Consider the following 72,089-nt stretch of genomic DNA (forward strand, 5'->3'; position numbering starts at 1 on the left):
AAAATGAGGGAAAAGAATCCCAATAAATGAAACCTCTATTTTCTTTTGTTTTGGCCCAGCCCTGGTTTCTGTACCCACCTCTAACATGATCAAAGGTTCTCCAGCACCATATAAACACATCATAATCATGCCTGAAGCTGAGTCTGAGCAGAGTTTTGAAGCTGATGAGTAAAGCATAGACCATTCTAAGAAAAGTGAAATAAAATAAAAGAAGTATTATGTGGCAGAAATGGCTGGAGCTAGGACACTTATAAACAAGGGCATTGAGAATGTCAGGAGAAGGAGGACAGCAACTGAGATTAGATGGCTCCTCCCTTTGGCTCTCCTCACCATCAGCCAGAAACTTTTAAGTAGGCATGAGACTTATTCATGGCAGACCTTAGTCTCAATATTCATTGGTGATAGCACTAAGGGTTATTGAAGACACCTTCATAAACCTACATTACTTTCAAGGATCCCACAGAGGATTGCAGACATTTTAGAAAATGCTAAAATAACAATAGTATAAATGCAGAATTCTGAAGACAATATACAGCATCTTCACATTTCAAGAGGCCTTTGACAACAGAAGTTTTTAAGATCTTGGTAAAAGACAGATTTTTTCCCCCTAGGCCTGCTGTGCTGCAAATTTTTTCAGTCTATTGAAATTTACTGCTCTTTTCACCTAAAATCACTGTAAATGTTGTGACATGTCTAAAAATGTGTCTGCTTCTCTCCTGTTTCTTTTAGCCTCAAACTATTTTTTTTTTTATAATTTGACCATGCACTTACAAAGAGTGTATTACTATTTTTCTCACTAGGGTCTGTTATTTATTTTTCATATGAGAAATAGCTTTTTACTTGGCTTGAGTGAAATGCCATAGATGGAGATAATCTGATCTGTAGATGAAATGCTTTGGTACGTTACTGAGGTTTTAAAAAAATAAAAAAAACCTACCTAAATAAATAAACTTACTTGAATCAAACAAATTTGGGTAAATAAAAAAGTATGAGCCAAGTAGCCTTTTAATTATAATTGTAATGCGAAAGTAACCATATAATATTCATGAGGCTGATTCAATCTCAGTTGATCATTATTAATTCTCCATAAGTAATACTGTTTCCTTCAATATTACTCATGCAGGAATAATAAGTATAAACTGAGATTGCCCAGACAAACTGTGAGATACAGTCACCTTGTTCATAGTCTTTATCTTTCTCTGCCCTTAGCTGTGTGACCTGGTCAAGTTGCTTAACGGTGATGTGAGTTAACCAGTGATTTAGAATGTGAGCTCTGGTGCTGGACTTAAACCTTGGTTACACCATTTAATGGTGGTGTGAGCAAAGGCTTCCAGGTAGAGTTGGGTAGACAGTGAGTTTGCAAAGAATAAAGCAAAAGAAATTGATACTAATAAGAAGTGACTTATTCTGCCTGGGTTTCACCCCCATTAAACACTGCATATAATTATGGAAAATGTTCCTGGAGTTGAATTCCAGGAGACAATAGGCCACTGATTTTTCTCCTAAAAGCACTTCACCCTCAGAATTAAGAAAGGACTAAAGATGTTGATGAGGTGATAAAGTTTACATCAGTCCCCTCAACATCATACCTACTTTCCCAACCATTTTACCCCTACCTTCACTTCATCCAGGCTAAGCTCTTGGGGAAATAAAAACTATGATATACTTTTGAAACTCAAAGAAATGTCTATATAATTCCCTTTTAATATTGTAAGAATACACTATTTATTAATTTTTAAAAATTCATCATAGTGTTGAAAGCCATGCAAAGTTTCCTTCTATCATCCAGTCCTAAAAATTCTTTCATTTCTGTAGAGCAATAGTGACCATGTAAATTTGCTTTAATGGAAACACTTCATTATTTTAAATTGTGTGCAGGGAGAAAAAAAAGTTTGAAAGTTCTTCTCCTAAAAAGATGGACTTATACAACAGAGACATTAGAAAAAAGACAATATAAATCAATTTTTGTCTTCCAGTTAGGTCCAAGTTTTCCAATAAGGGGTTACATTTTCTGAGTTTTCTCTCTTTTCATTAATGTGACAAGAAGCCTTAGCCTTGCTTGTACATATCAGAAAAATAAGTTCGTGGATTACACGCGGGCCTGGCTTAAAGCAGTCATTCAATCAAAAGGAAATGTTGCCTTTAAGTTTTAGTGCTTTGTTATGTTCTGTAAGAAGCCATAACCCACTTCAATAGATAAAAAGGAAGCAAATGGAGACATTGCATGAGTGTGTGTATACGTGTGTGCGTCCATGTCTGTGTTACCCAAAGCAGCTTCCCTCTCCTACATTGTGAGAAGGGACCAAGGAGTTGATACAGGTTATTTATGCAAAAATCCCCCAGTCATACCAAACTATTGAGTTTAATGAGGCCAGTTCACAACCTAAAAAAGGGATTTAATTTTTCAAATAGCCCATGTGAGAAAGTTATATAGTAAAAGGAGGAAATAACAATCCAAAAGGTGATTAGATGAGGAAAAAAATCACTTTCAAATATTTTTCTCCCCCTAAACATCCACCTGTAGATGTAGTTTAAAAGGCTAATTGCTTGCAGACATTTAAAGTCCAGATTTCTGACACAAAACTCAGTGGCCAATGTGTGATATGTTAAACTTCAGAGGGAAATCCAAATTAGGCTTTGCAGAGGATTAAAGAAATGTCTCATGCTCCAATATGAGTGAGTTCATGCCTTGATAAATTATCTAATGAGTTTTCAACATGCAACAAAGTTAAATATAGTAATAGAAATAGTAAGCGAAAAATCTTTTTTTAATATTTGGTTATAGGACATTGAAGCAATAACTTCTTGATTAGATATACTCATAAAAGGCAATACAAAATATAAGACCAATAACTCAAAATAGTGTCTGTTAATTTAAATACATCATACATATTTATTCAAATGTTCTAGATGATCATATATTAAAATAAATAAATAGGGTACAGTACTGCTCAGCTTCTCAAGTCAGGTTCACAGAATGGGACTATCTTGTAAGATACAAGTATTCTAAGTTTTATAAGACTCTACAAAATACAGTCAATTATACTTTTATTCAAATACGAGAAGAAAAGGACAAACCTAAGTCATAAATGGGTTAAATGGGCTACCTATGTGACCAAACACTTAGTTTGAGTCCCAGTTCTGCTTTTTTCTAACTGTATAACCTTGGGAAAGTTGTCTAACTTTTTTGAACCTTAGCTTTTCCCTATGTAACTTGTCAACTTCTTATAAAATTAAATTACAATTATTAATAGAACTATTGACCTAGAAAATCATTTTTTACATCATCTAACCCAACAGTTAATTTATAGATGATAGGTCTAAGGTCCACAGATTTAACTAATTTTCCACAGGTCACACATAGCATTATCCGCAGTGCTGGTGTACAGCCTGTGTTTTCAACATCACCATACATTGTGCTTTCTACTCCAGCATTCTGTCTTATGATACTTTAATAATTACAACTCTACGTTCAGTTTCTGAGACATACATGTTAAAACTTACCTAATATTTGGTTTTTAAAATATGTTTTCTATCAACACATTTCCACAATTTGAGCTGCTAACCACACTAAACGGAAGATCCCAAATGTAACTAAAACTGTAGCTAACTTTAGTTGTATTCCTTAGTTATTGCAATCTGATAATGTATCACAGAAATAATATCAGTGGTTTCCATTTTGTCTAAACTAATGAGTAATTTTCTGAACTATAGAATTTAGTAAGCATAATTACATACTGTCTTCTCATAAACTTTAATATAAAAATGTCAATTTATTATATGATAAAATTCCATAAGTTGTATTTCTTTTTATTAAGATATTAGGCTTAGAAAGTCAATGATATAACAGATTCCATTGAAATAAAAGATGTTCACAACAGGGGAGCAAGTTGTTCAGTTTCCATGTAGTTGAGCGGTTTTAGCATTTGGAGATATACCTAATGTTAAATGACGAGTTGCTGGGTGCAGCACACCAACATGGCACATGTATACATATGTAACTAACTTGCACGTTGTGCACATGTACCCTAAAACTTAAAGTATAATAAAAAATAAATAAATAAAAATAAAAAATAAAAAAAGATGTTCGACTGTTTTGGATTATCCATTATTTCAAATGATTTTTCTTTCTTTTTTGTTTTTAGTTTTTCAAAATAGGTGTTATTTTAAAGAGCAGTGTCAGATTCACAGCAAAATTGAGCAGAAAGTTGAGATTTCCCATGTACCATGTGTCCCTAAACATTCATAGCACAGCCTCCCTCATTATCAACATCCATCACTGGAGTGGTACGTTATTACAATTGATGAGCCTATATTGACACAATGTTATCACCCAGAGTCCTTAGTTCACATTAGGGTTAACTCTTGGTGTTGTACATTCTATGTTTGGACAAAGGTATAATGACATGTATCCACTATTATAGCAGATATGTTATTTTATGTCTTATATTACAGAGTTCAGAGCAGTTTCAATGCTCTAAAAATCCTTTCTGCTCTACCTATTCACCCCTTCCTTCCCCCAACTCCTGTAAACCATTGATCTTTTTACTGTCTCCATCAATTTGCCTTTTCTAGAATGTCACATAGTTGGAATCATACAGTTTATAGCCTTTCAGACTGACTTCTTTCACTTGGTAGTAGGCATTTACATTTCCTCCATGTCTTTTGTTTTGTTTTGTTTTGTTTTGTTTTGTTTTGTTTTTGTTTTTGAGATAGGGTCTCTCTCTGTCACCCAGGCTGGAGTGCAGTGGTGTGATCATAGTTCATTGTAGCTTCAACTTTCTGGGCTAAATCAATCCACCCACCTCAGCTTCCCAAGTTGCTGGGACTACAGGCTTGTGTCACCATGCCTGTACTGTTTTTCATTTTTTCAGACTTTTTTTGTACTGTTTATAAAATCAGAGTTTTGCCATGTTGCCCAGGCTGATCTCAAACTCCTGGGCTCAAGTGATTTGCCCCCCTTGGCCTCCCAAAGCGCTGGGATCACAGGCATGAGCCACCATGCCCGGGCCTCCTCCATGTTTTTTCATGGCTTGATAGTTCATTTCTTTGCAGTGCTAAATATATTCCATTGTCTGGAAGTACCACAATTTATGCATTAACCTACTGATGGACATCTTGATTGTTTACAAGTTTCGGCAATTATGAATAAAGCTGCTATAAATTTGTGTGCTGGTTTTTGTATGGGCACAGGTATTCCACACCTCTGAGTAAATACCAAGGAGCATGATTACTGGACCATATGGTAAGAACATGTGTAGTTTTATAGGAAAGCACCAAACTGTCTTCCAAAGTGGCTAAACCACTTTACGTTCCCACCAGCAATGAATGAGAGTTTCCGTTGCTCCACATTCTAACTAGCAGCTGGTGTTGGTGTTCTAGATTTTGGCCATTCTAATCACTATGTAGTGACAGCTCATTATTCTTTTAAATAAACAGTTTTGATAAGTAATTTAGAAATAAAGACAAGTTTGGGAGTTTAAGATATCAACATCTTGAAAAATTCTTTATAAAACATTTATATGTATTTATATAATTGGAGCTTGAACTGGTACTGGCCAAAATGCAGAACAGGTATTTTTATAGAGCTACCCATAATATTCTATATGTGAAAAACAATACTTCTTCTTTTATTTTTTTTAGAATGAACAGATGTCTTTCAACAAGGAACATTAAGAAAATGAATATTTGATGTCATGAAATTTGATTTCATGGAGCATCAGAAAAGCACAGGTAAATCCTCACAATTTATCTGTCTTTAAGATGTTATTTGATTTTGTTTAAGTAAATAACCAAAAACCAAAATTAATCTTAATTACATAAATTCATACCATCTCCATCATCCAACTTTTCATTTCTGTAAGATTTATTTTATCTGTAAAACATTATCAAATTAACTACATTTCTCATTTCACTCTCCAAATTCCTATGATGTATAAGTATACAAGACATACCACTAAAACTATGCACAAGTTTACACTTTGTCCTTGTTTGTTTTCTAATTTACTCATTAAAAAAAAAAATATATATATATATATATATATATATATATATGTTTTCCCCATAGTGAACTTTGAAATAGTTCAATGGCCAGAATTATATCTTATACTTTCTTTGTATCTTCTTTAGAAAATAGCACAGTAGGAACCTTATAAATGCTTGCTGGATTTTGGAGTTAAATGTGATCATCAAATGATTTTTCAAATTAGTCATTCTGAAACCTGTTGTGAGGAAAAAATATATAAACAAATTTACATAAAGTTACAAATTACAGTTAGTAGCTTAATATATTAGCCTTTCCAAAGTTTACTAGGCAGAAGCAAGCCTTTAGGTAAAGGAAGAGCACTATAATGATTAGGCTGTAAAGAGGAAGTTGAAGCCAGTGAACACACCCTTTGACTCATGCTACAGTGTGACTGCCTCCACAACCCATAGCCTGGACCAGTGGTTCTCTTACTTTAGTGTGTATCAGCATCCCCAGAAGGTGTGTTAAAACACAGTTCACTGGATCTCACCCTCAGAGTTTTTGATTCAGGTCTCAGGTGATGCTAAGGCTGCTGGTCAGTCAGTGGGCCAGTTTAAGAATCATTGGCATACACTGGTCACTGGGTCAAATAATAGCATGATAGTTAATGTGACATTAGCATTACAAATATCGTAGTATATTAATAACATAGTATAAGCATTATAATAGTAATGGCATTAGCATATTAGCATATATGGATCACAGATGTGATACTAGAACCTAGGATCGGTATGTGTCAGGATCAGATCTGTAAGACTGTAAGAAGCTGGCTGGTGGCCACAGAACCTATAAAGTATCCCCAGTCAAATGGAACATAGGAGCAAAACATCAAGTCAGAGAACAGCATAAGATCAGAAGTGAAGGTGTACACAACAGTGGAAAATAGAACAGTTGTACCAACACTGGGCAATGCATACAAACTGATTCAATAGAAATACCACTGGGACATGATGCTATGACCTGAGTTATTAAAGCACAGAAGGTGAGGAGGCAACATGCCCATGTGGTGGGGATATAAAAACCCACTGTACAAAAGCCACTTGTTCTAGAACCCTATATCTCCAGTTGCAATCTCTTTTCTTGCTCTCTTGATCTAATAAGCCCTCACTCACCATGGAACTACAAGTTTGCACTTCCCGTATGAATTCTATTACTCTATCTTATCACCACCTTCAGACCTCAATTATTAACCCTCCCAAACTTTAGCAAGTTAAACTCTAAATCAAGCACCCAGAGAGTATAAGGATATGTCTTCTCCTCTCTGCTTGAAAGGGAAGGCAAGCAATGATTCTCTTTAAGGTCTCTAAGGTGGCAAGCCATAAGAAATAATGAAAGGGAATATCTACCCATGACACTGAATGATCTGTAAAAACTGACCAACCCCTACACACACACACACACACACACACACACACACACACACACATAAACACAGACACACACACACACATTCTACACCCAGGGCTCCAAAAAAATGCCATTATTAACTTTATGGGGAAGTGAGAATATAATCCAGAATAAAGTGCTAATAATGGATTTGGGAGAAAAAACACTTTTCCAGAGAGACCCAAGATTAGCTACATACTTGGAGAGTATTGAGTGCTCTGAGTTTCTTGGAATATTAGATGTTTTCCATACTTTACCTTTAATTTCACAATATTCTTCAAAGATAATTTTTTACCACCACTTCACAGATGAGACTTAGAGGAGACTTGCTCTAGGTCTTTAAGTAATGACAAAGCTGGAATTAAACATATAAATCTGGTTTCCTTAAAGAATTGTCCATGATTATTTGAAAGAGAGATCAAGTATGTAATTGAAATTCATAATTACTATTATCATTCAGATTTTTCTGGAGGTAGAAGAATCGTAATGCCCCAGAAATTCTATTTTCTAAAGCAACTTTCAATAGTAAGAAATACTGCACAAACATTGCTTTAGATATTGTTACATGCTTCACAAAACTAGCAAGGGTTTTGTGTTTGTGTGTGTGTGTTTGATTTTAAGGTTATGAAAACCAACACATCAAACACTTAGAAAAGACATTCAAGTAGCAGATGAAGTATTCAAATCCAGGTCTATATGACTCTAGGGAAAAATATTTTATCCACCCTACTCTTGGACATTTTATAGGTTTATCCATAGGTATCCCTAGAGCTCAGAGTCCAGCAGAAATAATTTACTCCATGAGGACCAATGAATGTATCTTGTGCCAGAATTCCACTCTAGTGAGTCATCTTAAATTGTAACTGTGGTATCTGACATGCTAAAGGGTTTATTGTCCCCCTTCTACCAATTAATATGAAGACTTTTCATTCTCTATAAGGTCCTTTACAGTTTTTCATGTGCCTGCGAGCCCACATCCCCATCTGAAGGAAACTGCCCACTCACAGGCCCTACCCTTTGCTCAGCTGATTGAAAGGGATGTGCATCTGACTCAAGAGTCACCAATCCATAAGCTTTGCAGTGACCTCCTACATTGGATTCTGACAAGCCAGGCCAATCACATTTCTTATTTAAAAATGTACTACAGAACCAAGAAAAGATGCAAGATATCAACAAGGACAGAGAGAGAGTACCATACGAAATGCTGACATGGCATAGGCCTAAGGTTGGAGCCCTGGACTCCATTTGTAGATAGTTTGTAGAGGGACAAACTATCTAGAATGAAACTCTAACCAGGGAATTACATGATTGAACACTCTAGGTATAAAAGATTGCACATTTTATGTTCTCCATTGCATACTTTCAAAGCACTCCATGAGATTCTTACCATATTTAAAAGGAAATGAGTTTCAAAAGCCACATGGAAGCTAAGTGTGGCTTCCGCATGTTTTCTCCACTGGCATCCTTTAAGAATTTCTGTTAAATTAATACAGAAATTAATGGTAACAAGCACATAGAGTTATTAATAATGTTTACTTTTAAGTGATGAAAACTTTCTAAAAGTAGGAAAAAACACTTTATTTATGTTTCCAATGTCTTATAATTTGTGAGTAATTTTTAAGTATTACATACATTTTAAATAATATATTAATGCACTTGCTTTGCCAGTCTCTGATTCTCTGCACGAATTCAAGGTTAAAACTCACAGTGCTGATTTACTCCCAATTGTGGTATAGAGGAAAGCCATAGACTCTGGAGTCAGTCCTGGGTTCAAATCATGATGCTAATACTTATTAAATATATGATGGCTGATGAAGAACATACACTCTGGGCAATATTTCACTCCTCTATATAAGATGAGCTATGTTAATGCATACTTTGCCTATTATCGTTGTCTGGGTTAAAGGAGATAAACCAGAAAGTGCTCTACAGAGTGCCTGGTCTGCCATAGTACTATGAATAGTATAATGCTGTTTTGGTAACCTCATGTTTTATGATGAAATATTACTCCAATATATATATAAAACCTAGGGCTTAAACATCATTTTTATTATATATAGGCTCTGATTTTAGCTGTTATGAAAAAAGCAGGTCTTACATATGCTTAAGACATCAGCTGTCATACTTCTTCCTATATTCAGTGATTTATAAATCTGATATATAGAGTGAACATCAGTTAATAAACTCTTAGTATTTTCCTAGAGTGATATAGCAATGACCTTCAGAAATCAGTTTTAGAAATGTAGCATATTGTTAGAAATCTGGTCAAAAGTTAACAAATTTAAAATTTCTACTATTGATTCAGGTTTCAGTCTCATAAAACCTATTATTTTTGTCTTCTTTAAGAACTCTGATCCGACTTCCAGAACTTTACATTTTCATAACTTTCTCAAGAGTTCCCTATTCTTATGAAAAGAATGTGAGGTAAAATATATTTACACCCCACTTGGAAACTGGAAGCATGAGCGTCCAGTCTCATGTTCCCCAAACACAGCCAGGGGAAGCTGCTCTCACAACACTGTTAATGTTTCATTACCAAGACAGATGTGGGTGACAGCAGCATTCTCTTTGACAGTTCAAATGGTACATTGTTTGAGAAAGTGCTTAATGCAGAACTACAAGTGGACAGAGCTATCCAGACCTCTTCAGCACCCTTATTATGGGTTTCATATTTTTTGCTGGTATTTCCCCCTTTTTTAATAGGTGAGGCCGCTGACAACTGAATTAGTACACTCTCCTTAGTATGCCAGTGGCTCATGACAATAGCCTGAGGGGGAAGATATAGATAACTGAGAAGTTTTCTCAGTGTTGTGATATATTTTTTCATATGGTTAATAAGGCAATTGAAATGACATTCTGTCACAGTGGTATAAAGGCAGTGAGCTTGTGATGATTTCCCATATGCTACCACTAGGAGGAGATGCATTTTGTTCAGAAAAAAAAAAGAAGAAGAAGAAAAAGAAAAAGAAGAAAGGGATAAGATTAAAGATGTGGCAGTCTGCAAACTTGAATGTCTTTTAGTGTAATTAGACATCAGCAGCACCTAATACTAAACAGAGGGCAAGTCTGGGGCTGCTCTGGTGATGAAAACATTAAGTAGTATTAATAAATAAAACAAAAATTTGAAAAAAAGCAGTTTATCAAACAGCAATTAGAAGGCACAAAGCTAAAAATATGTAACATATCCTTCTTAAACAATGTTATAATTTTTTTTTCTCTCCGTAAGTGGGATTTTATAGGCAGGACTATTTTCACATCTTCCTTTGCCCTCAATCTTCTTACTTTATAAGCCCCATCAGCTATTAAAATGTATCCACATTACACATTATACAGGGGTGTGTGTGTGTGTGTGTGTGTGTGTAAAATGTTATGAGCTAAGTTGTAGTTGACTAGTTGGGGTATTACATTTTTGAGACATTTAATTTAACATACATTTATAATAATTTTGATGTTTCCATTTCCATTTTGGAGCCAACATTTTTTCTTCTTTGTCCTTCATATTCTTATTAGCCATTAAAATCTTGCAAGATTTTTATATATTGTAGATAAAACCACATCTTTGAGAAGCATACTTTTCAGTATGGGTCTGTCCAAATTCCAGAAGATAAGAATTCTGAACTGTGGTTAGAAAAATGTTTCTACTAGGTCTCATGATAACGACTCAGGATATAATGTGAAGACTATATCATCAAGTATTAGTATCAGATAAATTTTTTAGTAATATGCTACAATATACTAACATAAATTAACATAGTATCAAATTTGCTACTTTGTTTAAAAATTTCTGTTGGAAAATGGTGAGCAGAAGTGAACTATTCATAGTTACTTATGTAAGCAGCTACCTAATGGAAGGAGAGTTAGGCAGACTTTGTTACCCACACGTGTTTAACTTTAGGCTTCTTGGTCTACTCACCTTTACCAAGTATTTTGCCTGATGAGTCTCTTCCAGACTTATGAAAATAGACATTTGTCATCTGCTGCTAATATGTCACATGTGCATCACTTTTGAAGTTTAATATTCTATGAGACAGACATCATTCTTTTTCAAAAGAATAGTATTTTTCCCCATGTTGGGGAGAACCTCAAAACTCAGGAACAGAGATATAGCTCATAATGTTTACGGAACTTTTTAAACAACTTCATGATTTTCAGCTTGACTCTAAAATTTAGTTTTGTATCATCTTCACTCCAAAGAGAGAAAACTAGACACTATGAGACAGGGTGAGTTGTCTAGCATAACACTATGAGATAGGATGAGTTATCCAGCATAACAGAGATAATGGTAATAATTTACACCTAAATTACATTGACATCCCAACTCTGCTTACTTTTCATTGGCTCACCATCTGTCCCTAAGCAGTCAGAGAAAAAAGGGATGCTTCCTATGTCTAACCAATTTGTCCTCTTATTCCTACTTCCCATTTTTCAATTTTATTGGTTTGTCCCCAAGATATAACACAGCAGAGATGTCCTTGACCATTAAACTAAGCAAGTTAGGAGTCTTTCTGATTTCTGTAAGCAGTATATTAATGTGATCTAGAGAAACTTGAGCCTGGGTGAAGCCATTAGACTCACCCCAGGCACAGGAAAAGGCAGAATCATCCACAGTTCGATTTTTGGAAGCTTTGAGGGCTGTTCAAATGATGAGGTCAAAATAGTTCTTCATGAATGTCAACATTTTGTGGGGACCTCAAACAATAATCACTTGAGGAAATGAGTAAAAAAAGGATAAAATTTTAAAGTAGTGAATAGTTCACTGATTAGTGAACTCAAATATTTATTACTGCCCAGTAGAAATAATTGGCATTTGTCCTAATTCCATGGAATTCCCATGAGTGACAAATAGACTTGCTACAACAAGAGAACTAGATTACAACAAGAGAACTAGATTCTTACCTTGGCTGTAAAAAGGGTGTCTACGTAAGGCAGTAATATTTTGGAAAAGTCCTAAATATGAGATCAAGTTGCTTAGCAAGAGCAGGTGCCAAATTGAAGGTCAGCAGTTCTGTTGTCATCATGAGTTTGGGAGGAATAGCTTGAACTGATATTTTAAGTCCCCAGATTTTTTTTTGACGGCTTACTCAATAGGGAGACAGTTTCCAAGGACTTTTAGCTGCATGACCCAAGATATGCATTTGCTCCGCTACATGGTTCAGGAGAGAGGAGATGGCAGGAGGCACAGTGATAATTACTAAGGGTCCCTCCCATGCCTCTCAAATGGAGTCAATTCTGCTTGCTCATAAACCTTCTGAAAGAGGAGTTTGTAGTACAGGAAACACATGCCTCAGATGACTCAGATATCTGGTAACATAATACATATCATCATAAAAGCAGGCTGGGAAAAATAATGCCAAAGTTAATAACTTTCAAAAGATAGAGAAAAATCATGTTCTTCCAATAAAATTGAATCATATGATCCAGGCAGAATATGTTTACTCTGTCGAATTGGGCTTATATATAGGTAACTTATGAAGAAATTGCCTATAAACTTCATCTTTGGTAAACTGAACTAGAATAAATTTCAATTGTCTATCATTTTGCCACTGTTAGGACCAGAATCCCCTACTCACACTTCAGGGCCAGTGAAACATAAATTGAAAGAGAGCTACCATTAGCTCTCTTAAAAAATATTTTAGCTTCAGGGGTACATATGCAGGTTTGTTATGTAGGTAAATTCAAGCCATGGGGTTTGTTTTACAGATTATTTTGTCACCTAGATACTAGGCCTAGTACCCAATAGCTTTCTAAGGCATGGAGTTTTCTAACACTGGAGTTTTCTACAAATCAAGGGCCAGAACTGCTTTCACATTAGGGAGGCCTGGAGTTCCACAAAGGAGAGGATGGCAGGTACAAAATATTGGAAATAAGATGAGCTGACGTAGATCATAGGAACTGAACAAAAAATGGAAAAAGTGACAGTCATGTTCCATCATTTTGAAAAGAATAGCTATGACCTCTGACAGAGTCTGATACGCTTTTCTGAGAGTTTGAACAATACCTAGGTGAGTTATCACTTCCCAGTTGCCAGTCTGAGGAGGTACTGACAATACCATTGTGGTGTTCTCAGTTAAAGGAATACAAACAGGCAAACAACACTCCTAGCATGATATTCTTAAAGATAATTTGCCATAACTTTTCTCCCTCCCAGGACAGCAATGGACATTAGTTTAAGAACCGCATGTAGTATTCCTTACTACAGTCAAATGTATTTATTTATAGATTCTTCTGGGTGAGTAAAGTAGAGATTAGGGCAGTTTTCTGTCTATTTCTCTTACACAGTTTAGTTTCTGTGAAGGTCATGCAGACCTTGCTCGTGTCTAGCAATTTGGTACCTGTCTGGATGAGCATATGTGTGGGGCTTGAGAAGAAGACAGGATATTAGATTTCATAACATCTATTAACTGTGACAACCCCTTCAAAAGGGAGGAGATTCGAGTCTACATGTAAGTGTAGTCCAAGCATTTTGTGTCACTGGAAAATTGCTTCAACTCATTCCTATGACACAGTAACACCCAGCAATAGTAGCTGCCTTGGTAGTTAATGAAATAATCTCCATTTTATATAAAGTGATTGAGTTACCACAGAAACTTAGCAACATTGCACACAAAACCAAGGATAAAATAAATGTCATCTGAGGAAACTGATGTGCAGAAAATAGTTGTATATTCTGTGCATATTCAAGTACCATTAGGTATTTGATCAATTAGGACATATTTTTAATAAAATACTTAATATATATTTTTAAATACACATTAATTTGTTTAACTAACAAATAGAATCTGAACAGCAGAAGAATACTCTGGTAATTTCATAAGATGAAGTTATAAAACTACTAATGAAATTTGAATGTATATTTAACTTGTATTTAATAAATATTACTAAATTGATTAGTTTTTTCATGGCCTCTGAATGAATCAGAATATCCCATTTAGTGCTTCCTCTCTTCTTGTTATATGTTAAGTGACTATAAAGGAAGCCTTTGTGACTACTTTTTAGTACACTGATAATGCTCACCTGTTGCTCTCAAATTCCACTCCTAACCTCCATCCTCACTGATACGGTTTGGCTGTGTCTCCACCTAAATCTCATCTTGAATTGTAGCTCCCATAATTTCCACATGTTGTGGGAGGGACCCGGTGGGAGGTAATTGAATCATGGGGGTGGGTCTTTCCCCTGCTGTTCTCATGATAGTGAATAAGTCCCACAAAATCTGATGGTTTTATAAAAGTCAGTTCCCCTATACAAGCTCTCTTTGCCTGCCGCCATGTAAGACATGACTTTGCTTCTCCTTCACCCTCCATCATGACTGTGAGGCTTCCCCAGCCCTGTGGAACTGTGAGTCCATTAAACCTCTTTTTCTTTATAAATTATGTCTCAGGTATGTCTTTATTAGCAGCATGAGAACAAACTAATGCACTCATTCACCCCACCATGCCACTTAGCTGCACTGTGCTATTACTTAGTTAATTAACAGAATATCTATTTTCAACAGACGTTTTATTATGGCCACCACCACTCATTCCAAATATTCTAATGTTAATTTTTTCATCAGCTTATGAGGGTCAAAGTTTTGCTTTTAATGAATTCTATACATAAGCAGGAACCAACCTTCAATTTGAAGGTGGAAGATCTAAACCTAAAGGAATGAGATGTGGAAGGAGAAGGGGAGCTCTCAGGAGATTGAGTGCTGAGGGAAATTGCTCTGGATGGAATTACTTAGCAAGGGCTTATCTACCCTCCATTCCAGAGGACATCTGTAAAGGCAGAAGTCTCAGAGACTTGTTCATTTTCTGTTTTCTCGGGAAACTCTGAACTGAATATCACAGAAGTTTGTAATGGTCTTAAGATCCTGCAGACCTGATTTCTGAAAATTGCCAATCCATTTTCTTCTTCTAACAAGGATGCCTGAGGAAGTTATTTTCACTCTTAAGTTTTTCTTGAAAAAAGTAGAATTAGTTAGCTGTTAAAAACAAAATCATTAAGTGTTCCATTGTTGTCTATAGAGTACATAACCTAAGGATAGAACAAATTCTTGCCCTCAAGGATCTTGCAATCTCTCTCAAAACACTGGCTGTGCATTAGCATTTTTATAGTGCAATCATTCTGTGATGTTGTTGGAAATGCTTTATTTAAATGGGCACAACAGTTATATTTTATTCTAATGAAGACTCATTGGCACTATGGATTAGCATTTGCCAGTGGGAAAGTGGCTATTAACCTTGATATATGTGAATGCACCCACATATAGGAGCCATGTCTCTAAATAGAGTACATTTTCTAAGGTAAAACATGGGGCTAGGGGAGTAGTGAGTGAGGAGAGATCATATACATGCTCTATTTAATATAGTTGGTATATTTGGAACTAGAGGAGAATGGAGAGGTGGTTCCAGACTCCAAATGTAGGTGAACCTAACAACTCTTGTTAAAATTCTGCTATCAGTATCAGAAAAAACAAGGTAGTTTTTTGTTTTGTTTTAACTTTTATTTTAGGTTCAGTGGTACATATGCAGTTTGTTATATAGCTAAATTGTGTGGTGCAGGGGTTTGGTGTACAAATTATTTTGTCAACCAGGTAATAAAACAGGGTATCCAATAGGTAACCTACAAACACCTAGTCTTGTTTTTTAATTTTCAACTTATTATTAAATCCCAGATAAGAAAATACTGAGAGTCAATTGAGGTTAAGTAAATCTTACCTTGAAACATCCAGTTGTAAGTCATAAAGGTACTAACTCCTATGATGGTTTTTGATACTACTATTACTAGGTACAAGTTATAGGATTATTAAAATGCATTAGGCATTTCTATGAGAGAGCCCATCTAATTCTCACAACTCTATAATAAGTATTAATATTCCCTAAGATTCCAAAACTTACACCTGTGGGTCCAGGATTCTTTGTTAGTTTTGTCAAACTCAATATTTCTACTCTTTTTACTTTGTTATAAGGTTAATATCAGTCTTAATATCACTAGACTATACCAACTCTCATACATACAAACAAAGTCACATATATGTGTACATATTAAAACCTCACAAATGTCAATGATACATATGCTACAGCCTCCACAAAAACATTTATTACCTACACACATTTGAAAATCAAGATTATGTATACTGTACAGAAATATCAAATCAGAAAGTAATAGAAGATTCCTTTCTCAAATATGCCGACTCTAAGACTTCATGTCTCCACAATTTATCCCAGATTTAGAAACAACAACAGCACTAGCACAAATCCACTTTGGAATACTATATTTCTATGCAAACCCTCCAATTCCCTTGGCACTACCTTCGGTTTCAGTGATGGAGTTCTTTTTGTTTGTTGTTTCTCTGCTTGTCTTTCTTATTTTTACTTGCTTTGATGTCTCTAATCCCACTGATCCACGCAGGTGACCAAACTTTCATCCGTAATCTGTAGCATTCAAATTAAAGGAACAGTTTATAGATTCTAGGATTTTCTGAGCACCTCAAGTAAATCCTTCCTAGGCCCCTCATGAATGGATAAAACCATGAGCAGAGGATGAAGCTAAATTGATCCCAATCAATGTACCACAAAGCATCAAATTGTATTCACTGCCAACCAACAAACAAATATAAATCTATTTCCCCCATTTTTAAAATAAATATATTTATTATGTTTTACTTTTATCCCAGTGCCACTTCATCAAAACTTAGATTTTCCTAGCAGATATAAGATTAATAGAAGTAATGTGTCTTTCATTAGGTAATAAACAGCATTTACAATTGGACACACTTCAGCTTTTTGTTGCTCTCTTCAACTGCAGACTTCTGAAATGCTACGCTGGTCTGTGTTACATTAAGACCAAATATACCTTTTTCATAGAAAAATTCTATACCTCTTTAAAGAAAACATATAGAATGGAGATAACTGAATTTATTTCCTAGTCACATTAAACAGAAAAGGTTAAGCTCCTACTGACAGGAAAGATGTATTTGCAAGTGATTAGTTATATTTCTATAATAGTACTTGTCTGTGTTCTTCCTTTGATGTTTAAGCAAAGCTCTTGAACACGCTGGGTTGTATGCTCTGATGTTGATTTATAGGTAGAACTGAATTCCAAACACTAAGCCAGTAGGTAGGCTTTAATAAAAGGCACAGACTTTCTCCCTGCTGGTTAGTGTGTGACTAAGCTATGTTGTTCTAGGGCCTCAATCTGTCAAGACAGGTGTGCAATGAGGGAGTCCTTTGGCCTCAAAGACCTGAGCTATTCGCAGGGGCCACATTCTGCTGTATAGGATTGGAGGTTTTAAACCCTTAGAAAAAAAAAATAAGCTATGTTAAAAACAAACAAACAAAACAAAACTGTTTTCTGTTCAACAATGATATTGAAACCCTTTTTGTTAGAAGTTAAGGTATACCTACGAGGGAGAAGATAAAGGTAATCAGGCAGTCAGTCATATGGCACATCAAATTCAGGCCAAGCAGTGTCAGTCCTAAAGCAAGAACATCAGAAGGAATGGTAGACCATCTTCCACAGGCTGTTTTATGCCTTGTCGACTGACAACTCTCAGTGAGTTGGAGGGTGGGGATCCAGGAATCATCGTGAGCAGCTCAATAAAGCTATCTGGTTGGGCTACAAAAGGAGAAAAAATTAATGCAATAGAGATATTAGATTAAACAAAGAGAGGCATCCCCATCTGGCCAACCCCAGGGATGTGTGAATTACTGAAGTCATAAAACGAGGGCATGTTTAACTCCTCAGTCTGCTGGTTTCGTGGTCTCAACACATGAAAGGTACAGAATCAAACAACCACACTATCACCTGAAGAGAGAAATGCAATTCACTATTCATTTTTGCCAGAAATGCTTTATTTCCACCCAGATATTTTGCAAATTGAAATTTCTACTTTACATTCAGTTTATTTGGGGATTCTCTATCGGCAAACCCGGAAATACAAGAATGTAAGCTTTTCAAAGCCAGGGAATAGATTTTAAAAGCAAACAACAAACAATCTAGTAACACTAGCATGCATTTCTTTTGAAAAAGACATAAGATCTATGTTGTATAAAATATCTTAAAAATAGAAAATCTACAAAAAGCAATACCACTGGCCAAAGTTAACTACTTTTACATTTCTTTCCAAATTTGTTTCTATCATTTTCAAAGAAATATATCAACATGTACATGTGTAGATATTTGTGCATATGTGTATAAACTTGTGTTCACAAACACAGTATGTGTTCTGTTTTGTAATTTCATTTTTTCTACTTATATTTTAATTGTGAGTAATTAAAAATGCTTTTTAATTTTTTATTTCATAAAAAAGCATGTATAATTTCATTGTAGCAATGAAAGATGATCAACACCTGAAAGTTTATATTTTCTCCAAATATTTGTTATTGTAAACACGATATCTTGAATATAGTAGATTTAAATAAACATTTGCTTTCTCAATTAGTGAATACATGAAAATAGGCATTCTTAGTACATACTTTTCTCATTGCCCAATATATTTATATATATTTAATATTATATATATTTATTAATATTATTTAATATTATACATTAAATATATATTTAATCTTTCTCTTCAGGTGATGTAACACTAACAATAGAGAATTATGAATCTAGACCCAAAATTCAAATTTTTCTTTGTTCTTAATTAGCTCTAAGCAGTTTATTCCAACTTGCATACTAACTCATAATTTTCTTATAGGTGAATCTTAAGAGCAAGAAGAACTTGTATATAACCTTATCTTCACTCAAATAGGTTCAGAAATACTGTAAAAATCTAATGACCACCGAGTGCTCTAATAAAGACTTCGTAAAATTGATATTTGATACTTATCCATCTTGAATCAACACATCTTTGTATAATTTATTTTTAATTTTTTTAACTTTTATTTTAGGTCTGGGGGTACATGTGTGGATTTGTTATATAGATAACTTGCATGTCACAGGTGTTGGGAACACAGATCATCACCCAGATGGTAAGCATAGTAACAAATAGGCAGTTTTTAGGTCTTCACCCTCCTCCCTCCATCCACCCTCCAATAGGCTCTGGTGCCTGTTGTTCTCTTCTGTATGTCCCTATGTAGTCAAGGTTTAGCTTCCACTTACAAGTGAGAACATGTGGTGTTTGGTTTTCTGTTCACTTAGGACAATGGCCTCAAGCTCCATCCATGTCCCTGCCAATAACATGATCTCATTCTTTTTTATGGCTGCATAGTATTCCAGGGTGTATACATACCACATTTTCTTTACCCAGTCTACTTTTAATGGGAATTTAGATTGATTCCATGTCTTTTTCTTTTTACTTTTTTTTTTAAAGATGGAGTCTTGCTCTGTCACCCAGGCTGGAGTGCAATGGCACAGTCTTGGCTCACTGCAACCTCTGCCTCCTGGGTTCAAGCAATTTACTGGCCTCAGCCTCCTGAGTAGCTGGGACTACAGGTGCCCACCACCACACTCAGCTAATTTTTATATTTTTTTTTATTAGAGACAGGGTTTCACTCTGTTGGCCAGGCTGGTCTCAAACTCCTGACCTCATGATCCACCCACCTTGGCCTCCCAAAATGCTGGGATTATAGGCATGAGCCACCACGCCTGTCCTCTATGTCTTTGCTATTGTGAATAGTGCTGCAATGAACATACACATGCCTGTGGCTTTATGGTAGAACAATTTATATTCTTATGAGTATGTACCCAACAGTGGGATTGCTGGGTCAAATAGTGATTCTGCCTTGAGAAATCACCAAACTGTTCTCCACAGTGGCTGAACTAATTTACCTTCCCACAAGTAGTGTAGAAGTGTTCGCTTTTCTCCACAATCTCACCAGCATCTGTTGTTTTTGACTTTTTAATATAGCACTTTTGACTAGTGTGAGATGGAATCTTACTGTGGTTTTGATTTGCATTTCTCTAATGATTAGTAATGTTTAAGCATTTTTTTCTTATGCTTATTGACCACATATATGTCTTCTTTTGAGAAATGTCTGTTCATGTCCTTTGCCCAGTTTTTTTATGGGATTGTGTTTTGCTTGCTGACTTAAGCTCCTTGTAGATTCTGGATATTAGGTCTTTGTTAGATACATAGTTTTCAAATATTTGTCCCCATCCTGTGCATTGTCTGTTTACTCAGTTGATAGTTTTTTTTGCTGTGTAGATGCTCTTTAGTTTAATTAGGTCCCATTTATCAATTTTTGTTTTTGTTACAATTGCTTTTGGTGTCTTCTTCATGAAATCTTTGCCAGAACCTGTGTCCGGAATGGTATTACCTAGGTTATCATCAAGGATTTCTATAGTTTTAGGTTTCACATTTAATTCTTTAATCCATCTTGAGTTGATTTTTGTTCATGGTATAAGGATTTCTAGTGAAATGCATATCTAAATCTATTTTCTAATTGCATAATTATGAAATAAAAGCATTTATTGTTTATTCCTACTGTTTTATATATCAACATTTATGACCATTTAGCCAAAATTCCACTTGGTTATCTACACATGTGTTTTATTCTTTATTAATTGATAATTTTTTTCTCTTCTTAGTCATTATTTTTTATTTGTATCCTCTAATCCAGGGGTCAATAAATTATGGCTCACAGGCCAAATAAGACCTGTATCCTACTGACTGTCAAGCAAAAAACGTTTTCTACATTTTTGAAGTGTTGTAACTTTAAAAGGGAATATGAAACACGTACCATATGTGGCCTATAGATTATAAAATCTTCACTATTTGGCCCTTTATGGAAAAATAGTATTGACTCTTCCTCTAATTCCACCAACAATCTAGGCTAACACTAGAATTTCCAAAGTGATTTGTGGAAACATCAGTTGACTGATATTAATGGTGTTGGCAGGAGAGGTACAGGTGTGGCATTCTGTAGTCAAATAAGTGTGGGAAACTCTATGTTAAACAAAGTTAACCAATTTTGTTATTGTAGTATGTTTTAATATTTTAGTATGATAACATGCATACTTACTTCTAAAAGTAAGAAGAATATACACCAAAATGCTTTGTTTTTCAAGCTTACTTATATGAAAGCTTTGTTTAATATGACTAGTGTTCTATGAAAATTTGCTTACATACATTCCTTGACAATAAGGAGGAAATGATATTAAAGGTGAAAGCATGGTGTCATAAGTTTCATTTTAGTACGATGACAAATTCTCATTATATTCATCCTATTTTTTGGGATTCGTTAGGTTAACATATTTTCATGGTAATAGTTATATCTACACATGAAAATAAAACATATAATTCAGAATTTATTCATGTTTTCTAGGGTTTCTTTTTAACTTAAATTTTCTAATATTCATGCTCAAAATTTGAGATGAGGGTGGAATGAGAGAAGAGAAATATGTTGACTAATGAAAATAATTGCTTATTTTTAAATTATAAGTCAACTTTTACACACTGTTAGAGGTAATATTTTAATCTTTCTAGTTCCAGCCTCTATTGGTACCTCTGTGAGAGGGAAGGACTACATTACGCAGCATAGAAAATTATACTGTGACTAAAAGAAGGTAGCTGTTGAAGTGTTAGCTTTTTCAGTTCTCAGCTGTCCGCTGTGTCTTGAATGAATGTGTTCTATTTATCAGCTTCATTTATAAATTATTGACTTTCAAACCCTGCCTACTACTGAACTCTATAAGTAGGGATCTGTTCCATTTACAACATATTACATTTATCTATCTATATATACATATTAGTGTGTGCAAATTCATATTTTATTCCATTCTTGATATAAATATCAGAACGCTTTAGGTAAACTATAAAAACTTATAGCTAAAATGCATACAAAACCAACGTGAAAAAGTTCTTTAATAATTTCTCCTACATATTTTTAAAAGTAGACTTTGTGATCATTAACTCCTGAATTGTTAGTATTTAACATTGCTTACCTCAAGGGAGTGGACTAGGAGATGTCTAGAATCTGTGCTAGAACTATGATTCCAGAATGTTCTTGACACCTGTGATATATAATCAAATACTGTACATGTAACCTAGCCTTCCATATATCTTTCTACTTTCATCAAACTTAGCACAGATTTTTTAAGTTCTCCAAATTTCAGTCTTCAAAAAAAAAAATCCTACTTTTAGGGTAAGAAGATGGTATTTAACATCTTTTTTATTACCCAACTATTTTAACTAGCATTTTCAACCTCCTGTTTTTATGTGACCTCAGAAATCTTTAATCATAGGGCCCAAAAAATACTTTGTACAATGTCCAAATGCAGCTTGAAAGAGAAAAATAAAAGGTGGAAAGGAAAATTAGATAATCAAAAATATCTTTGATTTGACAATTGTATCACTGAAAAAGAAAACCTACTTGTTTTAACATCCTCATGAACATCCCACTCAGTGCTACAAAAGACCACCTAGTCAAGGCCCTCTAAAATATTAATATAAGAAATTATATAAAATTGATTTAATATTCTACTTGATTGAATAACTGAATACTTTAGTCAGATTCACACATAAAACTGATGGTCACAATAGGAAGGAAATTTGTTTTTCAGAACTACACAAGCCAGAATTTCATTCCAAGACTTTTTAACGAAAAGAAAAATGTAAGTCTAATAACTCATGAAACATCACTAATGCTTATACTTTAAATTCATATCGTAACCCTATTCATTTATGTCCACTTGATAATTCCAGAGTTAACTGAATTTGTATTTTTATCAGATGCTCTGTGTAAGTTAGTGCACGAGTTCCTTCCTCTTCTGGCTTAATGTGGTGTGAAGCAAGCTTCTTTCATCATTCACACCATAAAAGTAATAACATTCATAGAGAGGAAGAATAATGATAAGCAGCAAATTTTGAATTTCTTAATTAAGTACACTCTCTGATTAAATGGTGACTGCTTGTATGTTCTCCTAAAAATTAGAACAATACATACATATATGGAATGAGAAAAAGGCTGCCTGACCAAAACCATAAAATATATTTGAAGAAAAAGAAGATGCCACTTTTTCCTTCTGTTGGTTTTTAGATTCAATCCTTATTTTTACACCAAATATTCATTCTAATACTATTAACACATGTGCCACAAATATTTTTTAATATAGAGAAAAAATTTCTTTAGGAGACTATGATAATCTAGTTTATGTTTCTGCTTTTCATAAGCATGGCCAAGGAGATGACTACCGAAAATTCTTTAGCTGATGGAAATGACATTGACTTTTTTTTTTTTTTTAGAGCTGGGGTCTCATTCTGTCACCCAGGCAAGTGTGCAGTGGCACCTTCTTAGCTCACTGCAGCATCAAACTCCTGGGTTCAAGCAATACTCTCACTTACACCTCCTGAGTAGCCTTCAGGCACATGCTACCTATTCCAGATAGTATTTGTAGAGATGGGGTTCTCACTGTGTTGCCCAGGCTGGTCTCAAACTCCCAGCCTCAAGCAACACTCTTGGCTCAGTTTACCAAAGTGTGGGGATTACAAGCGTGAACCACTGCACCCAGCCTTTTTAATTTTTATAAATTAATTGTGCTATTTTCACAAACTTAAATTTCTAAAAAGAACACATACCAGCCAGTCTTGTTATTATATCAAAACTTCCCATTTTTTGATAAATCCAAAAATCAATCCTATTTCAAAGTTAATTTTAAAATCATAAATTCGGGACTAGTATTTTCTCACTTCACTCTGACTTTACCAGGGCATTATTATCCTCTGTCGATTGTGAAATATGAAATGAGAAATCTGCTTTTATTAATCTAGTTAGAGGAATGAACTTCAGACTTCTAAAATGCAGCAAAGAAATTGAGTCAGGCAGGAAAAATATAATGAGAAAGTTAGGATGCCTTAGTGAGCAGGCAGAGTCATTTTATGTAGAGGTTTCCCTCAAGCAACTAAATCGAGCCCAAACAAGCCTATTTCTCTGAAACTTGCTTTACCCGCCATTCCGTCGCAAAATACATTGTAATAATATCATAAAACAGCTTGAGACGAAGAAAGATTCTGATTGACTGTTCAACATTCCAAAAGGGTAAATTAATATCTGTGAATCTCACAGCTGAAGCATTTTAATGCAAACTTGCACTTTGTGGGAATTGAATCTGTCCGCCAAAATCATTTATTTATATATAGAAAATGGGGGGAAATAGACATTTCATAATAGCAATGAGTCCAGGGGATGCTGTTATCATGAGCTAATCACATCCCATGGGCATGATCGCACTCAGCTGTGTCCCCTGTCTCGTATTGCTCCAGAGGAATGATTATCTCATGATAATAACCCTTATCGTGGCTTAGTGGGTAATAAAAAATATATACTTCTTTCCCAAGTTCTTGGACATTTATTCATCAGCTAACTTTTTCCCTCTTGAGTTCTGGTCATATGTTACTTTCTGCTTAGAAAACAAAAAGAAATCTTGTATTCAGATAACATTTTCTGTTAGCAAAGTGGAAAGAAAAACAATAATAATGTGACTGTATTGATTTGACTGTTTAAGAGTGGCATTGCAGACAAGCCCTGATCACTTGAGACCTGTGCACAGAAGATCCATGCTTGCATTGACATTTGGTAGGATGTCTAGACTGGCTAATCCACTTGGAACAACACATGCATTTGGTAGCATAGAAACAATGAAGGGAAACAGATGCTTATACAATACCATACATATCTTTGTACTATGATGCACAACTATCCAACATGTACATTTTACTGGAGATTATAGACTATGCAGCTTAAAATGTGGTTGTCCCATTTAGACAAAACAGCCTATCAATGACTCTCACACTGTCAAACTGCCAGGCACAGGTATGCCAACAGAAATTCAAGGTAATGCCAGTCACAACAGCAGGAATCCGAGTCCTTTCAGTGAGTATTTGCAGCTTAAGATGCAAAAGCAACAGGAATTCTGAGGCAAAGTCATGAAGAAACAGAAAATCAAAAAGGAATTAGAGCAAAAGACAATTGAGAAGAAGGGAAGTGGAACACAATTCTCCTTGTTTATTTGTTGCCTGTATCATAACTCCAAGATTCTCTAATATGCTCTGTTTATTAATAAGTATTTACCTATGCTTTTTTAAATTTCAAGAAATGTTATGCTTTCTATAAAAAGCATACTATTATAAGGTATACCTCTTTTTATACACTAAGGCCAATGTTTAGCAATATGCAATATTTAATGTTTAAAAAATTAAGGGCAGATCCAATGAAACAGTAAGTGCTCTGTTAAACACAGCATAAGCAATCCAAATGATTCAACTCAAAAAGTAATTGTAGTATATATATTTAGTTACATAACATTGAGTATATGGGAACAGCATTAATAAATCTTGATGCACAGAACTGTCATTCTGCAGAAGGTATAAAACTTTACAGACCATATTACACACATTCACATAGCTCCTTTCTAAGGTATATCAAAATAATATTTTAGGAAAGTTTGGAAGTGGATGTGGGATAGCACAAAAAGGAATAGAATTTATTTAAACTAAAAAATAAAGGGATCCTGGAGAGATGGTAGTGTGACAGCATAAACTTTCTTTTTTTCTTTTTTTTTATTTTTTTGAGACAGAGTTTCATTCTGTCGCCCTGGCTAGAGTGCAGTGGCAGGATCTTGGTTCACTGCAACCTCCGCCTCCCTGGTTCAAGCAATTCTCTGCCTCAGCCTCCTGAGTAGCTGGGATTACAGGCATGCACCCCCATGCCTGGCTAATTTTTATATTTTTAGTAGAGATGAAGTTTCACTATCTTGGCCAGGCAAATCTTGAACTCCTGACCTCACGATTCACCCACCTGGGCCTCCCAAAATGTTGGGATTACAGACGTGAGCCACTGCTCCTGGCCAGCATAGCCTTTCAATCTCTTCAAATCTTCACGTAAAACTGACAAAGCAAGTAGATAGCAAAAGCTAAAACACAAGACAATATTTAAAACAAAATTAGAAAGGAGGGTGAGGAAAAAAAAAAAAACCTCAGTCATACAGTATGGTATTTCTTCTTTAAAAAATATTTTTTATTATACTTTACTCTCTGGGATGCATGTGCTGAACATGCAGGTTTGTTACATAGGTATACACGTGCCATGGTGGTTTGCCACACCCATCAACCCGTCATCTACATTAGGTATTTCTCCTAATGCTATCCCTCCCCTAGGCCCCCATCCCCCAACAGGCCCTGGTGTGTGATGTTCCCCTCCCTGTGTTCATGTATTCTCATTGTTCAACTCCCACTTATGAGTGAGAACATGTGGTGTCTGGTTTTCTGTTCTTGTGTTAGTGTGCTGAGAATGGTGGTTTCCAGCTTCATCCATGTCCCTGCAAAGGACATGAACTCATCCTTTTTATGGTTGCATAGTATTCCATGGTGTATATGTGTCATATTTTCTTTATCCATCTATCATTGATGGGCATTTGGGTTGGTTCCAAGGCCTTGCTATTGTAAAGAGTGCTGCAATAAACATATGTGTGCATTTGTCTTTATAGTAGAATGATTTATAATCCTTTGGGTATATACCCAGTAATGGAATTGCTGGGTCAAATGGTATTTCTGGTTCCAGATCCTTGAGGAATTGCCACACTATTTTCCACAATGGTTGAACTAATTTACACTCCAAGCAACAGTGTAAAAGTGTTCCTATTTGTCTACATCCTCTTCAGCATCCGTTGTTTCCTGACTTTTTTTTTTTTTTTTTTTTTTTTTTTTTGAGACAGAGTCTCTCTCTGTCACCCAGGCTGGAGTGCTGTGGTGCAATCTCGGCTCACTGCAAGCTCTGCCTCCCAGGTTCACACCATTCTCCTGGCTCAGCCTTCCGAGTAGCTAGGACTACAGGTGCCTGCCACCACACTGGGCTAATTTTTTTGTATTTTTAGTAGAGACGGGGTTTCACCATGTTAGCCAGGATGGTCTTGATCTCCTGACCTCGTGATCTGCCTGTCTCGGCCTCCCAAAGTGCTGGGATTACAGGCGTGAGTCACTGCACCCAGCCTGTTTCCTGACTTTTTAATGATCACTATTCTAACTGGCGTGAGATGGTATCTTATTGTGGTTTTTATTTGCATTTCTCTAATGACCAGTGATGATGACATTTTTTTCATGTTTGTTGCCTGCATAAATGTCTTCTGTTGAGAAGTGTCTGCTCAGATCCTTCGCCCACTTTAATGAAGTTGTTTGTTTTTTTCTTCTAAATTTATGTTCTTTGTAGATTCTAGATATTACCCCTTTATCAGATGGATAGATTGCAAAAATTTTCTCCCATTCTGTAGGCTGCCTGTTCACTCTGATGTTAGTTTCTTTTGCTGTGCATTAGCTCTTTAGTTTATTATATCCCATTTGTCAATTTTGGCTTTTGTTGCCATTGCTTTTGGTGTTTTAGTCATGAAGGCTTTGCCCATGCCTACGTCCTACATGGTATTGCCTAGGTTTTCTTCTAGGGCTTTTATGGTTTTAGGTCTTACTTATAAGTCTTTAATCCATCTTGAGTTAATTTTTGTATAAGGTGTAATGAAGGGGTCCAGTTTCAGTTTTCTGCATATGGCTAGCCAGTTTTCCCAACAATATTTTTTAAATAGGGAATCCTTTCCCCATTGCTTGTTTGTTTCAGGTTTGTCAAAGATCAGATGGTTGTAGATGTGTGGTATTATTTCTGAGGTCTCCGTTCTGTTCCATTTGTCTATATATCAGTTTTGGTACCAGTACCATGCTGTTTTGATTACTGTAGGCTTGTAGTATAGTTTGAAGTCAGGTAGCATGATGCCTCCAGCTCTATTCTTTTTGCTTAGGATTGTCTTGGCTATACGGGCTCTTTTTTGGTTCCATATGAAATTTAAAGTAGTTTTTTTTCTAATTCAGTGTAGAAAGTCAAAGATTGCTTGATGGGGATAGCATTGAATCTATAAATTACTTTGGGCAGTGTGGCCATTTTCACAATATTGATTCTTCCTATCCATGAGGATGGAATGTTTTTTCATTTGTTTGTGTCCTCTCTTATTTCCTTGAGCAGTGGTTTGTAGTTGTCCTTGAAGAGGTCCTTCACATCCCTTGTAAGTTGAATTCCTAGGTATTTTATTATCTTTGTAGTAACTGTGAATGGGAGTTCACTCATGATTTGGCTCTCTGTTTGTCTATTATTAGTGTATAGGAATGCTTGCGATTTTTGCACATTGATTTTGTATCCTGAGACTTTACTGAAGTTGCTTATCAGCTTAGGGGTATTTTGGGCTGAGATGATGGAGTTTTCTAAATATACAATCATGTCATCTGCAGAGACAATTTGACTTCCTCTCTTCCTATTTGAATACCTTTATTTCTTTCTCTTTCATGACTGCCCTGGCCAGACCTTCCAATACTATGTAGAATAGCAGTGGTAAGAGACAGCATCCTTGTCTTGTCCTGGTTTTCAAAGGGAATGCTTCCAGGTTTTGTCCATTCAGTATGCTATTTTTGTAGGGAAGACAGAAGTAATGGAGGCAAAGGCTCATGACCTCAAGAATAAGATAACCACCAATTTGAAAACAGCAACTAGAACTGAGTAGAGATTTGCTCCCTCCTACAAAAGGTGAGTGTAAAATGTCCATCATAAGGACAAAAAGGATTGGAGCAGTCTAGCCCCTGTGAACTCAAGATAAAAGGAGAGAGAGGGTCAAGGCCAAAACGGAGAGGAACACAGTGAGGAAATAAAAACAGAAAATGGAGTTTTACATGTTCAAAAGGTTTTCCTAATCTCTCCCTCATTTTAGGAATATGAAAAGTCCAATTTCATATAAAAATTAGCAACAGAAATTGATCAAGTTCATATTCCATGTAAATTTATATTATGAAAAAAAAGAAGAGGAAGAAGCAAACCAAAATTGTTAGAGAAAATAGAGGTATACCAGTGAGATTTGCTGACAAACAGAACAAATTATATTTCAAAGAAAACTAAAAGAGCTTAAGATTTCGATAACAAACATAAAAGAATAATATAAATCAGAATTAGGAAAATTTAGAAAAGAGAATACAAAACAAAGTTACTAATAACAAATAAGAGAAAATCATTTTAGAAAGGAAGACCAAACTATACAGAACACATGAGTTAATAACTACAACAGCTTACATTTTACAGAAAATACAAGATGAAAATAAATAAAATCCAAAATCAAATGAAAAATAGTATTATTTGGAACTAAATTGCAAACCTGATCATTTTAACCTAGACGAACAACACCTTAAAAAATTAACAAACATTAAGAAAAAAGTTTCTTTGTGCATTTAGATAAAAAAAGTACCTAATTTATTTATTTATTTTAAAATCTTGACAACAAAATTTTATTAAGTTTGGTAACATCAAAAAAAACTTTTTTAAAATTGTTAGGTAGTTAAGTCTGACTTATTAATTTAAACTATGTTAATATTAATGAAAACAATTTGCAAGCAAATACATATTCCTAAACAATCAAAATTTTAAGGCACTTAATTAAGAAGACATGGTTGCCACACAGATCTTATGCTTCTCTTTAAAGAGTACATACTAATATACAAACAAAATTTCTGACAAGAAATTATATGTTAAATAACAACCATATTTAATTATAGGATTTAACATTAATAATAATCAGATATACAAATATTTTATGAAGCTTTAAGTGTGTACTTACATTCTTTTTGACATTCATATTTTAAATTTTAACTTTTATTTTAGATACCGGGATTACATGTACAGTTTTGTTACATGGAAATAGTCTGTGATGCTGAGGTTTGGGGTATTGATCCCATCACCCAGGTAGTAAGTGTAGTATGCAATAGGTAGTTTTCAACACACACCTCCGTCTCTCCCTAATCACTCTACTGGTCCACAGTGTCTATTGTTCCCATATTTATCTCCATGTGTGCTCAATGTTAAGCTACCACTTATAAGTGAAAATTTGTGGCATTTGCTTTCCTGTTTCTACATTAATTCACTTAAGATAATGGCCTACAGTTGTATCCATCTTGCCACAAAGGACGTAATTTCACTCCTTTTATGGCTACGTAATATTCCATGGTGTGTATGTATCATATTTACTTTATCCAACATAACAACCTACCATTTATGGGCATCTGGATTGATTCCATATCTTTGCTATTGTGAATAACACAGTGATGAACCTAGGAGACTGCATGTGTCTTTTTGGTAGAATGGTTTATTTTCTTTTGGGTTTACACCCAGCAATGGGATTGCTGGTTTGAATGGTAGTTCTATGTTGTTTGAGAAATCTCCATATTTCCTTCCACAGTGGCTGGATTAATCTACAGTCCCATCAACAGTGTATAAGCATTCCCTTTTCTCTGTAGCCTCACCAGCATCTGGTTTTTGTTTTGTTTTGTTTTGTTTTGGGGGGGGGGGGGCTTTTTTTTTAATATTAGCCATTCTTACTGATGTGAGTTGGTATGTCATTGTGGTTTTGATTTGCATTTCTCTGCTGATTAGTGATGCTAAGCATTTTTTGATGTTTGCTGGCCACTTGTGTGTCTTCTTTTGAGAAGTGTCTTTTCATATCTTTGCCTATTTTTAATGGGGTTGTTTTTTTGCTTGATGATTTATTTAAGTTTCTTATAGATTCTGGTTATTATGGCTTTTTTGGATGTGTATTTTGCAAAGATCTTCTCTGTAAGTTGTCTGTATACTCTGATAGTTTATTTTGCTGTGCAGAAGCTTTTTAGTATAATTAGATCCCAATTGTCAATTTTTGGTTTTGTTGAAATTGCTTTTTAGGAGTTAGTCATAAATTCTTTCCTAAGGCCAATGTCAAGATTATTGCCTAGGTTGTCTTCTAGGATTTTTACAGTTTGAGGTCTTACATTTAAATCTTTAATCCATTCTGAGATCATTTTTGTATATGGTGAAAGGTAGGAGTTTGGCTTCAATCATTTGCATATGGCTAGATGATTATCCTGGCATTGTTTCTTGAATAGGGAGTTCTTTCCTCATTGTTTGTTTTAGTCAGCCTTGTTGAAGACCAGATGGTTGTAAGGGTACAGCTTTATTTATGAGTTTTCTATTCTGTTCCATTGTCCTATATGTCTGTTTTTATACCTGTACCATGCTGTTTTCATTACTGTAGCTTTATAGCATAGTTTGAAGTCAGGTAGTGTGATGTCTCCAGCTTTTTTCTTTTTGCTTAGGATTGCTTAGGCTATCTGAGCTCTGTTTTGTTTCCATATAAATTTTGGAATACTTTTTACTAATTCTGTGAAGAATGACATTGGTAATTTGATAGGAATAGTACTGCATCTGTAAATTGCTTTCGGTAGTATGGTCATTTTAACAATATTGATTCTTACTATTCATGAGCACGTAATGTTTTTCCATTTATTTGTGTTTTCTCTTATTTCTTTCAGCAACGTTTTGTAGTTCTCCTTGTAGATACATATCACCTCCTTGGTTACCTGTATTCCTAGGTATTTTATTTTCTTTGTAAAATAATACCTAATATATAAGGAAAAGAAAATTATATTATCACAAGAATTTTTAACATTTTATCTCAGAAAAAATAGATAAACATTTAAATATTCAAGAAAATGATGTATGGAAAAAGGATTTTATAATCAGTAAAATAAATTTTTAAGTGTAAAGGTGGCTCAGACAAACTGCTATTGGGATGTAAGAACTCAGGGAACTCACATCATCCCTGATACCAGAGAAAATTCTTCAGGAAACCAAACAATTAGAGAGATGTAAACATAGAACTAGCCATGAACATTAAATATATAGTCACCTGTAAACATAGAGCTACAGCTACATAAGAGCTAAGAGGTAAGAGTATAGTATGGAATGACTATAGCTATGACAGTCAGATGTAGTAAAACTGAAAAATACAGGGAAGAATGGGAATAACACTACTGCCATATTGGCAGTAGTATTATATTTATTATTCTGAGATACTTGCGTATGCAATATGAGGTAGAACAATGAGTAATTATGGAATATTCTGATCCTATCATTTCTCTATACTTGAAAACTAAGATCATTACTGTGGAAGAAAGAGGATGCAGATGTAGTACTATGAGATAAAAATCCATACTCCTGAATTTGGATTGGAAGTATTGACATTAAATTTAAAAAAAATTATTAGAGAAGAGGTCGATTTCCAGTTTGAAAATAAAATGTACAATTTGAGCCTGGAACATTTTATCCTATCAGAGAGTAGGAACACTACTGATGACTCCTGGAGAACTTAGGGGCCAAATTAAAAAAGGCTCCTACTGACCAAATACAGGAAATTTTGAACTTCAGTAATGATAAAAACTGCAGTGGATTGGAATCAATCGAAATGTTTAAATCCATACTTACAACAATATTTTTTAAAAATGGCCATCTTTGGAGAATGACAGGGAGCCCATTTATTTCCTTGAAGTCTGGAAAATAATTAATTGTAAATTTTGCCTCCCCAGTTTAAACCATCACACAGGGTAACCAAAGAGTAGCTTAGGACAAGTATGCTTTTGTAAAAGGATTCTCACTGATGAAAGACAAATAAATGACAGAATTAGAATATCACCATTTTTAATCCCCAATGAATAGATATAAACATTAATGGTTGCTAACATCATAAAAAAAGAAAACCAGACCCCTTTTCACTATCGTATTTTTGCCAACTGTCACTTATAGTTGGGCCCAAAAGATTAAACCTGAGTCTGAAACACTTTCAAGATCTCACTACCAAATTGGGAAAAATACAGAGACAGGAACATGTTAAACTGCATGATGAGTATATGATCAATCCGGATTGTGGGAATCTCTACAGGAAATTCAGCATGGGTTTGTCAACAATTTAGTAAAACAAAAGTTTAGCAAGGAAACTAAAGATCAAGAGATTTCAAAGATACTATTTTTTTTAATAGGCATGACTATAACACCTGGGGAGGTGCATTTTGATAATAAAATTCTTTTAAAAATGCAAACACATAAATACTATATAAGTCAGAATACTGGTTGCCTACAGAAGGTAGCGGCTTGTGACGAAGATAGGGCACAGGGATTGGTATTCTAGGGTAGATTACAAAGTTCTATTACTTGACCTGATGATGACCAGGTGCATTTATGTTATAATAACTTATTAGGTTATATAATTACTTAGTGTTTTTTTCCTGAATTTGTATTATTTATTTGTTTATTTATTTTGAGACAAGGTCTCGCTCTGTCACCCAGGCCGGAATGCAGTAGCAAGATCTCGGCTCACTGAAACCTCTGCCTTCCAGGCTTAACCTATCCTCCCACCTCAGCCTCTCCAGTAGCTGGAAACACAGGTGCATGCCACCACACCAGGCTAATTTTTGTATATTTTGTAGAGACAGGGTTTTGCCATATTGCTCAGGATTGTCTCAAACTTCTGAACTCAAGCAATCTGCCTGCTTCAGCCTCCCAGCATGCTGGGATTACAGGTATGAACCAGCATGCCTAACCTATATCTTAATTTGCAATAGAAATGTAGTAAGTATGAATAATGAAGAAGTATAAAATATGAACAGACAAAAAAGAAGTAAAGATATTGAATCAGTAATCAAAGACCTCTTAAAAAAAGAGCCCAGGATCAGTTGGCTTCACTGGTGAATTCTAATGAACATTTAAATAAAAACTAATGTCAGTAATTCTTAAACTTTTATAAAGATTTAAAGAGGAGAAAGTACTTCCAAACTCATTCTATGAAGAGAGCATTACCCTGATACCAAAGCGAGACAAAGACTCTACAAGTTAAAAAACAAAATTGGAAAGAAAAAATGAATTATTTATGTTTACAGATGACCTGATTGTATACATAGAAAAACTTAAAGACTCCACCAAAAAACTACTAAATTAAAACTAATACATGAATTTGATAAAATTGCGGAATAAAAAATCAATATATAAAATCCAGTTGCATTACAATGCACTATCAATGAACTATCCCAAAAACAAATTAAGGAAACAACCTCATTTACAAAAGCATAAATGAAAACAAAATATATAGGAGTAAACTTAGCCAAGGAAGTGAAGATTTGTACACTTGAAACTATGAAACATTGATGAAATAAATGGAAGACAAAAATACATGGAAAGATATTTTATGTTTATAAATTGGAAAAAAATAAATTGTTAAAATGTCCATAGTTCCCAAAATAATCTACAGATTTGATGTAAGCCTTACCAAAATTTCAATACCTTTTTTCAAAGAAGTAGAAAACACAATCCTAAAATTTATATGGAATCACAAAAGCCCCAGAAAAGCCAAAGAAATCTTAGAAAAACAAACGTGGAGACATCACACTTCCTAATTTAAAATGATATTCCAAAGCTATTATGATCAAAAGAGTATGGTACTAATATAAAAACAGACACATAGACCAATGGAACATAATAGGGCCCAGAAATAAACTCACACATACAGTCTATTGATCTTTAACAAAGATACCAAGAATATTTAATGGGGAAAGAATGATCTCTTTAATAAATAGTGTTGGGAAACTCGATATCCTTGTGCAAAAGAATAAAATTGGAGCTTTATCTTACACTAAACACAAAAGAGACAACTCAAAATAATTTAAAGATTAAATATAAGATATGAAATTCTAAAACATGCAGAAGGAAACATAAGAAAAGACCTCCTTGATATTGACTGTTCTTGTCAACAATGTTTTTGATATGATCTCAAAAGCACAGGCAACAAAAGCAAAAATAAATAAGTAGAACTATATCAAACTCAAAGCTTCTATACTGCCAGAGAAATGATCAATAAAATGAAAAGACAACCTACAGAATCAGAAAAAAATATTTTCAAACTGTGTATCTAATAAGGGGTTAATATTCAAAACATATAAAGAACTCATAGAACTCAGTAGCACGAAAAGAAATAACCAAATTAAAAAATGGGCAAATGACCTGAATATACATTTTTACAAAGAAGAGATACTAATAAATAATGGGTATATAAAAAGTGCTCAACATAACTAATCATGAGGGAAATGCAAATCAAAATCACAGGGAGATATCATCTCTGTTAAGATGGCTATTACAAGACAAACAAACATTCATCCAAAAGTATTGGCAAAGATGTAGAGAAAAGGGAATCCTTGTACGCTGTTTGTTACAATGTAAATTGGCATAACCAGTATAAAAAACAGAATGAAGTTTCCCTCAAAAAATTGAAAATAGAACTATCATATGACTCAGCAATCCTACTTCTGCGTGTTTATTCAAAGAAATTGAAATCAGTATTTCCAAAAGATATCTGTATTCTATGTTCATTGCAGCATTATTCACAATAGTCAAGATATGGAAGTAACCTCAATGTTTATGAATGATGAATAAATAAAGTGAGGTATATATATGCAATGGAATATTATTCAGCCTTAAAAAGAAGAAAATCCTGCCATTTACAACAACATAGTTGGCCTTGGATAATATAATGCTAAGTAAAATAAGACAGACATTGAAAGACAAATTATATTGTGTGTACTTACTTGTATATGAAACCTAAAATAGCCAAATTCATATAAATATAGAGTAGAATGATGGTTACCAGGAGGCTGGGAAAGGGACAAATTGTGAGAAGCTAATCAAAGGATACAATGTTTCAGTTATGCACGATGAGTAAGTCCTGGAGATCTAAACTATAGTATGGTGACTCCAGGTAATAATACTGTACTATATACTTTAAATTTGATGAGAGTAAATCTGAAGTGCTCTCACCACACACAGACAAGCAAAAATATAGTAAGTAAATATGAAAATAAATATAGGACTGTACTCATAAACTTATGTAATATGAAAATATTTTTAAAAGATACAAATAACCTAAACCAACACAAGAAAAAAATAAAATAGTAAAATAGCTATTACAGGAAGAAGTATATAAAATACATAGAATTATCTTTAAAATTAACAAATCAAATCTAGTAGTATATACAAAGGATAATATACTATGATCAAGTGCTGTTTATCATAGAAATGTAAGATCAGATTAACATGTATAACTCAAAAAATAACTGACCATATTAACAGATTTAAAATGTAAGATCATATGATTCTCTCAATAGATACAGAACAAGAATTTTACAACTTTCAACAATTGTTGATGAAAACTCCTAGTATACTTATGCCTTGCTTTTTGTCAACATTAGAAGTTTCAATAAATGCTGGCAACATTTCAGATGACATTATTTGGTGCCTCTGAAAAACAACTTTTGACATGAATAGATAATTTACAAGCACAAAAAAGTTAAAAAACTCAAATAATCAATATGATTAAAGTTAAACCATAAAATAATAGAAATAAAACTTTAGACAAATAAATGTCATTTAATTGTAAATATCATTTAAATACCATTTAATATCAATTAAATATTCAGCAATGCTAGTAAAGGTCTAAAGCAATGGGGTGTTTCATATACTACTGGTGGTCATGGTACAATTTTTCCAGAAGGCAACACATATATATGTTTTAAGAGCTTCAAAATCTCTATTTAGACACCCTTTGACTCAGTATTTCCTTAAATTTCTGTAAATAAATCAGAAATGCACACAAAAATGTGCACAAGAGTATATGCAATGCAGTGTTATTTTTAACAGTGAAAAGTTAGAAACCTCCTGAATGTCAGTGAAAGGAAACTAAACAATTACGGTTAATCCATAACATGGGCAAGGAATATTAAGCAGCCAGAAAAACTTATATATCCAAAAATATTTAATGATAAGGGGAAACGGTTATACATTAAACAAAATCAAAGAAAACAATATATACATTACGACCAACTTTTTAAAAAAGTATACACACACACGTTTAATTCTTACCCACAGTTTTCTGCATTTTCTAAAGTTATATAATGAAAATATATTGTTTTTAATAAAACAGAAAATTTTAAAAAGAGAAAAAAAAAAAAAGAACACTTACTGAATCTGTTAAAACAGTGCTTACAAAAGACCTGCACTGTTATGAAATGCTGTTAAGTCAGTGTGACCTTCTACAACTCAAGATTAGAAACGAAAGCATAGATACTCCTTGTTATCAGTTATATTAAATATTCCACTGGAGCTCCTGAACAGTGTGACAAAGATTAAAATAAGTAAGAAATTCACATATTGGAAAGGAAGAGATTAAAATGTCAAGATATTTTGTGGTCGTATATGAGATCACATACGCATAAAAATCCAAGGACTCTCAAAAATCTATTAGATGGAATAAGTGAATTTAGCAATGGGCACAGGATACAAGGTCAACATATAAATATCAATTTTATATCTAATACAAGAAATACACAATAATAAAATGAAATAAAAAATATTTCTAGCAGTGCCAAAAAGCTTAATATATTTATTAAAAATGTATCAAAAAAGATGTGTAATCCCCCTAAAGAGATGGGCAAAATCAAGTGTTTGTAAAGACATGGAGCAATATAAACTTTCATATTAATATAAAATGGCACAATTCCCTCTGAAAACACTTTGGAAATGTCTTACAAAATTAAACATATACACACCACACAATCCAACTATTCCACTCTTAAGTATTTACCCCAAAGAAATAAAGACATAACTTGGCATGAAGATTTGTACATAAATGTTTATCCCAGAAAACTGCTGGGACAAATTATACAATATCTAATTGTGTAGAAAAATATGACATACTCATGGATTAGAAACCTCAATAAGGTGGCAATTCTTCAAAATTGATCTATGGTTTCAATACAAGGCTGATCAAAATCAAAGCACATAATTTTTACAGAAATTGTCAAGAAGATTCTAAAATAATTTAGAAAATACAAAGAACCGACAATGACCAAAACCATTGTGAAAAAGAAGAACAAAATTGAAGAATTCTCACTACCCCATTTCAGTCTTAGTATAAGCATGAAATTTGCATCATGATAGGTATATACCTCAGTAGAACAGAACAGACAGTAGTGTCCAGAAATAAACCTACACGTGTAAGGTCAGTTTGTTTCAATAAGTAAGCCAATGTATTATTGAGGAGAAAGATAATCTTTTAAAATAATGGGGCTAGAAAAGCAGGATAATCTTTTTTGGAAAATAAGTAAATAAATTTTGACCTTCACTTTGCATCATACAGAAATAACTCAAAATAAATTCTACACCTGCAGTCACAAACTAAAAGTATACATCTTCTAGAAGAAAATATAAGGGAAAGTATTAATAAAATTAGGTAGGTAAGGATATCTTACATAGGAAATAAAATACACAAACTATAATGTAAATAATAATATAATGTACTTCATCAAAACTAAGAACTTCTTCCCTCCAAAAGACATCATTCAGAAAATGAGAAGTCAAACTGCAGACTAGGAAAAATATTGTCAATATGTATATCAGCCAAAGCACTGATTTTCAAATTATATAGAAAATTTCTACAATTCTATAATATAAAGACAAATAACCCATTTTTTTTAAAAAAAATCAATATTTGAATAGATATTTCACAAAAGTACATAGAAATGGCAACATGAAAAGACAACATGAAACTGTGCTCAACATCACTAGTAATCAGGCATAAACAAATGAAAACCAAAATAAGATACTATTACACAACATTCAGGATGGTTAAAAATAGAGAGATAGACAAAATCAAGTGTTTGTAAAGACACGGGGCAATGGAAACTGTCATACTAATATAAAATGACATAATTCCCTCTGAAAACAGTTTGGAAAATTTTTTCAAAATTAAAAATATAGTTACCACACAATTCAACAATTCCCCTTTTAGGTATTTATACCCTAAAAATAAAGACATAACTTGGCACAAAAATTTTTCCACAAATGTTTATAACAGCTTTATTCATAATAACCTTTAACTGGAAACATGTTAAATGTCCATTGTTAAGTGAATGGATAAACACATTTTGGTATAACCCTAGGACAAAATATTACTGAGCAATAAAGAGTAATGAGCTACTGATACCCACAATGGCCTGGATCAATCTAAAAAATGTTGTGAGGAAAAGAAGGCAGATGAAAGAGAATACATACTGTATGATTTCATCTACATTGATTTCTAGTACAAGATAAACGAATCAATGGTGACAAAAAGCAGACTGCTGGTTTCCTGAGGCAAGAGGTTGGGGAACTGATGGCAAATAGATATGAGAAAAACTTTTATTGTGATGGAAATATCTTACTGAATGTACAGTAAACACAACATTGATCATGTTGATGACTAGAAAGGTGCATACATTGGTCAAAACTTAAAGTCTATATTTTATATGGCTACATTTCATTTTGTGTGTTTACTTTAATACATTCTAATTTTTAAAAATCAGTAGCCCAGGCCAGGCGTGGTGGCTCATGCCTGTAATCCCAGCACTTTGGGAGGCCAAGGAGGGCAGATCACGAGGTCAGGAGATTGAGACCATCCTGGCTAACACGGTGAAACCCCGTCTCTACTAAAAATACAAACAATTAGCCGGGCGTGGTGGCGGGTGCCTGTAGCCCCAGCTACTTGGGAGGCTGAGGCAGGAGAATGGCATGAACCCTGGAGGCTGAGCTTGCAGTGAGCCGAGATTGCACCACTGCACTCCAGCCTGGGTGACAGAGTGAGACTCCATCTCAAAAAAAAAAAAAAAAAAAAAAATTAGTAGCCCAACCAAGTAATAAGAGAACAATAATGCACCTTTGCAATTGTTAACTCCCTTGGTACCACTGTTACGCCTTTTGGTAATATGGTCAGAAATCATCATAAATACATTAAATGAAGCTATGCTGCTTAATCTGTTCTACAAGAAAGACATCACTGAAAATTCCAGGACAAGGATAAGGTCAAACCAATTATGGTGGCTTTTGGAAATGTTTTGAGTTCTTAGATGTGTGGAAACACGTTGCTTTCATTTCTTGCTTTGGTTCTTACTGCCATCCCAAGGAAGGAAGTTCTACCCAGCTCAATAGAGATCCTGAATAGAGGAAAAAATTAGTGAGTAACTTAATAACAGCCAAGAATTATCAGACAATTGAGAACAATTGTCATATATCAGAGAACAAGGAATAAAAAAAATTTAAATTACTCAGCAAACAAAAATAATTTTAATTGTACTTTTAAAACAAATTTCAATTATAATTAAAAGATACTCAAGAACGTATTTAATTAACAAATATAGAATAGGACTGGGTGCAGTGGCTCATGCCCATAATTCCAGCACTTTGGGAGGTCAAGGCGGGAGGGATAGCTTGAGTCCAGGAGTTTGAGACCAGCCCGAACAGCATAGGGAGACCCTGTCTCCCCAAACACTACAAAGATTAGACAAACATGGTGTTACTCACCTGTAGTTCCAACTACTCAGGAGGCTGAAGTGGGAGGATCACTTGAGCCCAGGAGGCAGAGGGTGCAGTAACCCAAGATCGTGCCACTGCACTCCAGTGTAGGCAATGGAGTGAGACCCTGTCTCAAAAACAAAAACAAAACAAATATAGAATAGTGTACTACGTAAAATGCACGATCAGAACACAAGGAAAAGCTCATGGCAATTTTAAAACAGAAAGTCAAATAAAAAAATTAAATTCAAGCTTGGAATATATTTAAAAAATTATCTCAAATTTAGCAATTCATTCATTCATTTAGTATTTACTAGACAACTAGTTTTTGCTGGTCTTGACTTTGTACTATAAATAGTGTCATGAAATGCACAAATAATTAAACAGTGGATATGGGACTTATAATTCTGGGACTCCATGGAAACAAATAGACAATTTAATGTACAACATGAGGTCAAAAAGTGATAAGGACTGTGAAGAAAACTAAAGCAGGAAAATGAAATAGAACAAGAAGAAAGCGTTAATTCAAAGAAACTCCGTTAGATGAATTAATATATAAGAAGAAAGCTGCTAGTCATATGAAGTCTAGAGAAGGTGTTTGTTGAGTCATAATCATATTTCAAGAGGAAAAAAATTTCTTCTTACTGAACCAACCAGAAGGTCGATGTGGCTAGAACAGAACAAGCTAAGGAGACAATGGTGGGAGGGAAAGACAGACAGAAAAGCAAGGTATTGAAAAGATTTGTGTTTTCTTATTAGTGTGATGGGGAATCCTTGGAGCAGAGAGTCATGGCCAGTATATGTGTGTGTGTGTGTGTGTGTGTGTGTGTGTGTGTGTGTGTGTATTTCAATGTGTATTTTAGATTCAAGAGATACATTTGCAGGTTTGTTACCTGGGTATTTCGTGCGATGCTGAGGTTTAGGGTATAAATGATCTCCTTACCCAGGTACCGAGGATAGTAGCCGATAGTTAGTTTTTCAACCCTTCCCTTGCTTCCTTCCCCAACTTCTAGTAGTCCCCAGTTTCTATTTTGTCATGTTTATGTTCATAACTGCCCAATGTTTAGCCCTCACTTATAAGTAAGAACATGTAATATTTGGTTTTCTGTTCTTGCATTAATTCGCTTAGGATAATGGCCTCTAGCTGTATCCATGTTGCTGCAAAGGACATGATTTCGTTCTTCATTATGGTTGTGTAGCATTCCTTGGTGTATATGCACCACGTTTTTTTTTTAAATCTCATCCACCATTGATGGGCACCTAGATTGATTCCATGTCTTTCCTGTTGTGAATAGTCTTGCAATGAACATGTGAGTGCATGTTTCTTTTTTGTAGAATGATTTGTTTTCTTTTGAATACATACCCAGTAATGGGATTGCTGGGATGATTGGTATTATAAGTTCTTTGAGAAATCTCCAAACTAATTTTTATAGCAGTTGGACCAATTCATATTCCCACCAACAGTGTATAAGCATTCACTTTTCTCTGCAGCCTCACCAGCATAAGTTGTTTTTTGACTTTTACAAAATAGCCATTCTGACTGGCATGAGATTGTATTTCACTGGGGTTTTAATTCATATTTCTCTGATGATTAGTGATGCTGAGCATTTGTTCATATGTTTGTTGGCTGCTTGTATGTCTTCTTTCAAAGGTATCTGTTCAGGTCTTTTGCCCACATTTTAATGGGTTTATTTGTTTTTGTTTGTTTGTTCAATTGTTTAAGTTCCTTATAGATTCTAAATATTATGCCTTTGTCGGACGCCTACTTTGCAAATATTTTCTCCCATTCTATAGGCTGTCTGTTTACTCTGTTGATAGTTTCTTCTACTGCGCAGAAGCTGTTTAGTTTAATTAGGTCCCACTTGCCAATATTTGTTTGGCTACAATTGCTTTTCAGGACTTAGTCATAAATTCTTTCACAAGGCCAAGGTTCAAAATGGAGTTTACCAGGTTTTCTTCTAGAATTCTTGCAGTTTGAGGTTGTAAATTTAAACATTTAATCCCTTTAGGGTTAATTTTTATATATAGTGAAAGGTATGGCTCCAGTTTCATTCCTCTGCACATGACTAGCCAGGTATTAGGATCCCCATTGCTTATTTTTGTTGACTTTGTTGAAGATCATATGACTGTAGGTGTGAGGTTTTATTTCTGGGTTCTTTATACCTGTTCCATGGTATAGAGACAGTCTATATATCTGTTTTTGTACCAGTACCATGCTGTTTTGATTACTGTATCTTTATACTACAGTTTGAAGTCAGTCAGGTATTACAAAGCCTCCAAATTTGTTCTTTTTGCTTAGGATTTCTTTTGCTATTTGGGCTCTTTTTTGTTTCCATAAGAATTTCAGAATCATTTTTCCAAATTCTGTGAAAAAGTCCTTTGTAGTTGTATATGAATTGCATTGAATCTGTAAATTGCTTTGGGCAGTACAGCTATTTTAACAATGTTGATTATTTCTATTCATGAGCATGATTTTTTTTATTTGTTTCTGTCATCAGTGATTCATTTCAGTAATGTTTTGTAGTTCTTCTTGTACAGATCTTCATCTCCTCGGTTAGATACATTCCTAGGCATTTTATTCTCTTTGTGGCTATTGTAACTGGGGTTGTTTTCTTGATTTTCTTGATTTGTCTCTAAGCTCAATCATTATTGGCATATAAAATGCTCTTGATTTGTGTACACTGATTTTCTATCTTGAAACTTTACTTAAGTCATTTATCAGTTCCAGGAGCCTTCTGACAGAGTCTTTAGGGTTTTCTAGGTAGAGAATCATATCATCAGTGAAGAGAGATAGTTTCACTTTTTATTTTCCTATTTGGATGCCTTTTATTTTTTCCATTGCCTGATTGCTCTGTTCTTTCAGTACTATGTTGAATGGGAGTGGTGGGAGTGGATATCCTTGTCTTGTTCTAGTTATCAAGGGGCATGCTTACAGATTTTGCCCATTCAGTATGAGGTTGGCTGTGAGTTTGTCATAGATGGGTCTTATTATTTGATTATTATACCTTTGTTGCCTCATTTCTTGAGGGTTTTTGTATTAGTCAGGGTTGTCTAAAGCGACAGAACTAATAAGATATATGTATATATTAGAAGAAGTCTATTAAAGAGAATTGACTGACACGATCACATGGTGAAGTCCCACAGTAGGCCCTCTGCAAGCTGAGGAGAAGAAAGCCAGTAGTGGTTCATTCAGAGTCCTAAAACATCAAAAGTAGGAAAGCCTATAGTGCAGGCTTTAGTCTGTGACTGAAGGCCTGAGAGTCCCTGGAAAACCACTGGTGTAAAAGTTCAAGACTCTAAAAGCCAATGAACTTGGAATCTGATGTTCAAAGGCAGGAAGCATCCAGCACAGGAGAAAGATGAAGGCCAGAAGACTCAGCAATTCAGCTCATCTCACCTTCTTCTGCGTGCTTTTTCTAGCCACCCTGGCAGCCGATTGGATGGTGCCCACCCAGACTGAGGGTGGATCTGCCTCTCCCAGTCCTCTGACTCAAATACTAATCTTCTCTGGCAATACCCTCATAGACACACCCAGAAATAATACTTTGCATCCTTCAATCCAATTAAGCTGACACTTAATATTAACCGTCAACAGTTTTAACAAGAAGAGATGTTGGATTTCATCAAAAGCTTTTTCTGCATCTATTGAAGTGATCATATTGCTTTCATTTTTAGTTTTGTTTATGTAGTGAGTCAAATTTATTGATTTGCATATGTTGAACCAACCTTGCCTCCCAGGAATGAAACCTACTTGATCACAGCAAATTAATTTTTTGATGTGCTGTTGAATTCGGTTTGCTAGTATTTTATTGAGGATTTTTGCATCTATGTTCATTAGGGATATTGGTCTGTAGTTTTCTTTCCTTGTTGTGTCTTTGCCAGATTTGGGTATCAGGGTGATGCTGGCTTCATAGAATGAGTTACCAAGGAGCGCCTTCTCCTCAAATTTTTGGAAAAGTTTCAGTAGTATTGGTACCAGCTCTTCTTTGTACATCTGATAGAACTTGGCTGTGTGAATCAATCTGGTCCAGAGCTTTTTTGGTTGGCATGTTTTTTATTACTGATTAAATGTTAGACCTTGATATTAATCTATTCAGTGTTTTAATTTCTTAATTTCTTCTTGATTCAATCTTAGGATACAGTGCGTTTCCAGGAATTCATCCTTTTCTTCTAGATTTTCTAGTTTATGTAATAGAGGTGTTCATAATAGTCTCTGAGGGTGTTTTGTATTTCAGTGGTATCAGTTGTAAATTCACCTTTGTCATTTCTGATTGTGCTTATTTGGATCTTCTCTCTTTTTTTTTTTCTTTGTTAATCTAACTAGTGGTCTATTGATCTTGATTATCTTCTCAAAGAACCAACTTTTGGTTTCATTGATTTTTTTTTGTATGGATTTTGGGTCTCAAATTTTTTCAGCTCCACTCTGATTTTAGTTTTCTTTTCTTCTTCTAACGTTGGGATTATTTTGTTCTTGTTGTTCTAGTTCCTCTAAGTGTGTTGTTATATAATTAATTTGATATCTTTCTAGCTTTTGAGGTAGGTATGTAGCACCCAAAAAACCCAGTTTATAGTGCTTCCTGTTAGCATTGTTTTTGCTGCATTGCAGAAATTTTGATATGTTGTGTCTCTGTTTTCATTTATTTTAAATAATTTTTGATTGCTGGTTTATGTTTAAAAGATGCCTCAGTATGTAGAATTGACAGTAGATGAGCAATAGCTGAAATGTTAAGACCAATTAGAAGGTTATTGCAGTCATCCTGATGACAATTATGTTGACTATGGCTGGGGTGTTAGCAATAGGATAAGTGTGACATAGATAAGTGATGTCAGTCTTTTAAATGTAAAGATAACATAGATCAGATGTAGAATATGAGAAAACAAAGAATACTATTTATACTTGTTAATTAAACAGTAAGGTTAAATTTGTGTTACTGTTGGTAATAGGGAAAATCATAAGTGAAACTCTGCTAGCATAAATTATATTTGTTTTGGATATATAATGTGGAATATAACTATTAGCTATTTAGGGGGACAAATAGAAACCTTATGTAAAGGAAAGTAATTAAGGAAACAAATATATAGACAGAAAGAGAGGCAAAACACGTGGAGAACCAATCCTCAAAACCTAGCATTTAACTCATTGAAGTTCCAAGATAATATCAGCCACATTAATACGATAGTCATTAATGCTAATCAAGAGACATTTAAGGCATTCTGCTTTCTAAGAACTTGTTAGAGTTTCACTTCCTGGCCTCCTTTAAGTTGAGTAGGGGATGTAACCAGTTCAGGCAAGAGTATTACTAACAGAAGTGAAAGGAGTTATTGTGACACATTTAATTTCTGGTGAAAACCATCCAGTGACTTCTTTTCTTCCCCTAGGCATGGCAACTGGCCCAATCTCTGCTGCTGACTGCTCCTGCAGTCTTGTTCTCAGTGACAATAAACAATGCCACCTTCTCTTGTGATTGATCCATGATGGACATGAAGTAACACTGAGAATAAACCTATGTTGTTTTAAGACACTGATATTTGGGACTTATTCTCACTACTACAGAATAAACTCTTCTATTCTGACTGAACCAACTATTACTAAAAAAGAGAAGAAAAAGGACATTTTTGGACTCACAGTGGCTCAGCTATTTTATTTCCTAAGCATCAGTTCTTAAGACATTACTCGAAAATATACTCCAGGGAAATGAGAGAGTAAACCACAAAAGAGGATGACAAGATCTGGAAAAATGTAATTCTATCTCAGCAAAATAAAAAAGGGAAGTCTCAGTATGGGCAGGAGAACAGAAGGTAAAAGAAAAGAGGACTCTGGGTTGGGCGAGGTGGCTCACACCTGTAATCCCAGCACTTCAGGAGGCTGAGACAAGCAGATCGCAAGGTCAGGAGTTCAAGACCATCCTGACCAACATGGTGAAATCCCATCTCTACTAAAAATACAAAAATTAGCTGAGTGTGGTGGTGCATACCTGTAAGCCCAACTACTCAGGAGGCTGAGGCAGGAGAATCACTTAAACCCGGGAGGCGGAGATTGCAGTGAGCCGAGATCGCACCACTGTACTCCAGCCTGATGACAGAGCAAGACTCCATCTAAAAAAAAAAAAAAAAAAAAGGAAAAGAGGGTACTATACCAAATAGAATATTATTGACTTATTAGAGGAACTTGGAAAAATGACAAAGAAAAAAGTGTGTTAAAAAGGAGGAGGAGTGTAATAGAAACACTACTGATATTGTTTGGTTCTCTGTCCCCACTCAAATCTCATCTTGAATTGTAATTCCCATATGTCTAGGGAGGGACATGTAAACCTCACGTGTCGAAGGAGGGAGGTGACTGGATCGTAGGGGTGGTTCCCCCATGGTTCTCATGATAGAGAGTTCTCATGAGATCTGATCATTTTGTAAAGCAGTTTTCTCTGCTTTTGCTCACTTCTCTCTCCTGCTGTTTCTTGAAGAAGGTGTTTGCTTCCCCTTTGCCTTCAGCCATGATTGGAAGTTTCCTGAGGCCTCCCTGTGAGTCAATTAAACCTCTTTCCATTACAAATTACCCAGTCTCAGGGAAATTCTTCATAGCAGTGTGAAAGCTGACGAATACAACTACCCACTCTTCCCCTGTCTTCCAAAAAACTACGCAAATCAGGATTCAAAGATGACTCAAGCAGGAGTTTGAGACCAGCCTGGCCAACATGGTGAAACCCAGTCTGTACCAAAAATGTAAAAAATTAGCCTTGTGTGGTGGCCTCCACCTGTAATCCCAGCTACTCAGGAGCCTGAGGCGGGAGAATCGCTTGAACCCAGGAGGAGAAGGTTGCAGTGAGCTGAGATCACACCACCACACTCCAGACTGAGCGACAGAGTGAGAATCCTGTCTCAAAAAAATAAGTAAATAAATAAATAAATAAAAAGATGACTCAAGGGTTCCAAAACTGGAAGGGAAGGTGGACAATTTCAGAGAGAAGAATTCATGAAATCTATCAATAGAATAAGTAGGAAGTTGACAGTTGACAGTAATAAGATAAAAATGCAAATTTTAGAACATTTAATATATATTAATTAAAAATTTCCACACACTGGTATAAATTACTTATGATTATTTTTTCAATTATTTATGATTATTTATTTTCTCATCACAATAGTCCTATGAAATATTTTTTATTATCAATTCAGTTTTAAAGATGAGGAAACAAATGTCTTGTATAACCATTTGAAAGTCACATAATAAGTGTCAAAGTTATCATTTAAACTCTAAGAGTAGTTACATTTCAAATACTTTTTACCTTGGAGTTAGAAATACGAACAGAAACACAAGAAAAGGTACTGTTTTAATATCAAAAACACTAAAACATGGCATTATTTTAAACATTGTGGGTTTTTTTAAAAAGGAAACATTTATTCTGAGTAAAATGGAGGTGACAAAACTAGAAATATAAAAATAAATATGCACTCAGTACACGTTATTTGCTCTGTACAGAACACTTTACATAATCATAATATAAATTCTGATTATTGTTCAATTATAAAATTGCCCCACGATATAATACCAAAGACTAAATTTTAATTATGGAGCTAAATTTAAATGCTAGCAGTCTATGAATATGTGAACACTTGTTACATAATGAGGGTAGTATTACTAATCAATTAGCAACATGTACTCTTCAATAAATGTTACTAGGGAACTTGGTTGTCCATATGAAACAAAAATAAGTCCAAATAAAATTGGACTTAAAAGAGATGAAGATAAAGTGGATTAAGTACTTAAATGTAAACAAGCAAAACTTCATAATATTTAGAAGAAAATAAAGCAGAATATTATGACCCTATGTTACGAAATTATTTCTTAGCAAAGGTACCAAAGCACACACGATGAAGGAAAGGGTGCTTAATTTGTCCACAATAAAATCAGAAATATTTGCACACTAAACAATACCCGAAAAAAAAGATGAAAAAGCAAATCACAAGAAGTATTTGCAGTGCAAATAATTATTAAAGAATTAGAATGTAGAGTACATAAACAATTTTAACAAATCAATAAACCCATAGAATATTGGGGAAAGAATATAAGCAGCAATTCACAAGACAAAAGCATAAATGGCAAAGAATAAAGGTAAAAAGTATTTTGTTTGCCTTTTGTGTGTGTTTGTGTGTGTGTGTGTGAGTGTGATAAGCAGAAAGAAGTTAAAGTAGTGAGCTCACACTGCAGCTTTGAGGAATTTTATCTAATAGAAGACATCTTTTGTGAAATTTATACTGTGTGTAAAGTATCTGACCTATAGATAAAAATGTACAAAGCGCACTTCTGCTTTCCAAACTGGGATAATAATGGCATCTATGTATAACAGGTTGGTTCCCTGGGAAACAGTTTTCCAAAAGGAGTTTACTTTGCAGGAGATTTATTGAAGAGTGCCCTTGGAATCAACACCTATGAAAAAGAGTGGGGAGAGAGCAGGAGGGAGTAGCAGAAGAAGGCAAGTGACACAGATTTAAGGTTAAATTTGGCCAAGTCCAAGGGGACCTCTGGAGCTAGAATGGTTTTACAGAACTCTCTAAAGTTGGGCTGAAATTATCAGAACTTTTAATGCCGGCATTAAACAGTTATCAGACGAGAGTTATCTTGGGAAAAGACATGGCCTTGGATGAGGCAACTGTCTGCAGCTGAATCAGTTACTGTAGGAGCTGACAGCCGAAGACTTCTGCCTACTGCTACATTTCTTTTACCATGGGCAACAAGTCCTTCCTAGAAAGGAGATCTGGGCGGCACATTACATCTATCTCATAAGATTGTGGTCGCCAGGAGACAGAGAGAGACACAGAGAGAGAGAGAGATGAGAGAGACATTATGAAAAGAATTGGTTTATAGTCAGGCTGTATAAGTGTTGGCTATTACTATTAAGCAAGTAGGCAACCTCATATGAAATGTAATGTCTCCATAAAAGGAAAAGATGAGCCTATAGAGAAATTGGGGGAGTGGAGAAAGAGGTTGGAGTGAACATTTGTTATCATAACATCTTTGGATAATATTCTTCTTCTGTTTGGAAATTGATACTCTCCCATTCCAACCATGTAGTTCCAGAGGAGCTGTGAACCATTACATTCCATACTCTCCACTAACTCCTGCACAGAGAAGGCCCTGACTTTCCTTGGGCTGAGGATAGAACTGCTTCTTCTAATACTGAGCCTCGTCTGATCTGCATGTGATACAATGTGAACCATTTTGTATGGAATTTCATTTCCCAGTTCTTACCTGGGAACTTTCACTGTGGAAAGAAAGGGAAAATTCCTTTCTCTCTAACAGTCAAAAAGATGGTAGGTTATGAATTCCATAGTGTCACTGTAGGTAAATTTACATTTTGGGTCCTAGAAAGACACAGTCATAATAATTCAATGTGGCTGAAAAATTGATTAAAGAGAAAACACAACCCAGGGTGTTGAGGAGCATACTACCTACCAATTCCAGGCAGTAACGTTCTAAGGACTGGGAAACTCTAAGTGTTTTAGGCTGAATTTACTCTGGTCTATTCTCTGTGAAGATCCAGGTATGAGTCTCCCACAAAGAATATTGCTTCCAGGATCAGAAACCCCGTTGGAAAGTCATCTGGTATGTGAGTCTTTCCAGATCGAATATATGAATCCATAAGTCCCCTAACTTACCTTCCTGTCCTCCCTGAGGACTTCTGCTCAACCAGTTTGCAGTTGCACTTGCAGTTTGAGGTATTAACACTAGAGGTCTCTCCCTACTCATGAGCCTTTATCCCCCGCAGACAAGGCTTTGCCTCTCACACCCCAGCCTGCTGTACTTCAGTTTAACCTAATCTGCTATATCTATACCAAATGTTAACCATGCTAAGATTGGAAAATGCCCAAGAGAAGGAGTCCTGAAACCTAAAATCCTTGACCTTCTTGCTGGAGTCATGACACATTCCATGATAGACACACAAAAAGGAAACTTCACAAACAATAACAACAAATGAGCCACCACCACCAACTCTATTAATCTGCTTCTACTAAATCCAAAAAAGAGTCACTAAGGCTGGTTGGACCCAATGAAGTCACAAAGACTCCTTTTGCCGGGAAATCACATATCTAGAGTAACAGCATACTGAGTGACCACCTTAGCTCCTTGTGCCGTAATCTATGATGTTAACACCATTCTCTGCCTTATATGTTTTACATTCTGATATAGTAGAAAACAAACCCAAGGGAAATAAAGGGGGAAAGAAAGATGTTTACCTAAGGCCCAGACTAGAGCATTAAACCTAGCCATCTACTGCAAGCCTATTTTATAGGGGTCTTCATCTGACACTCTAAAGAGGGACTTCTGTCAATCAGAAAAAAAAATTGCTAAGGTGTGTTAAAAAGAAAAGAGGAAAAGAAAAATAATTACTGAGATAGAGAACACAAATAGCCCATGTAGAATTAGAACACCAATTCCTTTTCTATTAAATTTCCTTAGACTTGACCCATCCCATTTCTCCTTCTTAGAGTTGAAGACATCAGAGGGAGTGGTGGAAGAGAGGGATTGAGTAGCACTGGGCTGGAGAGCAGCCTTGAATTTTACCTAGAATCCAATAACATCATGTAGGTTGTCTCAATTAAATATCTGCATCTTTATATGATGCCTATTTATAGTTTGTCCAAAGATTGAGTATGAAGCTTGATTAATTAGAGCATATTTAAATTTAACTCAAGTTTAGCCTTCTCTCTTAAAACTTTTATCACCAGTATCAGTTTCCTTAGCAAGTGAATTGAGATTTGTTGAGTGTGAAAGGCTAGACTTGTGGAACTAAAGTACAAATAGGTTATCAAGGAATTTTCCAAAAACCTGATAAGCAAAACCTACATTAAAATGACAAAAAAGCACTAAAGATTATTGACCTTACTAAGAATTTATTTTACATTTTGTATTATTTAAGTGTCAAAACTCCATATTCTTCTAATGTGATTCAATTTATAACAACTCCTAATTCACACGACTTTTCAGGATCACATAGAGTGTACTTAGTGAAATAAACCTGCACTTAACTAAGAACTAGAAATGTTGTGAACTTGATGCTTTCGTTTAATTGCACACATTGAACAGATGGTCATCATTTAAGAGGAACATTCATTTTTATCAACTAAAGAGTATCCAATTGCGTAACGTAAAACTTGTGTTCAAGTTAGTTTTTAGTGCTCATCAACAAAATATATTCATTCTTATTAGAAGTAGTCTAAAGCTGTAGTATGAGGAATATTTGCTAGATATGACAATGAACTTCCTGACAGAGAAGGGCTTTAAACACTGGGAGAGGTACCAGGTCATTTTTCTGGAAACTTTTTTTTTTTTTTTTGAGGTGGAGTTTCACTCTTGTTGCCCAGGCTGGAGTGCAGTGGTGCAATCTCAGCTCACCGCAACCTCTGTCTCTTGGGTTCAAACGATTCTCCTGCCTCAGCCTTCCGAGAAGCTGGGATTACAGGCATGTGCCACCACGCCCAGCTAATTTAGTATTTTTAGTAGAGATGGGGTTTCTTCACATTGGTCAGGCTCTGGAAGCTTTTAAAAGTTGAATTCATGCTCATCAACAAATATGCTGTAAATATAGTTTTTCAAAGGTGTACTATGTGAACCCAAAACATATTTTTAGACAGTTATTCTGACCTGTGTTGCATGTACTATATAAGTAGGAGGTAAACACATGTGCACATGTATGTTCTTCTGTTTTACTGTAGAGTCAACAGTGTGCCTTGTCAGCTTTTCAAGTGCGATCATTATGCTATTCACTGATGTTCTGCCCATCATCCTCCTCACAAGACAGTGTTACTTGTAAGGGATGTGCCATCACCCTTTTGGCCTAGGAGCCAGCCAGACAATGCACCTCTTGGATGCACCATCCTCATTGTCATTCTGCCTGAGCACTGCCTGCTCCCTCGCCTCTCCAAAGGTCAGCCTGAGGTCTTCACTCCAACGCTAATGGGTGCACACAAGGCCTGCTCACTGCTCCTGCTGTGGCAGAGGAACTTCATCCCTTTATATCTGTCTCTCCCTAGCTCTTTCCCTTCCTCCCTCCTTTTCTCTCTCCTGTGCTGGCTCTCTCTTTCTCTGCCTTGCAAATGACTCTGAGGAGCTATGCTGGTAGATGATTTATATTAAGAAAAAAAAGCACTCAAAAAAAATTTTTTTTGAACTGGGCTCCCTGAGAGCACTCAGGGCTGCCTCGTAGTGCTCAACGCCTACCTGCTCAACTGCAGGGAAACAAGCTTCTGAAGGCTTTAATGGGATTTTGCCTGAGGCTGTTTTATTAAGATGTCGGCTTTTTCTGCTGCCTCTGCAGCTGACACCATTCACTGTCAGCTGTCCCCTCCCCTTCCCACCGCCATTGCCACCCCCCCCAACAATGCACCAAATTATTCGCTTCATTTAGTGCTCATGGCTCAGTGTGGGCAAATTGGGAGAAGGAGCCCTACTGGGCCAGATGAACCAGGCGGAGAGGTGAAAAGCCACTGCGCTACTTAACTGGGAGTTTAAAAGGAGGGGGGAGGCCAAAAATGGAGAGCTAAATCAATGCCACTGGGGCATACTTCCATCCTATTAGGAAGAATCATATTCAGTATCAACATACCCATTTTGGAAGTGCATTTACATTACTAATTTGCATGAAATCTTCATTTGGGAGAGCCTGTGTACAAGGTTTTGTATAATTACCTACAATATATAATGTGCATTGTATACACATTGCAGGGCCAGTTGGAAATTATGTTATTCAATTTTAAAAACTACATACTTATTAAAAGAGAAAATAAGCATGGGATTATATATTTTAATGAATGCTGTGTATTCTTTATATACTATATATGTAATATACTTTCTGGAGAGAGGATTTGACTACAAAATGGAAATTAACATAGGTCGTGGTGGTAATGGTAAAGATAGTAAAGATAATGAGTTTGTGCCTCTGTGTATGCCTATGGATGGAGTGTATGTGTTTGTGGTATATTTGCGGTACAGGGAGAGTATTTAAAGCCAAATAATTCATTCTTAATTACCTGTTATTTTTACAGCAAGAATAAATTAAACACAGCTCAGCAGTCATAGTGGTCAGGCTTTGGTGTCAATGGTGACATCTAATTAGTAGAGGAAAATTTATGTTTATGTATAACAGATCTATTAAGTGCTCAGGATGTATTTAGAGTTATTTATAATGAGTGTTGACACAGGAAAAATGTGTCATGTCCCCATTTTATGGATCAGGTAACTAACAGCATAATAAGACGCAATTGACTCAAGATGATACAGCAATTCAGCATCAGAAGCTGAGAAAAATATTGCACTCTATTTCCTTTGAAAAACCTGACCAATAACCCTGTATAATAGAAATGCTTTCACTTAGAAGTCATTCATTCATTCCATAAATATTCACTGAGTCCCCTATTTTGTACTTACTACATAGTGTTTCATGTACTGGCTAAAGGTAAAAAATCAAAAGCAAAAATTGCCATTATGTCGGCTCTCATGAAACTTCCAGTTTAGTGGAGAGGACAGACATTGCTGGCTGGAAGTGGTACAGTTTAATAAAAGCCTTTATTAGGAGGATTTGAGGCAGTTTGGAGAATCAGATTAGGCTTCCCTGGTGAAGTCGTTTGTATATATGTGTGTTTTGGGGTGGTGGTGTCTGGATATATATGTACAAAAGCCCTCTGGCAGAAGCAAGTTGGTGCTTCTAAGAAAATAGTATGTGGTTAAAGCACAAATATCAAATAGACAGATATTGCAAGGTTTTCCTGGTGAGCTAGGGCTCAGAGCTCACATAGCCTAGGAGGTCTTGTTATCAAAGGCTTTGTTTTTTTTTTTATCCTAAAAGCAGTGAAGATTCTTCTACTGTTGAGAGGTTTTCATTTTAAGCTTTGTTTGAGGGTGGGAGGTGTTTTATAATCCATGTCTCAGTAGTAGGAAGTCTTCTTCACTTCCATATGGAGGACAAATTGGAAAGATGTGAGAGTGGAAGCACAAAAGTAGCTAGGGGACTTTTGCAGAGATCCAGTGAGAGATAATGGTAGGTTGAATTGGATGCTGACAAAGAAGTTGAAGAGAAAGAGACAATGCTAAGAGATATGTGGTAGGTAAATTGGCAGGAGCTAGTAATAGTGAGAGAGATTGAGGTTCCAAGGGTAATTTCTAGGCTTCTGATTTGCAAAACGAATGAATAGTGGCTCAGTTTTCTAACACAGGAACACTGGAAGAAGGTCAATTTTGGAAGAAGCAATCCTTAAATTTGGCTCTGGACATGCTATGTGAGATGACTTTGAAATTTTAAATTTTGAAGTATCAAGTGAGAAGATGTTGAATAACTGTTGATATGGTCTAGTACCCAGAGGTGAAGACGAGCTTGAAGATATATGTAAATTATCTGTGCATTGGTCATATTGATACCAAGGGAAACTGGTGACATGAATTAAAAGGAATAAAGGAAGCACTAGGAATATCCATATTTATCAGGTGGCTAAAAGAAATAAAATTGCAAAGGAAAGTGAGAATTAGCCAGAGAGGGTGGTAAAAATATCCTGAGGAATGTGTGCTGTCAGGAAAATAAAGTTTCTCAAAAAAGAAGAAGTGTGTTCAGCAGTTTCACAGAGAGGTCAAGTGCAAAGAAGTCTAAACAGACATTCACTGAATTGTTCGACATGGGACCCACTGGTTAGTGAGCACTACTAAATCAGTGAGAGGTATTGAAGGCAAACTGGAACGGACCCAGAAGTCTAGCATAGGAGCAGTAACCAGTCTCTCAGATTGCAAAGGACTGTCAGTTTATACCTGTTGTCCCAATACTGTCTTTAGTATCACTTCTTTTACTCTGAAAAGTGTCATCTTTAGATGATACATTCTATGAGCACAGAAATTTTGAGTCTGAGGCCTTACTATGCATTTTTGACACCTCTCCCTCCTTGATTTGCCCTTCTCTGTGAATTAGATATCACCATCAATGGCCAGGATTTCTTTGTTCTGTATTTTCTATCTCTGTGAATATCTCTTATCAATTCTGCCTTGCAGATCTAAAATGTGATGACTCTCTCAAATCTCTGCTGTCATTGCCCTAAATCATATCACTCCTACCTGCTTGTACTTCAATAGCCTTTCCTAATTTCATTCCAATCTATTCTTTATGCAACAGCCAGTTACCATTTTTAAATATAGTCAAATTATGCCCTTATCCTGCAAAAAAATGAATAATAGGATAAATGACAACCTTCAAAAACTTTCCACTGACCTTAAAATAAAAATCAAACTCCTTAATATTGCCTATAATGTTTGCCATGATACTGACTCTGCATATCAGTCAGATTTTATATCATTTCATATGCCTACGTTCTCTCTCAAAACTACAGCAAAATTGTACCATATAAGATATTCAAAGTGATGCAATCCTTCCTGACATGAATGTTGCACAGGCTGTTTCACTGACTAATAATATTGAATTCACTCTTTACTTAGTGAACTCCTAAGCATCTTTTAGGTCTAGGTTTGAAAACCTAATGCTTAGCTATGTCTTCCAATACTTCCCCCCTACTAGTCTCTTATACAATATCTTGTTTTTTTTGATCTAACAATTTTCAAAACTGTGATTATATACTTATTTCTGTTTACTTATTTTACATCTATCTCACCATTAGATTATTATCTCAATGAAAACAAGAATAATACCTGTTTGCTCAATATTGTGGAGCCTAATCATATCACAGTACATATTACATCTTCTAGGTTCACAAAATACGTTCCTGCAAATATTGATCATGTACTAAGTACTATGCTATTGTTCAGGTAAGGACTTCCCGAATTAATGATCACTCAAGGGTTAGGGCCTATCAACTAATGACTATTGTGTTACAAGTAATTCTTAATTACTTAATAAAAAGTTAAAGCTTATAGCTCTCAAATGTAAAGGCAACGAATGCATCTTATTTATGATGCTATAAACTGAATTTAGACATCAAGGTTATCTTTGCAATGAAAGGATGTGATTGGGTTTTAGGCATACATTTTTAAAAGACTGATGACTGTTTTTTGCATAAATATGCTCAATGTGCTTGGATACCCTAAGTCCTAAATACCTCACTCCCTAAAATAACTACTTGAATGCCCTCTACTTTTCTGGTTACCCTGGAGAAAGTCAGGAGGATCAATAACCAACACTCTAGGATAACTTGAGGTCACTAGACACAGCTATGCTATTATTATAATAGCTTCCACAATATAATAATGGAAAAGTCATCTCCCTCCGGCCTGAGAAAGAATGGCTTTCAGGAAAATGTTTATAATATCCCTTACCAGCACCATTGAGGATACCCCACTTTCCTGATTTCTAGCCTTTAACTCCAACTAAAATTGGGATCTTCTCTTTTCCTGTCCACTAAGTCAGGGAGGTGAATGCCAAAACACACTTGCTTAGGCCTTATGAATCTCCTGAGTTATTCCCCTTGTAAAGCTCTATTCATCTATAAGGACCTTTATCCCTGCAGTGAGAGTATTCATTCATAATCCATCAAATGTAAGTGTTATGAGCTATGTACTGGGAATTCAGAAGCAAGAGTTGAAAAGTGTGAAAGTTCAGAAGAAAATAAACTTTGACTGGGATATTCAAAGACTAATTGGTAGGTGAATTGTTCCTCTAGATATTTATAAAAGTAGACAATGTAGACAATTAATACAGATGAGCATGCACACCATATACATATACAAGGACTGGAGTCTCACAAGATTATGTCAAAAAATTTCGCCCATATAAAATAGAAATCATTATCAATGGCCCAGATTTATTTGTCTATTTCCTATCTCTATGAAAAAAAGTTCTAACTAGTCATTTAGAAATATGGGTCAGAAATGTGGGTCATATCTTCAATTTCTCCATCTGTCAACTTCTTTCTATCTGTGCTAGTCTAGTTTCTCTAAGAAGCATACACCAAACAGGATTAAACATGCAAGACACTAGGGGAAATACATATTAGAAAATGGTGACTGGGGTTTAGAGGGCAAGAAATTTATCAGGCATCCATGCAGCTATGATTGCAAGAGAAAGAGAGAGAGAAGCGGGGAAGGAAGGAAGGAAGAAAGAAAAAGAAAGAAAGAAAGAAAGAGAAAGAAAGAAAGAAAGAAAGAAAGAAAGGAAGGAAGGAAGGAAGGAAGGAAGGAAGGAAGGAAGGAAGGAAGGAAGGAAGGAAAGAAAGAAAGAAAGAAAGAAAGAAAGAAAGAAAGAAAGAAAGAAAGAAAGAAAGAAAGAAAGAAAGAAAGAAAGGCAGAAAGGCAGAAAGGCAGGCCGGCCAGTCGGCTGACTTTGGGTGGAAGCATCTTACGTGGTAGTGCAGTCCTAAGGAAACTTTGGCAAGACTGTCAGAGAGTCTTTGAGCCAAAGTTGCACCAGTAAAAGAACCCCACATCTCCTAGGTGTTGGCCTGCTTCACTAACCCCGAGGCACTTGGTTTTTACCTGGTGGTGGCCTGCAGATTTCTAGTCTCAGTGAAGGCAAAGATAAACTTTAGAGTGTGGCCACTAGGGGCCTCAGTCATTTGCAGTTGGAGATCTACTGCCTCCCGCCACACCAACATTTCTTGGCATAATAATTATTCCTCCCTACAACCAAACTTTTGATTTAGTCATTTTTAAAGTATAAATTTAAGTATATTTTGTTTGAAAACTTCAGTGGCACCCTATATCCTATTTAAGTTAAAACTTAAATTTGCTATACTGAACCATAAAAATATTTCTTGTCCTGACATTGCTCATGTAGCCTTGCATTTTACAAACTTTTATTTTTCAAAGACCACTCTGAATAACTTTCCATTACCAGTCCAGCTTGGTGGCTCAGGCCCATAATCCCAGCCTTTTGGGAGGCCGAGGGGGCAGATCACTTGAGGTCAGGAGTTCGAGACCAGCCTGGCCAATATGGCGAAATCAGTCTCCACTAAAAATACAAAAAATTAGCTGGGCGTGGTGGCGTCCACCTGTGGTCTTAGCTACTTGGGAGGCTGAGGCACAAGTATTGCTTGAACCTGGGAGGCGGAGGTTGCAGTGAGCCAAGATTGTGCCACTGCACCACTCCAGCCTGGGCAACGGAGGAAGACCCTGTCTCAAAAAAATAAAAATAAAAAAGTTTTCATTACCAGCCCAACTTATTATCTGTAGCCTGTAAGCCTTTGCAGATCATATTCAGGCTACCTATAATGCCTCTTAAAAACATCTCACTTGAGGGTTTGGCTAATATGCCACCTCCTCTAGGAAATATTTCCTAATTTTGAGGAAAGCTGCTCCTTATATGTGTTCTCATAGAATCTATAACTTAACCAAATGTTCTTTACCATGCATGACAATTGCTTATTAGCTTGTCAGACTCTTCCACTGGCAACAAATACTGTAATATTTCCTCACCCAGATCAGTTTGATTTATATGGCACAATTATCTGTTAAATACATGAATAATCATACTTTATTAACATTATAATACAGAAAAAGGAGTGATAAACTATTGACAATGGCGATCAGTATTAAGGGTTTGGGTTCCAATGAGAAGCAGAGAAATGGGCCATACCACTGTTACTGAAGCTCTAATACATCCACCAACTACAAAGTATGAACTAAGAAAATGCCATACAGTGTCTGCTACTGAGCAAACAAAAACACCTCTTCAATGAATTTTTTCATAATTAATATGTGAGCCTCTGAATTTAGTGAAAATATGTTCACTGATATGTGATATGAAGGAAGCTTCCCTAGAGTTCCAAATATGCATATATATGTGGTGTGATAGCACATTTAAAGTTGTCATATTAATATTTTTCAGGTTAAAAGTGATTGCGGATATCTATGTTGACATGATGTTATGTTTCAACCAAAAGATAATTTTTTTTGATGTGATTACTCTTGGAGATACAGAGACATCCTAATTCCACCTAGAATCTGTAAACTTTGTTTCCCAAGCTTGAAGACCATTGCTACACCCCTATTGAAAGTTTATTACCATTTTTCTCCTTTTTCATTGTCTACTATCTATACCACTTAAAATAACATTGTGGAAAATTCAATAATTTATCCATGCTAAATTTGACTATGTGCAGACTATAAATTTAGAGATTAGATAGGTTTATGGTTTTTGGCCACTGTGTTTTCTCATGACTTCCTAATAATAATAAATCTTATAATAACAACAACATTGCTAACTTTTATTGGGTATGCCAAATTAAAGTAAACTCTCAGTTATCTGATATTTAGAGAATAATTTTGTTTTTTGTTGGACATTAATTACTTGCCTAATATGATAATAAATACTGTTATAAGAAAAGCCATAAATTATGAAAAGTCATTACAAGTTCAGGGGCTAAAATTTGAATATTTAGAATTTGCTCTCCAAGAGGCTCACAGACATGTGTGGGTGTTCTTCTGTTTGTTTGTGTGCATGCCTTCAAGTCTTTAAGATGCATAGAAAAAATATTTGGAACAAATTGAAACAAGAGTTTTTTTATGGTAGGGCTAGAAGTTGTCTACCATGGAAGTCAAAAACTGCCTGTGAATCAATCTTTATCTGAAAAGGAGTGAGACAGTAGAGGGGCACTTAGCCTATGCCAGTACAAATGAAAATCTTCATCAATTTGCTACAGTGTTTATGTAAAAACTCTGTGGTTGTAAGACAGTCGTAATTGTTTCTCATTGTTTCTTTGACTGATTAACTTTCTTATCACTTTCTCTTATCTCCCTAACTTCCAGTCTAAGAAAAGGCATCCAATGATTAAATAAAAACAAACACATGATGAAATATAACTTTTTGATTTTTTTGTAACCTATGCTTTACATAAAAAAATTATTACTGGTCTGTGACTTGAGAACAGGCAGAATTTTATAACTTTTTTCACAAGCACTTCCACTAACTTACAAATAGGTGGTAATATAGACTCTGATAGAATTGTCTATTTTGTGCTGCAATTTTAAGGATTTTTTAATTGTAGCCTTGTCCATCATGAGGTAAGCATGTGTTCTTTCAAACATTACCAAGGTCATTTTAGATGTGAAATCAGAGTACAGTTAGAAGAGGAAGGCTAGCACAATGGGCAGAGGTTTTCTGGGCATGGTTAAAGTAGGACAAACCCATGTGATTTTAAAAAAAATGATTAAAAAGGAAAGAACATAAATGCATTTAGCCACATAAGCTCCAATATGTTTCCCTTATTGTGTGTAGAAAAAGACTATATGTTAACAAGGTAGAATCCCCTGAGTGCCTGTCACTGCTTGGTTAAAAGTTGATTGTTCATAAAGACATAGTCATCTGTTGGCCACTAAGGTACCATGTTATGCCGTGTAACAGTTCTGCCTTAGGCTTTGAGAGAAAAACTGCTTATAATAGTAACTCATTAAAATGTTCTTCAGCCAAGCGAAAGAGTTAATATCCTTCCTTGGCTCCTGACACTCAGAGAGAGTGTGGGTCTAAGAATAATTGGGCCCTCTGAAAATTATCTGTTCAAGTCTACAGTGAATGTATTTTAAATTTTTTCAAGAGAAGAAGAACAAATTGGTCCACATAGAGGTTTATATGAGATTTAAAATACCTGTAGCTGTATCTTATGCCTAAAAAATAACTTTACAACTTTGGAAAGTTAGCAAAGTTGAACAATATTTTCATTAGCTTTAACAGCTTAAACCTGTATCAGGGTGAGCATTGCTGGAATAGTCCTAAGGCAGGACTTAAAAAAAAAGTCTCTGTTACTGACCATAGCTGCTATACTAGGAGAAGTTCAACTGGAAATGTCTTACTTGCAATACATCCTCCATGACACATGTGAAAAAAGTGGAGCAAGGGATGAGGGGGCAGAGAGAGTGAAGGAAAAGATAACTCTAAAAGAACCTGATACATTAGGCAATAGTGCAAATTAAAATATAAACTTATTCATCAAGAGTCATACTTAAAAATTATCAGATGGAAGCTACATACTACTAGATACTAAAGATGTATGAAGTTTATGCCCAACACTTTATATGTTATCCCACTAAACATCATCATACCATTGCCATAACATACACTGTAAACTCTTGTGTCCTCAGTACTGTTCTGCACTGGTTGATCTAAGCCATAGAGACTTTTGCAGTGGCTGGAGAAATTTTTTACTGTCCTGATAAGGGGGAGAGGGAGGCTACTGACCTCTAGTGAGCAGAGGGTATGGATGTTGCTAAATAAACATTCTGAAATACACAAAACAGCCCCCGGCACCCGACCAGAACAAATAATTATCCAATTCAAAGTGCCAGTATTTCCTCTATTAATAAACAATCCTGTGCCACAACTAGGTAATTCAAAGTACTATAAATCACTTTTTTCCTCTTTCTCTAAAACTTATAACCTTTTAAATGAAAATACAGAAACAAGGTAAAGATAAACGATAATACATGGTCACATGAAAAGAGTATCATTTTAGTGATATAAAGAGTGCTTGACAATGTTGCAGAGCAGAGACCTGTGAAGCAGGCATGGGGAGCCTGGAGAGGCTCACCCCTGCAGGGTCTTAATGAAAGCTCGAGAATTAGATAAATGAAGAGTAGGGTTTAGAGCCAACAAAACAAAGATGAGAGGTATGACTGAGGAGCACGTCCCAGGCAACTAGAAGGGAGCAATGACTTGGTGAAATGAGGAATAAAACTGGGGCTGACATGGGAAACATGTTACGTTCTGCTAGGATATTTACATTTCAAATAAATTGAAATTTATTTAATTAAAATTGTATTTAATTTATTTAACAATTCAAATTTATACTTTAGTCTGCAAAATAATGTAGAATTATTTAAGATATTTAAACAGCTGAATGATTTAATACTGTCCAGTTTTATGCTTCATAATTTACTTGTTTCTCTACTTGTTCAAGTTGAATTAATTCCCTGAATTTGTCTCTAGTTTATTTACTTTCCATTCAAACTGTTTTGGAGACTTTTTATTTACTTGAAGTGATCCACAGCTAGAAAATGCCAAGCATGCTCTGGGTCTTTATTGTACTCCTGTGAAATGTTATTCATAGCTGCATGCTTTACTTTTGTTATCTTTTACCTTATATCAGAGTTACTTCTTTTGTGTGTGTTTGCATTTCCACTGAATTCCTGAAAGCAGAGAGTAGGACTTCTCCATCCTGGATATTTCAGTGTTTTAAGAGTTCAGTGAAAATTTATTAACTGAATATCTATTGGAGTCCAGGAGAAAGTGTACTCTGCCATTTTAGGAGATAAGCAGCAGGACTTACCTAATTATTATTTGACAGAAATTATATTTTTACTTTAAAGTCACTAGATTTTGTTGAATTCTAGTACTTGTGTGATGCTTAACCATCAATAGTCAAATAATATTAATTTTACTTTACAGTTAAAAGAAAGGGGAAAAGGGAAAAGAAAGAGAGGTAAAACTAGATAAAAATTGTAGGTAAAGACACCAACAAAGGGCTCAAATAGCTGTGTGTAAAAATGCAAAACTGATTTTTCATTGTTTTTTAAAGTCTTACATCAATGAATAGAAAGGATAGAAAATAGAGTTGATCTAATAGAAACCGTTCTTCTCTACTTCCTTGTACTATCCACCAAAGCTCACTAAGAATCAACCTTACCTGTCTATAGTTCTGCTGTGCAGAGTTGAAAATTAGCTGCTTCCTAATACATATTTGTTGACTGAATCTTGGTAAAAATCTTGGTAACAATACTTCCCTCACCAATGCTGATTTTCAAGTAACTAGTCCAAGCATTTTTCTAGATAATCTATTTCCTTGGATAAAATACAATTTGTGGTCATAAAACAGCAACCACTTTACTATGTTCATGGATAACGTAAATCAAGAATTTGGACAGAACATAGTGGGAATAGGTGACTTCTATGCTTCATGATGTCTTGGGCCTCAGCTGAAAAGACCCAAACAGCAGGGGGTTGTTTGAATGGCAGAGGATTTGTTTCTTGGTAAAGTACTGGAAGGCTGTGCTCAGCTGACCTAAGCCCCTACAGCTGGCTGGTGGTATCAGACTGGTCAGCATTTCTACACAGCAGTTCATTGCTTTTAAGAGTGAATGTTTCCCTAAACAAAATGGAAGCTGCATGTCTTTTGCGACGTGGGCACAGCGTCATTTCCATTACAACTGTGTACTGTTTCTGTAGTCACAAACCCACTCTACTTCAAAATGAATTGCATAGACTGCATCTTTTAATGGGGGAAGTGTCAAAGAATTTGCAGTCATATTTTAAAACCTCCAGGATAAAAGGAGAGTTTGGATAATGATGTTTCCATGCTCCTTTCCTTCTTTGGTCACAGACCTAATTTGAGGTAAATTTTACATATTACCAGATTATTCTTCTTAGGTAAAGAGTCAGTGAACTTCATTCTTAACATTCTAACTTAATTCTTCATTCTTAACTTTATTCTTTATTCATTTCATCCACAAACATGCAAAGAGCAAGCGCCTATGTTTCTCTCTAAGAAGATCAAACTAGTATTGAAATGACTTTATTATGCCTAAGGAAATAGTCACCTTTCATGTATTTCACATAAGCATAATTTAGAGATCTTTGTAGGATTGCAGAGTTGTTGACTTCACTAATTTGGAAAAAGAAGTGTGGATCTACCTTAGGAAAATCTAAAGCAGATTCTAGGGTTCAGATTTTTTTTTTCAAATGCATACTCACTAGTCTCCCTGTGACCACACAATCCTCTGTTACTCACAGGACAACTGGTATGAAGGGTCTTCTAAGTGGTTTACCTCCTATTTTTACATGCATAAGTGGGGTAAAAGGCCTGGGAGGAAACAATTTACTTGGGTATGAAGGTGTAGAACTCCAGGTTTTGTATGCTTTACATTTCTAATATCATGGGAAAATTGTACATTTTATTTGGCACTGAGCAAATGGAATTGTAACTTATGTTTTTCAATGTGAATAGCTTGCTGTATGCTCAAAGTTACTATTGGTTGTCCTTTCAGTAGATTTAGGCTGGATGTAAGACAAAGAAAGCATGTACTCCCAAACTTTTTCTTCTACCCATTGGGAGCTGCTTTCATGTAGCAATTAGCAGACATATTAAATCATTTAACAATGAAGGCATTGGATGGGAATAAAACTTAGATGTCTCTAGTCTTTCTTTCCTCTATCACTATTTAAAGAACCTCCTGGTTCTGTTATTATAAGTGAGTCTATATTGTTTTTCACTCTGAAAACCAAGAGACAATGCTATAAAAACTGGAAAATAGCTCAGAACAAGTTTAACCTGATGGCTTTTAAGTGTCAATTTTTGAATTCTGTCATTGTGAAAACATGGATGAACTTGGAGAACATTATGTTAAGTTAAGTAAGCCAGGCACAGAAGAAAAATAATGCATAATTTCACTCTTATGTGACATCTAAACAAGTTGAACTCCTAGAAGCAGAGAATAGAACAGTGTAATTACCAGGTGCTACAGTGAGGGAGCGTGTTGAGGGTGTTGTGGAGATATTGGGCAAAGGATACAAAATTTCAATTAGATAGGAGGAATAAGTTCAAAACATCTACTGTATAACATAGTAACTGCAGTAAATAATAACGTATTGTATGCTTGAAAATTGTTTAGAGTAGATTTTAAGTGTTCTAACCACCAATAAGTAAGTATATGAGCTAATGCATAAATGTGAGGTGTTAACTTGATTAGCCATTCCACAGTGTATAGATATTTCAAAGCATCATGTTTTAAACCACAAATATATATAATTTTTATTTTTCAGTTTAAAAAGAAAAGGAAGGAAAGAAAGGAGGGAGGGAGGGAAGAAGGAAGGAAGGAAGGAAGAAAAGAAGTCAGAAAGATGGGCTTAATAATAAATCTAGATATAGAGATAGTGGGTTAATATGAGGAAAGTGCTTAGAACACCACCAAGCAACCTGATGAATCAGTTTTGCATTGTTATTATTATCATTACTATTGCTACTCCTATGGCTGCTGCTGCTCATCAAGATTCACTCAGTACTGTGGGTTCAATTTATTTCTTGCATCTTTCCTCAGACTAAAGTTTATTTAGAACTTCTCTAATTAAAAAAATGATTATCTTACATGGCATTCACACCTTGCCATTTTCAGACATTAAATGTAACATGGTGAGTGATATTGTCCTTTCAAGAAACACAAAAAAATGCTTTTTATTTGATTTATTTAAAAGTTGCTTACATTGTTTCATCTGGTTCTACTTGTCTCTCTTTTCCTTTAGATTTCTTAATAATTTTATCTGTGATTTTGTGCAGGGACCTACAGGAGAAGAAAATAATATTGACCAATCTTCAGCACTATTAAAATTTCTAGTTTTCTATAATATTAATATTATGCTGGTGTATATACATATTAAAATTTATTTCATCTATAATATCTTTCAATTAAAAAGACAGGGTTGCCTTCAGCTTTGTGAAATTTATGATGTGAAGCACCTTAGATATGCTACAACTGCTAAACTGAATTGTATTTAGTATTTTGATTATAAATTAGGGAAATGGTACATTAACTCCTTTCTAAGACTAAGATTTAAAAGGCTCCATTTATTTGCTGTTGTTCTAGTGTTTTGCAACATATGTTATAATTATAATTGCCTTATTAAATCTTATACATTGTAAGTGATAATCATATTGCCCAGAGCTATAAAATCATCAAAATATATAATGGCATTTTTAAGTTGTTGTATCTACAAATGGGAATTTTTATTTTTAGCTTTTTAATAATGTTTTCAACTGAGTGTTGGAAAGTCATAAGCTATTCAGAAAAGATATTATTTGGCAAGTGATAATAAGAGGAAATCATAGTCAAATTTCAGTCAGATAAGCATGGACATTATAGAACAATTTTACTGTGGAAGAGAACCGAGTACAGACCATAGCTTGCTGGAGAAAACACAGATGAAATAAGATTCACAGGACTAGCTCAACAATACTCTCTCTACTGTTAGCCTCTTTTCCTACTTTTCTCTTTCCTTCCAAAGTTATGTCCATGAGCTTGAATTATAATATCCCTGTTTACTTTGACCATGAATATACTTCTTTTTTTTTTGGTTCCTTTTTCGTTATTTAACGTACTGGATAACAAATCTAATTCAAATTCCTGGTCTGTTTCATTTGTTTCATGATTTAGCTTTATGTGTTTGACCCTGGATTTTGAAACAATTTCTGCTATTTCCAAATTAGCTCAGTAGAGAAGGCATAAATTCCTTCCCTTGACTCCTGGACTATGCATAACTGCAAAGGCGATCTTATACCCTTAACACCTACTAAAGGAAGGCCCAAATCAAATACCTATTACTGCAACAAAAGTGTTTTAAAATGTATAATAGAGTAGAAAGCTAGTTAGAAATTAAAATCATCAAGATATTTGACAACATACATTTAAAAATATATATTTTACGTGGATTTCGGACATTTTTAAGTACAGTCAAGGTTAATTATTTAATTTTTCAGAATGACAGATTTTTCTGGGAAAATGGTTGATTCCCATTTAATTGGTTAAAAAAAAGTTTTTGTGAGATGCAGAATTATCTCTCTTATAAGAAGGTACTTTGCTCTTCTACCAGTAGAACTTTGAAAAACTAAAAACAAGCATACGAACAAACAAAAAAGTCCCAGACTCTTGGCCCTCTAAAATATTTGCAATCTTGATTATCAAAATGGAAGGTGACTAGGAATGTGAAAAATGAAGTAAATAGGCAATATTTAAGATAATAATATTTAACCACTAACCTAAAATCTTTTGTATTGTCTCCTGACTGGCAAATATAAGGGCTGTTTCATCAAGACATATAAAATTACACTGAGCTTATTTAAATAAGTTAAAGTTTTCAAGTTTTTAGAATGGTTTCCGAGGTCTTTGGCCTCCCAAGTACACATTTTCTTAGGGAAAAGCAAATTAGCAGAGCACATTTTTGTTTTTTTTTTTTTCTTGCTTGAGGTTTTTTAATAAAGATGATTGATATTCATGAAGAGTTTCACTAAATTTATGTGGCTTTTCTTGCTGTGGCGATGGATATTTAAACCCCCGGTTTCACCTCTTCCACCTTTGTTTTTACTTACTCTTTCTTCTCCTCTCTCTCTTCCACCTCCTCCTCTTCACTCTCCCCTCCCACTTAATGAAGATTTTCTCAAAATTTAATTTTTGGAATTCATCTTTCTTTTTAGATTTTTTATAAGTATATTTTTTCCAGAGCATTATAAAAATGGAAATACAAATGTTAAATTAGTAATTTACTTCTAGCCCAAATTTATTTCCCAAGTTCCAGAGCAGTAATGACAATGACAATGACTGATTGGACAAATCCAGAGTTTCTTCCTGATGCCCTACTTGCCCCCTAAAACTCATCATATCCAGAAACAATCCCATTGTCTGTTCCAAATCAGCCCCTTATTATAACCTACTAATTATTTCAAAAGCCCTGAGCTATCCACAAAAAAGCATCTCTGGACTCAAAGACAGGCAGCTGTGTTGGCTCAGACTGCATCATCTCCTATCTGATACCATCAATATCCTGCTGAAGAAAATGCAGTGGAGGAATTTCTCACCATGTTTTTCAAAGAAAACATCTGCAAAAGAAAGTGGAAAGAGATGAGGGTAAGATGAAAAAATGTAGAGTCCTTGAAACCCAAAACATTTGCTTGTGTATGTGTGGTTGTACATGCATGTACATAGGCATTATCATGTTTGAAACTAAAAATTAGAAATATACAATTTAGGCTTAAGTCTATTTTTGGTTAAAGGTTTCCTTTTTTAAAAAACTGTGAGATATGAGAATCCTCTCTAGAATGAGCCATTATTTCCTGTGAATCCTCCTTTTTGCTAGAGCACTCAGCAATGTGTAGCCCAGAGAAAAGGCACCAATACACATCTGGTTAAACTGGATCTTGGGCAAATACAGCTTGTGGAACGGTGCATAGGGATGAGAAGGCCTGACTTGAAAATGTATTACTCTTGCTTTTTACAAACAGAGGATTAACAAAGTCTTCTGAATATTTGAGTATGAGCTGGGGAACTAAGTCAGGGACAATGGGTTACGAGGTAGGAAAAAAACACGACAAAATGAAACAACAAAAAATAAAATATAAGGTAATGTGTGGAATAGTAAAGAAAGCTTGAAATAGAAATCAGTTATCGTGGGTTTTATTCCTGGTTCTACTAGCAATGAAAAACAATCTGTGGAATTTGACCACCACGTACCAATCTCCTAAGATTCTATTATCTAATGGTTTTCTAAGCCATTAGGTAATATAAATTCTGCCCTTATCCATATTGACTTCTTTTTCCTTTGAGAGGATTGTGCTGGTTCTCTATGCAGTGGGAGTAGGAACATGGACTAAAATAAGCAGAACCCTCCATTTACAGAGTAGATGTTCATATCCCTCAGTAGAGATGCAAAGATCATTGAAAGGCCCTTGACTGGTTAAATAAACTGTGGTTTATCCACATAAGGAGGTAAAAAGATAAGATGAAAATGTCTATGTATTGCTATAGCACATTTTCCAAGACATAATACTAAATCAGAAAAAAAGCAAGATACAAAAGAATGTATAGGATGTTACCATTTTTCTAAGAGATGTGTGGGCAGACATATAAATATTTGTTAATTTTTCAAAATGAAATAATGAAAGGGCAAACCAAAGCTAATAAAAAGGAATCTGGAGTTCTTTGAATATATTAAAGTATACTTTTAAATTTGGAAATATGCAAATATTTTACTTATTTTAAGAAATATATTTAATCAAACAGAAAAAAGTTATCTCCAAAAATTAAAAGCAAACTGAAACAAATAAACCTAATTATATTTCAAGTTGGAGGCAAATCTGCACATAGAAAATTATTTCAAGTGATTTTATAAGACATTATTCTAAAGACTCCACACATGCATGTTCATACATAGTAATGCTAAAATACAGTCACTGGATTATTGCAGTAATCTTAGTTTTAAGTTAATGAAATTGAAAACTAAAGTACTCAGAGTAAGAGAAAATAGATGCAAATAGAAAATTTTAAAAAAGGAAAGAATACTGCTAACTTCAAATATACCTTCTTGGTTCTAAATTCCAGTATCAGGGTCATTCATTTAGTTCTACTCTTAATTTTATTTTAAACCCTAGGTGAAATATGTTTATCACATTAGTCAGGGTCAATGAGGAATGCTTGAAGAATGGGAGAAAGCATAATAGAAATAAGTATGGAAGCTATCATTTTTTTCACACACACTTTGTGTGAAAAGTGCTATTCCAGCATTCTCTCATTAAACTTCCCAATAGTCTTCAGATGTTGGTGCAATTATGATCCCCGTCTATGAGCATTAAGCTGTATATATTTTAGGAAAGTTTGATATGAAGAAGCAAAAAAGAAGCTTAATGAGGAGTAACTTAGTATAATTAAAAACTTTAAATTCGAGCTTCCCTGAGTTTGAAACTAATTTTATTTGCCAACATTAACTTATTTGTATTACGTAAACACCCCAGAACCCTTGTTTTATTAAAGCCAAGAATGGGTATTTTAACATCTACACAAAGTTAACATGGGAATCTAGGCTGATGGAGTTGCCTTCTTTTACACTGATGTTAATAGTAGAGTGTTATTAGTGAAAAGACATCACATGAATAACATAAAGAAGCACATTTTTATTGATACATAATATTGGTACATATTTATCAGGATGTGATATTTTATTATTAGATTGATGCAGAAGTGATTGCATTTTTGCCATTAAAAACAGCAAACCTGCAATTACTTTTGCACCAGCCCAATACATGCATAGAATGTGTAATGATCAAGTAAGGATGTTTAGGGTATTATCACCTCGAGTACTTATTATTTGTATGTGTTGGGAAAACTTAAACTCCTTTCTTTTAGCTATTTTGAAACTGGACCCCTTCCTTACACCATATACAAAAATTAACTCAAGATAGATTAAAGACTTAAATGTAAAACACAAAAGTATAAGAACCATGGAAAACAATTTAGGCAATAGCATTCAGGACATAGGCACGAGCAGAGCTTTCATGATGAAGATGCCAAAAGCAACTACAGCCAAAGCAAAAATTGACAAATGGGATCTAATTAAAGAGTTTATGCACTGCTAAAGAAACTATTGGTAGAGTAAACAGACAACCTACAGAATAGGAGAAAACTTTTGCAAACTATGAATCTGACAAAGGTCTAATATCCAGCATCTATAAAGACCTTAAACAAATTTACAAGTAAAAAACCAAACATCTCCATTAAAAAGTGGGCAAAGGACATGAACAGACACTTTTCAAAAGAAGAAATACATGTGGCCAAAATCATATACAAAAAGCTCAACATCACTGATCATTAGAGAAATGTAAAGCAAAACTATAATGAGGTACCATCTCACACCAATCAGAATAGCTATTATTTAAAATAACCAAAAAAAAAAATGACAGATGCTGGTAAGGTTGTGGAGAAAAAGGAACACTTATACACTGTTGATGGGAGTATAAACCATTGTGGAAGACAGTGTGACTTTTCCTTGAAGACCTAAAGTCAGAAATACCATTCGACCCAGCAAACCTATTACTGGATATGTACCCAAAGGACTGTGAAGTGTTCTCTTATAAAGACACATGCATGCATATATTTATTGCAGCACTATTCACAGTAGCAAAGACATGGAATCAACCTAAATGTCCATCAATTATAGACTGGATAAAGAAAATGTGGTACATATACAGTATAAAATACTATGTAGCCATAAAAGTAATGAAACCATGTCCTTTGCAGGAACATGGATGGAGCTAGAGGCCATTATCCATAGGAAACTAATGCAGGAACAGAAAACCAAATACAGCATGTTCTCACTTATAAGTGGGAGCTAAATGATGAGAACACATGAACACACAGAAAGGAACAACACACACTGGGGCATATTGGAAGGTGGATAGTAAGAGGAGGGAGAGGATCAGGAAAAATAACTAATGTGTATTAGGCTTAATATATGGATGATGAAATAATCTGTACAACAACCCCCCATGAACAAATTTACCTATGTAACAAACCTGCACATGTACCGCTGAACTTAAAATAAAAGTTAAAAAATATATACAGTACATTGTTATTAACTATAGTTACGCTATTCTGCTATTGAGTATTAGAACTTATTAAGAATAACTTATATCTATTTAAGAGTTTCCTTCTATGCAGACCCAGAATGAGAGTTCCTGCAGTGGCTTTAAACACTTTTCTACTTGAGAATGACTAAAGTACTAGGTAGACCTGGATCCCAGTAAAATATATGAGTTCACTATTATGTCCAAATGAAGGAGGAAAAGAGCTGAAATACATAAAGAAAATCCACCTCCTTCTTTGGAAGAGATATTTGGGCTTTACCAAGAGAATGTCCAAACTACTGAGATTCCTTTCTTCCTCACAAGTTGTTCCTTATTATGAAAGCTTTCTCATTTTTATCTTCTTAGTTGGGCTCATATGATTTTTTTCTCTTCACTTCATGTTTGCCTTCTCCCTGCTAAATCATTTCCATCATTAT

This window comes from Homo sapiens, chromosome 6, assembly GCF_000001405.40.
Source record: "Homo sapiens chromosome 6, GRCh38.p14 Primary Assembly".
Lineage (NCBI taxonomy): Eukaryota > Metazoa > Chordata > Mammalia > Primates > Hominidae > Homo > Homo sapiens.